Genomic DNA, 72,089 nt, shown 5'->3' on the forward strand with positions numbered 1-72,089 from the left:
CAATATATGCCTGGGAAGATTGAAGTATTGCATAGTTGTTGTTCTGACTGTAAGAGCAGTAAAGCAGAACAGAAATGGTTATGTTTACTCTTCAGGGAAGAGGTCAACAAAAATATGCATTTTTCTTTAAATTTCCTTTTGAAGGATATTTTTGGAAGTAATTCAATTTTCAGCAGAGAATTTCAGTTTGCATTTAGACAGCCCCACACTTATTTTTCTCCCCACTGAAAAAAATTTGGTTATTATTGACCTGTTAAATCAAACAACATGGCTTTTCAGCAATCTGTACACAGTACAGAACCATTAGTGTTCTTAAAAAGGCTTCTGTTTTTTAGTGTATACATGTTCTCTAAGTGCATTATAACTATTGCATAGTTTCAAAGTCTTCAAACACAGTGGTAATCATTATGCTTACATGTACATAAATAATAGCATTTCTTAAAAATTTAATTAAAAATAACACAGTATATTCAAGGCTATGGAAAATCACTTCCATCATAGATGACAGGTCTCTCGACAGCCAAGTGATAAAACACCCTTTTTGAGATAAACCTGTCAAGGAAAAAAGAGAGCAAGATGACCATGTTAGCTGAAGTCAACTAGAGAGGAGGCCTTAAAAGTGTATTCAGTCTTTTGGCTTATACTCAGGCAAAAAACTGACTGTTGTTAAAAAGTATGCCTGTGCCAGGGCTGCCAGGTCTGTTGTTAATAAGATGACAATCCTGACTAAACTGTCTTGGAAATAGTCACAAATTCCTTGCTTACTTCTGTTTACCTTCCAAGAGGTTGAGACAGAAGAATGGAATTCTGCTATGGGGGAAGAAAAAAAACCCAAACAAGAACAAGAGCCAAAAATTGGTCTGAAGATCTTTTGTCAAGCCAGGACAAATTTCTCATACTTACTTCTGAATGGCAGAATAATGGCAATTCTGATCAATTCCACAGTCGGTAAAACCAAGCTTATTTCACCTTTTACACCCAGTTAGAACCTACCTAGAGAATGTGTTGTCAAATATCAGTGTGTAGATTCCAGAGTTTCTGACTTTCACCTGTCCTCTGATAGTTTCCTTATGAGAGTTGCAGCGGGTCATAGGAATAAGAACCTGGAATTCAATACAAATAAAAATGAAACTTGCTATTTGCCCTATAAATTGACATTTGCCTTCAGAAAAATATTTAGACTAGACAAGAGCCATCTTGAAACTCCCGAAGTGTGTATGTGCCTGCAATACTATTTGTTTTCACTGATTGGCATTAAAAATTCACCCAAACTAAAATATCACAGTGAGATATCTGTTTTCCTTTGATAAATCTCTGCTTTAGAGATAGAATCAAATCCTGATCTTTTTAATATTAATCTAAGCAAGTTTACTAACATCAGCAATGCTACATTAAATCTATAAAAAATATATCCAAGAGCAGGATACAGCTAAATATATCTTTTAATATATGCTTTTATACTGCCTGTGTTACAAAATAAGCTTTCTCAGCAAATCTTAATTGTTTATCTAAGCTTACAGCAAAAGTGTGTGTAACCATCTATCTTGCTGTAAAACACTAGCAGTGACAGTTTGTCAGAACAGCAGCTGAAATACATCAAGGATGATGACCCTATAAAACCCAAAGTTATATCAAATAAATACATATCAAGATGGAAGCAACATTCAGTCTTCATTCTGCTTTCAGATTAAGAAAAAAAGAGATGTTAAATGGAGTTAGTAACCGTGGAGTGAGTTAACGCATGCTATATGAATGTCTTATTCCCCCAGTGAAATCACAGCCTTAAAGAGTTCCCTGTACCATGGCGGGTTAAACCAACAGCTGCCTTGTCTTCATCAAAACTTTGCAATTAGCTGAGTAACATAGGTTCACTTAATCCATAATCCTCATGAAATATGGACAGCGCATATAAAAACTGGTACCTTAGGCACTGGCAAAGTGATTTTGCACACCATCAAGGCACTTCAATATATGCTTCATTGTAAGAAATGCAGGTAACCCAATCAATTTATCTGTCTCCTTGTGGCCTCTGCTTAAAAGCCTGGCAAGATCAGCCCTAAGCAGCTTACAAATTAAGTAATATTGAGGAGGGAAAAAAGAATTTTGCAGGCTTGGACTTTTATTTTTGCTTAATAATAGTGGGTGAATTTCAGATGTGACCAACAGAACCTACAGTGCTTTTCAACTCAACTTTTGCAGGCAACATTAAATAATTAAGGATGTAGCTCTGCCTTCAGCAGAACTGTAGCTTAATTGCAGCAAGTCCTTAGTGCAACAGCAACTGGCACACTTGTGGAGACCTCCTAGCTATACTTGCTGATTCCTCTAGACGGCTGATTGTAGTGTACTACAATCCCTAAGGCAGTAAGGAAACAGAGGCCTTACCTTGCACTGATCCAGTGGTGTGTCTTCTGATTCTTGGTAGACAACGCTGAAGGATATGCTTTTAGGGTCTGATGAAAAGATCCAGCTAATTGTTAGCCCCGTCTCTGTAACGGTGATGGGAATGATACTGTAGGTGCTGGATTTAATGAACAGCTCTCTATTGCTTTCCCCAAAATTTAAGATCTCTTCCACTGTAAGGGGTAATTTGATCCTGTGAGGGAGAAAAATACAATTACTTGAAGAGATCCAATCCAATTACGCAGACAGGAACAATAATCATTGCTTTTTATTTTCCATCTATTTGAGGCAGACTCCACAGCAACTTTGGGATAGATCACAAGACGCACGAAAATTCAGCCTTGGATGAAGGCAAGAACTACAGAAAAGGTGACTGATATCAAGCATTCTCACTGCTCTAGCAAATGTGGATATTATTCACCTATCTATCCCATTCTGACTAGAAAAATCTAGTACTCGAATAAAGCTTTTTAGAGTTACTAAGGTAAAAAAAGAGTCTGCTGCCCTCTACTGTTCTTTTTAAACAAAAATTTAAACAAAAAATAGTCACCTAATTTATTCACCTTTCTAGATACCATTTGTACAGGCAATAGGGATCAAGAGTACAGAGGGGACAGATGGATGGAATGTGAACAGCAGCTCTGTCTAGATCCTCTGAAGCACCTAATGCTACAGCTTGGTCTGTTTTACCCAAGAAACCTGCAGAAAAACAGACTTAAAGTTCTTCCAATCAAAAAGGGAAATTCTTAGCACCTAAATGATCCTCAGTCCTGAAGCATTACATTAGCCTACCTCATTCTGATATCTATTTCCGGCTGCAAACAGCGAGGCCCTTAAACAGGAGAATGCTGCTTGCTTTCTTCAGGGGAAACCTGTAATTTCTAAGAGCTGTGGATCTCACCCCTCTTACCCTAACTAGAACTAACCTAACAAATCACTCTTCAGGCCAAATAAATGTTTCCAAATCAATGAGCTCAAAGTAAATCACAGTACTGTGATTTGTTTGTCAGCAGCTATCAAAAATCATCACATTTACCATAAGATATCACACAGTCGCCATGATGATTTGCTGTTCTAGTGTAAGGAGGAGTTCAGTTTCCAACTATGACTACACAGTGGTTAGGGATCACAGCAGATTCATTACAATAACTATTGTACTCTGGCCAGAGGGGAAGCTTTGTATCAAGTTTTGCTTACTTTGTTACTTTTTCCTCTTAGCTGAAGTAACTGCTGGCGTGTCTCAGGTGGTCTTTGATTTTAATAAACTACCGATCACTCTTCGTTTTGCCCCACAGCCCAGCTATGATTTTAGTTACTGCTTCATTTACCTCGTTCTCTGAACAGCAGCAACAAGGTTGAAACATGGACTAATTTATCTCCCTGCAGTCAAAAGTTTAAAACCTTCCCCCAAAACTAAGCCAAAATTTCAAAGCTTGCCTTAAAGGGAGAGTGAGCAAAGGGGAATTTCTCCAAGTCACGGGCATTTTCATATGTTAGATTCCCTTCTTGGCTGTGCAAGTGACATGCTGTATTGCTACTGCACGTAACTATTAATTTCAGAGCAGGATACACGCAGAGAATCATGGTTCACAGGGGCTAAGCAGAGGCTCGGCTGAACATTTTATGCTATGGCATATATCGATGAAAACAGGCAAGACAGTTTCTGTGAGGCCACCAATAAATAACAGATACATGCTCCAAAAGGCTATGAATTCCCTCGCCATGACAAAGGTCTGACTAGCACTGCACTCCCTGACTTCCCCTCGCAGTTTCTTCCAGAGACCATTAGAACTACACAGCCTTCTCTCTAAGCCCCCTTTCTGTTCACAGAACCTCCTGCAATAAGAATATTCCATCTGTTTTCTGGTGTGATGCGGAACCAAATCTTTCCTTCTTATTCCCCACTTGCACTAAAGTTTTGCAGGACTGAAGAGCGAGGACCAGGCTCATTGCTGCTGCTCTGTGTAGTTGAGATACACCCTGTGCTCATACTCAGACCAAATTCTACTGTGGGACACAAGCAATCAGCTCTTTGAGGAGTCTGCAAGACTTGTGCTCACATAGCTGATATCTGAGCTCAGCCTTTACTCTTTCAGCCTGGTAGTAATGAAACTTCTACTTACATGATTTCTCCTGACTTCAACAAGCATATCTCAGCATCTTGAGCAACTTGCCACTCTTCCGATTCATCAAAGGTTGAAGAATTACACGTGCTGTTTCTAGGACAAGGAAAAAAAGGAAAGCCATGATTCTTTCAGTAGTATGTGGTCAAATACCATCTGCATGCTGATACCTTCCTAAAGTAGAAACATTCTGATAGTCAGGATGCTAAATTCTAGAATCATTATTTTATGCATTCTAGTGGCAAAACTGCAGCCCCATTCTGCTAACCACCGTGCACAAATGTAAAACTGTTCCTACCCTGGTTTCATCAGCTAAGAGGAATACATACATCCAAAATATCTCTTCAAGAGTCTTAAGATAAATTCCCTATTGTGACACTGGCAGGTTTAAAGATCCCCTGGCAGGTGTAAATCTTGATGGAGGCCAGACAAAAGCAAAAGAGTCTGGACTTGTCCCTTAAACAAAGCTTGCAAAGGGATATGACATTTGCCCTGGATTTAATCTGTGAGGTGTTTTACAAACATATTATCCAGTTCCTTACTCTGACAATGGTACACAAAACACATTTTATCGCTGTGGAATCACTACTGTGTATCTTCTTTTCATATAAGAAACACTGGATGATTCAAACACAAATACACTGAAGAAGCTGTTACAGGGTGACAAAGCAGGATGCCTCCTCCCCACCATGATGTGTCCAGAGGAAGTAGATGGAAGAATCTGCCATCCACTCCTTACCTCAAAAAGGGTGCATGCTCCGGGTGAACACTGGAGTAGCACCAGCTATGAATTACAGGGCTGGGACACAGAGAGAAGAATGAGTTTGAGAGTCAGTAAACAAATGCTGATAGTTTCCAATTAAGTTAGAGCTAGTCTAACTGATACTTACTTTGCTTCTCTGCATCTCAGCAGGTTGATAACCAAGACAATTAGGCTATCATTCCCAGAAAAATGTCAGATTCTTATATACAGGAACCAACTGGTTGGTTCCTTCCAAAACCCAGAGGAATCTAATACAATGTAATATCACTTATATGTGCTTCTGAACCATCAAGTGTAATCATGTAGCAAGGGCATAATTGCCACACATTCTGTAGACCAACGCTCAAAACCAATGCACAGTTCAGCATTTTCTTTTAAATCCTACGGGACCTTGCTCTACAAGCAGCACTGCTGAGCAGAAGAGCAGTAGAAAACATCTTCAGGTAACAGCACCTTCATCTGGTCATTAGCAGCATCTGCATATACTGTGTCAGCACATGCAACCATGTGTGAGTTTAGTGGGGTGACACTACTGGTTGGCAACTGGAAGAATTTACTGTTATGACTGCAAATTAAATTGCACCCACTGTCTACACATGTCCTGAACTCATAAAGCACTGTTACTTGTAGAATTCATGTCCTATTATTCCTGTAGCCTCTTGGGTAACTTTTGACTTCTTCAGAGTCATACCACAACTGTTAATACCCTAAGGAGATAGCTGTGACCTGCAGGGACAACTCAAACCTGTGACTATGTGCCAAAACCTGAGCTATAACCAAACACTACCTGCCGACTGCAATGTAGGAATGACATAGTACATGTTGGTCCATAAAAGTTAATACAACATCTATGCAAGTGATATAAATAATTTAATTGTTAACTATCTTCATATAAGTAGATAAGAAAACTGATTCTGAAAAAAACCCTAGAAAACTAAACTATAACTTATAAACCTATACATATATTTTGCTTGCACAGTGGGAACAGCAACAGACTTCATGCTGTGATCCACAGAACTCTCCCTTCCCACCATGATAGGTACACAGCTTTAATTTCACAGCCTTGAATTCACACAGACCAAGAGAACTACAGGACTACAGGCTTCCCAGAAGTGTCAAACTCCATGTTTTATTATGCAATGCCATTAGAGTTTCTTATTTAATCCATTAATTCCATCTTTCTTTTGGGAGCCTGAAATGTAAATGAAATCCCAGGACCAATACATCTTCCATGTTCTCCTCTAACACATGACTTTCCTTATTCCTGCTGCTACAACCTAGCACACGGTTAGGTGATTAGCTTGCCACTTGGCTGCTCTAACCAATAAATTCACCACACCTACTCACTCTAGGCTAAGGGAACACTAAGTCTCCTACTTTGTCTCTTAAACCCAAGTGCATTACAACGACAAAGCAAATCCTCCTTCCCTTTACGATATTCCATTGAGTCTAACGGTGTAAACAGAGGTCTGGTAGCCTATGTGGAAAATACAGGAAGCACAGTCTCACGATTTAACTGGAGCTCTTGTCCCCCTGACCGGAGAATTCATTCTTTTATTCACACTAGGTGGCAGCATTAAGGATGTTCCTGCAGCTTGCCAGGTCCCCAGTTTATGAATATGCACCCTCTGGTGTATCTATTAAAATCCAGACTGCTTCTCTTCTTTTTCTTTTAAAAGTGAAATGAAGTGGGCCTGAAAAGCAGGAAGAACTGAAGCATGGAAAAGACACTACAGCAAGAAGAAAACAACTCTGGTTCAGCAAATCCTTGAGACACAGATTGTTGAAGGCTGGTGGAGCATTTTAAAGAAGTATTACTTCACACTTTTCCTGTTCTTATGTTCTTCCTCAGGCATCTCCTGTTGGTCACTGTCCCTCAGGTAGATGGTCTGGTCCAGCGTGCCTGTTCTTATATACAGAAATCATTTCTTACAAATGATACTAAAAATACTGTGACCTAGATAGTCATGGTTTAGTGGTGGACTTGGCAGTGCGAGATTAACGGTTGGACTCGATGATCTTAAAGGTCTTTTCCAACCTAAATGATTCTATGATCATGAATAGCTTTGGGTGTTAGAAATAAGAAGTCTCTTTCAGAGTTAAAACCTGAAGAAAGCCGGTTCAACTCTGCCCTCGACAATTTTCTCTTTTCACAAACACCTGAGCTCTGGCAACTATAGCCACACACCTGAGGTGTCAGCTTCATGTGGCTGAGGGGTGAAATCACAGAAGCCACCTGCCTGTCAGCAGTGCAAGGATTTCCGGAGAGAACTTCAGGTTCTCTCCAGAAGAATGACAAGAGAGTTGTCCAGGACCAGAACCTCACCAAATTGTGTGAAAGCCAAAAACCTGAAATGGAGAGTGGAGGCTGTATGGGGCCCCCTGCAGCTGCTTAGCCCAGCAAGCACCTCTGCAAATGTCTCTAATGCCAAGAAATGATTGAAGGTGTTATGCTGAAGTGCACCAATGATTCCCTGGGCCTGTGGTTACCTAGCAGGTCTGACTCATCCCAGGCATCCCAACTTATTTATCAGCCTTCCTCTCCAGCACAACAAAAGGAAAGAAAAAAAGAAGGAGGATGGTAAATGATCAGAAGAAAGAATGCACAGACAGCCCTTGGCGTGGCATGATTTGGGATGGATGCGGGATTATAGAACTCACTGAGTTTTTAACAGGGTACGAGAGAGTATCTTACATGAAGGAGTATGTATGGGTGAGAGGGGGATGGAAGGGTCACGGGCGGACCCTGACATATGTAGGGATGGAAAAACATCATGCAGACAGCTGATGAAAAAATATGGATGGACATGAAGATCCACCACTATGTGTTGTGAGTGACCTGCATATTGGTACATAGGAAATCTCAGCCATTTCTCAGAAAAAAACATAGGATTTAACTATGCTACCTCCTGTATGAAAACAAAAACCCCAAAAAACCGCACAAAAGGACTTCCCTGACTTAAAATTGGTTACACTCTATCTGTAAGGCCAGAGGCAACTGGTGCACACAGAGAAAGCAAGCATGACAGGGAACATGACAAAGGGATATTTCTGTGCTCCAAGGGACAACATGCAAAATCTTTTGAGATTTTTTTAGAATTGTGATATGGAAGAGGTTTGGCAAAGGCTCTGAGATTAAGACAGCTTTCAGTTGTCAGTCAAATGCTGCATTTGCAAGAAGTTCAGCTAACAGGTTTCAAAACAAGCAATTTGGGATTACCAGGGTGCTTTCAAGTCCCCTCCCCAGCAGGGGGCAGCAAACAGATGACTATGGAAATAAACACTAGAAATACTGGCAAGCTGCTGCCCCAAAGATCCTAAATACTGCACAGTCTGTAGGTCACCAAGGTTACAGCCAGCTCTATGGGTAACCCTAGGTTTTTTCCGTTGTGAGGCATTTGCTCCCCAAAACGAGCTGTTTTTTTCTTAGATACCTTTGAATTTTCTCCTTGCACAGTTCCTTAGAGGCTATTACAGGGAAACTGAGGCAGAATTATAGGAGAGGTATAGTAGAGGCAATTTCTGGCTTGGGTTTACACCACTGTCCATGTAGCCCCAGGCCCTTTCAGCGGAGCTGCTGCCCAGCCCTCAGTGCCCAGCCTGCACCTCTGCAGAGACTGCTCCACCCCAGAGCCTGCAGGTTCCTTGCGGCCAGTGCGGTTTCTGTGCTCAGGGGGCTTCACAACTATACAATTAAACGTTCTTCAGACTGACCCATACAGGAGTAACAGCTAGTCTCTCAGCCCTCTCCCTGAGATAAACTCACACAGCCCACCTCTATTTTTACCGTAATTCCTAGGTTACGGCAACGACTCAGCTATGCTATAGCGGGTCTCCTGCAGGCAAACCGAGGAAGGCCACCCAGTCTTTCAGAACTACATGTAAGCAGACACATGCAGCAGCAGCCCTCACCATTCCTACGCCGGAGGGGCCACCTTTAAGCAGGCCATCAAAAATTATTTTACGGAAACACAGTTTATGAAACAAAGGAGGAAACGGGTCAAATCACAGGCTAGCAAGCTGAAATAAAGTATCTCTGGGTTTCTTCTGATCCCAGATGCATGATAAAGGATTAAATCCTGTTGATTTAGTTGTCTTTGATAAGAAGTTACACAGAAATGATCCCAGGGTGCCTCATGTATGGATAAGGGCAAATGGATGTCAGGAGGGTATTGGTCTCCATGGGAAGGCCACTCCTGCCCATGGAGCCTGAGAAAGGAGCATCTCTGGTGACTGAGGAAGCAGCAGTTGCAATGAAGTTGCTGTGAACTAGGCTGACAGAGTAGCTCAGATGAGCTCTCCAGAAACTCACGATTAAGGCATTTCAAAAGCGACTCCAAACATTTTCTGGTTTTAAGGAATTTAAATGGGCCTCACTGGCGGAAAGGGCCGATTGCTGGCCCTCTGCACCACAGAGGGAACTGTATCTTTTCTCAAGGCAGACATTCACAGTGGTTTAAGGTACATCTGCTACCACGTAGCTTAGCCACCACTTTATCATCCTTGTACCCTATTCTGCATCTGAAAATGACTTCTAAAAGCAGGTGGCTATTGTTCCCCTGTGTGAAACAACATTTTGTGAACATCTAGCACCTTGCTACAGGTTTGTTTTGCGGAGACAAAGGAAATTGCTACCACCGGCAGTGAAGCACAAGGGAGAACTCAATTTTAAAGAGCGTTACCTGGCCTTGCATTTCTTGTGCAATTAGTCTTCTTCCAGTAAATCATACTGTAGGGTTAAGTTAAATTTGGTGTTGTTTTTTTAATACACATTTGCAGGTACCAAACTCAAGTACTCAGCAGTACAAGCATACTGCTCTACAGGACATAATCCCAGAAGCACTCCAGCTACTGTACCACAGGCTGCTGCAAAGATCTAACTGCATGGGCTAGTTTCTCTGGATACTGCCTCCCTCTTTTGCAGAATCCGTCCATGAGTAAGACTACTACTTTTCTACACTAATCACTGCTCCTGAAGAGTCTCCAAAGGCTACGAAGAGCAGCGAGGCTCACTAGGGAAGTGAGCACAGCTGATAAACACACCTAGGAAACCACCTGAAACGTTATGTACGCTGCATACGGCGCGTTGCTTTATGCGACGTGCAGGTACTGGGCTCCTCCTATGAAGGAATACCACAGGAAAGGTGAAATGAAAGCTACACAGCTCATGCTGAGTTGTGGTCATGGCCAGGCATGTAGTTTAGTTACAAGGAGTGCACAAAATATGTCCCTAATCACAGTAGGAACAACCAACAGCAGAGTATGACTTCATGGAGCAGCGTCACCCAGGCACCTTCACTTCCCTGCACCCTCTCAAGAGCCTCCTCACAACTACTTCTATCCCAGATCTTGGACCCATAGGCTGTAAGTCAACTCCCACCTCTGCCTTTGCTGCAAGTGAAAACAGTCACCCCTGCATAGGGTGGGCCCCCTCCGCCTCCCTTGTAAATGTATGAGGCCCTCCCAGCTTCTTTCATTGACTCTGAAAGAAGATTTAGCACATGCACTAACTTTAACTAGGGCTGAGATTGCCTTAATGGTAGAAAACTCACTTGGGGAAGGTCATCGACATAGTATCTTTCTAGGCATGCCTAGCTCATATCAGATGGGCAAAAAATCTGACAGAAAATTGTCACTGGAATATTTTTGCCCCAGAAAAAAAATAGAAAAACTAGAAGGAATTGGAAAAACCAGTATTGTCACAACATGAGTGGTTAAAAAAGGTAAGTGGTAAATAAAGTTTAATTCTGCAAACAATTTTTGAAAAATCAATTTTATTCTGGACATTTCAGACAAATGTCCACCTGTAAGTGAATTTAAACTGGATCTTGAAAGCACAGCTTGTTCATACTATCGTATCTGTATCAAGAATCAAAACAAAGGAGTAACATCATGTTGCTTTGGTCAACAACTACGAAAGCTGTGAGGCAGCGGCACAGGCTTCAGCTCCGATAAATAAAGTGAACTGCTGCTTTCACATTTCCTTTGCAAGATAAGACAACTGCGTTCCCCCAAGATGTAACTTTGTCTAGTAAGTGACTATTTTCTTGACTTCAGGTGAATAGGTAGGCAGTTTAAAAAAAAAAAAAAGAAGCTTTAAGATTTAGAAATATTAAAACTTTTACTTAGACATTTAGAAATATTAAAACTTGAAATATTTTGTTAGTATCATACATATTTTCCATCCTGACAGGCAAAATTTAAGAGAAAGGGTGGGGTTTTATTCAGACTGTTGAAGATACTGATTTTTCGTTCTAGTTTTGAAATTAAATCTTTTCCATGCCTTGTTATTGCAGTATCTCTTTGGTTTACACTTGCTAGTTTTTTAAAAGGTCTTTAGACAAAACTTTTTGATGTTTGGAACTTAAAGAGTGTATGTTAATTATCTCCTTTCCATTTATGCTCTAGAATCTGTTTTTCCAACTGGTATGTATTGAAAACCTCTCATCTCTTCCAGCAAATATATACATGAGATAATTGCACCTTTTCTGATTACAGTCTCAAAACCCTTTTGTAATGCAGTCGGTTCATTTCTACACAAGGCACATCACATGATGCTGACAAGCATTATTTACCTTTTTCTGTTTGTAGCCTGTCTTTATTGTCATGGCAAATTATGCTATTTATTATTATATGCTAAAATTACTTTTTATTGATATTTATTTTAAAAAAGAGTGATCTATATTGGATTTTCTGTTTGGAACCCTGAGACAACAGAAATGAACAACTGGCAAGATCATTATTACTTCTTTTTACACCCTGCTTTTCAGGTGCAGCTACTAAAGCACGATAGCTCATCAGCACAACAGAAATTAGACTATGAGACCAAATGGGGGAAACTCCCTGTAATACTGAGACTACCAGCTCCTGTGATACCCAATTCCCAGAGTGGAGGAAATGACAAGCAGCATTCTGGTGACAGGAGGAGAACTATCTGTGCTGGGGCAAACCAGAATAACTTGTTCTGAGTCTCCATTACTTGTTTGCATTTCCATTTCATTAATTCAAGAGTTAATTTTAACAGAACCAGACTTCAAAGCAAATCCTGTATTAACACACTGGACACTGCATGGCTCTCTTTAACTGACTTTTCTACCCGTGATCTTGTTCCTATCCAGTTTAAGCTTCTATTAAACTGCTAAATCTTTTGAGAACCTAGACTCAGTCCATATAGACTGTAGCATTTCCCTGCAAATTAACTCATCCTGCTCGGTGTTCTCCTGACCAGGGCATCTTCTTCCTCCTCCCTCCCTATCTAGCAAAATGCTGTCCCACTATCTCACTTCAAGTAGAAAGATTACTACTGTTCTTTCCTTTGAGGAAAGCTGGAACAACTCCATGAACAACTAGTTTGACAAGGCATAACAACTCTGAAGTTTGAGACAGCATACAAATGTGGATTCTAACTTAGGTGTGTGAGTAACAAGCAGGATGCTTTAAGAGCTTCTGACTAGAAAAATATCAGGTAAACATAATAACAATGCATCATGAGTAAATTAAAACCTTTTTAAAGGGAATTGCTGGACTGACTTGCTCTTAAAAGTTACCATCCACTGGGGGAGGTAGGAAGAAAAAAGCTTACTGGTCCGTGTTTTAGTGGAGTGGAGAGGCTGATCTGCAGAAAGTAAGGATGTCCCTCTACGTTTTTTAACTTCCATACCACTTTATACACACTTGCAGCATATTTTCAGTAGCAAAGGTTGAAAATATGTGGCAGAGGTGGTCTGCTGATCCAGAAAGTGTTCAGCTGTATAATACAGGATCAGCCTTTAAAAGAGCCTTCTTGAACAACTCTGAGCCGTAACTTCAGCTTGTCTAGAACACAACAATTGAGATTTAAAAAAGTTTTCAGCTTTAGCAGCATTTTCTCAGCTCCTTATTGCTCTCCAGCACCTGACTTTGCCTCAAAAATGAGTGTACAGTTCTGCTAGGTTAACCTGGTTTTATGCATGTAGGACTTTTTTCTTTTTCTTTTTTTTTTTTCTTCAGAGGGGTTGGTAATGAGTCAGACATTTAAAACTCATTTCTTCTGCTGTCAAAGCAAGAAGGAACTTAAATGGCTACATTCAGACAGGAGAAAGAAGGAAAAGAAAGAAAACTTAAGGCCTTTAAGATCACAGGAATGTAACATGAAAATAGGTTTCTAGAGCATCAGTTGAAAAGTCACTTTCAAGGACTCCCATTAATCCTTTGCTATCTGTTTGATGGTATCAGTCACCTCATCTCTTTCCTAAAACATGATCCATAAATTCAGAGTTTAGAAGCCCAGCTAAATGAGAAATGTGAAGCATGTGACATGTTAAAAAACATTTTTAACTTAGAAAGATCACTTCTGCAGCATTCTGTTGTCCATTGATATGCAGAACTGCTCATGTCAGCATGTGAAGAAGACAAGAATATCAGGAGCTAGTGCCTGCTCTTTGTACATAAGAAAACTCTTCACAGCTGGTGTTCAACAATTATCCTAGCCTGGCTTCCGTATGAAATCCATAGTAAAACTCCCATCTGCTTTCACCAAAACCAAATTAGTATATTACTGCCTGAATTTGAAAATTCCTGTGAAGAACATTAATGTAATAGGAAATAAGTTCGTTAAAATTTTAAATAGTTTGGTCTGTCCAGAGAATGAATGCTGTATCTTATTATGGGAAGAAACTATTACGGATTAAAAGCGGATATTAAAAGTTCTTCTTTCAAAAGAGTCAGTAAGACTCTCCTAAAGCCTCATTTCCAGTAAGCTTGGACACCAGAAAGAACAGTGCTATTTCAGTAAGGCTAATGTAACATTATGTTGTCAAACTACTTAACTGAGTACCTGGTAATTACTTTGTTTCAGCTTAGCTGAAAACACCTTTCCTTTCCAAGAAAGACGGCAAGAAAAAGTCAGCTGACTGCTGTTGCAAAGGGTAGGTAAAACAAAACACCGTGCTTCCATTTGCTTCGGCGTACTTTGCCTTGATGTTGAGCCTAACTTACTTTTGCTGGTTACCTCCACCCTGTGCTTGGCCTCCATCTGAATTGAAAAGCAAACTCTTATAAAAAGCCACTAACTTTTCAAAGGGGGAGGCAGTTTTACGTACTTCTCTGGTGACTAACAGACTGCACTGGCTCTGCTTCTTGGCCTGCCTCATGGAAGCTATTTTTTCGGGTAACGTTCAATCTGCTGTACGTTATAATTCACACAAGCAAGGCCTTTCAGCCAACCTAAATGATTCAGAGGCGAATTCCGCTAATCTTATGCTGAGTAATATCTTGTAGTAGGCTTAGTCTCCCAGAAACATGTTCTCTGTAGCTCAAGAGAGAGGACATTTAACTTTAGGCTAAATCTTTGAAAACCCCATTAACCTGTCTCACAAAAGATTTTATTTACAATACATAAAAATTTGCAAATCTGGTTGTTACTGTTACGACACGTGCTGGCAACAGCCCTGACAGAAAACAGACCCTTGCCTCGGGGAGTGGACACTGCGATACGGCATCAGCTCTCGAGAGGGGCTGTGATGGAGGGGGTTTGACAGACAAGCGGCCACTCCTCTCTCTCCTCTCTCTGGCGGTAAAAGAAATGTTTGAAACAGATTAACCAAAATTAAATGGGAGAGAGACGTTAATGAAAATCCTCCATGTTTCCAGTAAGTCACTTGAGAAAGGGAAAGGAAGAAGTGCCGCCATCTGACAATGCGACTAACATCGAAACAACGAGCTAAGGCTGAACGGAACCACAAGCTCTAAAGCACTTGCTCACTGAGACTCAAATCCTACTTTTTGAGACAGGTCCAACCCAAGCCAAATGACTCTGACGCTTAGAGCCTGCAACCTGAGCTTAAAGGCTGAATTTGGCAAAATGAGTTCTGTTTTTCTCATGGGTTCCTCCAGAATCCCTTGATCCAAACAATAAACCACTGATGTATTTGAAAGCTTGATCCATATTCTCTTTTCAGAAGCCTCTGCAATTCTCTTGTTTATCTTTTGAGTTGCCATCATTATAAATTTGGTAACAGATGATGTGTTTAAATCTACCAGGTGTTGTGTTCGGGTCTTGACTGTCAAGACAACCCTCTTCAGAAAATAACTGTATTTGCTTTTGTCTATCATGGATGTTTTACTACAGCTCTTAATCTGCTAACACTTAGGATTCTGTCTGTCTCCTGGATGCATTAGGATGTAATTATTTGCTGAGTAAAAAAAAATCTCAATTTGTCTCCTTACAGGCTGCCTTTAAAAAGAAGACAACATGGCAACTACAGAAGCTGCTAACTTTTATTATAACTTCTCCATCACTGATCCCAACGAAAATGGAAGTGAGAACTTTCAGACATTTACAAGAGTTTTCCTGCCCTGTATGTACTTTGTTGTTTTCATCCTTGGGTTAGCAGGAAACACACTGGTCTTTGTCATACTAGTTTTTTACGAGAAACTGAAGATGCTGACAGATATATTTTTGCTGAATTTGGCTACAGCTGACTGGGTCTTCCTTTGGACAATGCCATTCTGGGCATATTCTGCTGCTCAGGAGTGGACTTTTGGCACTGTGGCATGTCGTATTATACGGGGCTTGTATACTCTGAACTTGTACACTTCAATGTTAACTCTAACATCTATCACCTTTGACCGGCTTATTGCTATTACTTTTGCCACCAAAGCACGTATGTGTCAAACCAAACGAACGACATGGGGCAAATTAATCTGTGTCTTGATCTGGGTGATCTCACTAGCATTTGCTGCACCGCAGTTTATTTTTAGTGAGGTGTTTAGTGTTGATAAGGCAATATGTCAGGAAGAATACCCAAACCATCACACAGAACTGGTTCTTGAAGTAATCCAAGTGACCCTTGGCTATTTCATTCCCATGCTGGCCATGATCATCTGCTACTCACTAATTATTAGAACCTTACTGCATGCCAGGAGTTTTCAGAAGAACAAATCTCTAAAAAAAATATTTTCTGTAGTTGCCATATTTATTCTTACTCAGTCACCCTATACTTTCTTGAGACTGATAAAGATCATAGACTGGAGCTTTAACTTGAACAGAAGCTTTGAATATGCAATCATCATAACAGAAGCTCTTGCTTATTTCCATGGCTGTCTTAACCCTGTTCTGTATTTCTTCATGGGGATGAAATTCAGGAAGAACTTACAGAATATTTTTAAAACCTCAAGATGCATCAAACAGCAAGTTACGGCTAAACAGTGGCAAACCACTGAAGAAGAAGGTTCTAAAACTTTTACTGCCTCAAATAATGCAGATGCAACAAGCATGTACCCGCTATAAAACTGCCTAGACAATCTGGCAACTATTTACAGCTTTTTTTTTTTTTTTAAATACTGAGATAGGCAGCCTGCATGAAAGAGGAAATACAATCCCATTAGTAAAGACATTGCTCTTGGCTTTAGGCCAACCTATCTTAATCATAATACTTCAGCGTTTCCTGCTTTTCCTGGTTGGAGATGATCCTAAGACAAAGCTGGTAACAGAGTTAACTGTGTAGAAGATTTTCAAAAGGTAGAAGAAACAATAAGATAAAACTCCCTTCTTCATGACACAAAGCTAACTTGGACTTCATAACTTCAGAGGAGCTGGAGACATTCACCAAACCTCTGGCCTGCTGGTTTTGCATGAAATGTGTTTGTTAACAAAAGCATTTATGAGTCTTGTTTCAAAGATATTACCAATTTTAGTTCAGCTTCATTTAATGAGAATTCTTGGATTAAAAATATACACATTTCAATCTTCATGCTGGGTATCGTGTGCAGTTGGGGGTTTTGGTGGGTTTTTTATATTTTTGCATTTGGGACAAGGTCTCCACACACACTCCTTTAGCATTCATCTGAAATTTTTGTAATAAAGTAGCATTGTCACCTGCCTTCCATCTAATATCAGGTTCATGGTCTGAATCTCCCATACACGTTTTTGTATCTTACTTCTGATAACAGAGCTCATGTTGCCAGATGACTAGACCTCCTGTCACCACAGGAGGTATCATACTGCATGTGGGCTAACGCTGAGTGGTGTTTCCTTAGATGCAAACTCTCACACCCTAATTCCCACACATTCTTTGCACCACGACATCTTTCCAGTCTGTTTTTCCTGGCATTCCCTTGGCACCCTGGTTCCCTTGCCATGAAACTCTGGATTCCTTAGTTGTTCTCCTTTCTTGTTCCTGCAGTCCCTCCTTTCCACCTCTGGCCTTTTCAGTTCCCAGTGGGAGGCAAAAGATGCACAGGGGGCAGTGCAAGCTGGGGCAGAAAGTATGCAAAAGCTCTTGGAGAGAGTAGCAGAACAGGGGTGGAGACGGGAATAGGGAAAAGAAAGAAGGGATGCTGGAGAGGAGCAGAGGGAGGGCTTTGTGCAGCTGTGGGCTGCCTATGACAAAGGCAGGATTGGGTCCAGCCCAAGGGCTTTGCATGACAGCTTTGAAATACCAGTTTTAACCTGTTTCAAACAATTCTTGCAATAACCATGCTCACTCTGGATGTTCCTTTCCTCCCCGTTAATACTCAGTCCTTCCTACCAGATCACTGCAGCTCAGTGGTACCTGACCCTTATGGGCACCATTGTGGCCATGTCACCTTTGTCCCCTTAGAAAACAGCGGCTTAGGCAATGCTTTACTTACCACACAATCTCTCTTGTTTCTCCCATAGTGAAATGGTGCAATATCCTTAAAAACAAAACTAGGAAGGAACATGCTGTGCTTTCTTATTGTGTGGCACGTAAAGCTGCTATCCCAACACACAGCTGCAAGGCAGGCTTTGACAGCAGAGGGTGACAAGAGGTGCTGCTGTCCCCACTCCTCTCCCTGGCTGCTTCTGCACAGGGCAGTGAATGCTTCAGATCACATGCAGTTCCCCCTTTTGGCTGCACTGGCACCCTGCCTGGCCATATGAGTTGTAATTAGGTCAGGAAAGAGTATTATGAGTCATTAAGAAAAAAAGAATCCAAACCAAAGCAATCACAGTGCAGACAGGCTGAGATGTCCTTTCTACCAAAAGTAGTATACCAAGGTGTGAATAAACTCTTTGTTTCCACACCAGGGTAGTGGCAATTTTTTAAAATGGTTGGTTGGTTTTGGTTTTTTGGGGTTTTCTTTTGTGTTGTTGTTGGTTTTTTTTTTTTTTTTTTACACTTCTGCTGTCTATCATCTTGATTCTGCTGTTGCAACATCTATTGCAGGCATGTAATTTGTACAATATGTTAAAATGGAAACACAGCGCACTGGTTTACCGTGGGGACTTCGACCCAGTGCTATACAATATCCTGACCTTTGTGCATGACCATGCGCAGCTCATGATCAAGATGAGTTTTATTTGGTTCTTAACTGGCCTCTACCAATAAAGGCAGTCTCTCAAAATTTGCTGTTATGAAGTAATGCCATTGTAATAATTTCATGTCACTTCAAGAAAAGAACTACAGGGGCAGGGTTAAGTGAAGAGAACAAGTGAAAAATAGAGTAACAGTACAGTAGACACCAAAAAGGGGACAAATAGAAAAGAAAGTGTCCTTTAAGATAATTCACTGCTTTGACCAACTCACATTTCCAACCCAGCAAGGACTCACACCCAGAATAAGGTAAGGTCAGTGTGAAAATCTCAGCCAGACACTCAGCCAGAGTAAGGCTGTAAGAATCTCTGTCAACAGAGCATGTATATTGCAGATCTCCTCTCTGTCTATTTGGACCACTCAGCCTCCCTTCTCTTCACTCTCTTGGCTGCTTGTCTCCCTCCCTTTTAGAGCTGCACCAATTAATTCAAATCTCTGGCAAAAAATGAATAGCAGGAAAAAAAAAGAAGTCTGGCCTGAAAACGTATTTATTTGTATGCATTCCTCAGACATTCATCTAGCAAGCACAATCTTGGACCCTTTGTGTCTCCCCCAGGCACAATATCAAAGCAAATTCTACCCCATATATTCAATTTAATTCAAAGAGAACATTATTGGGATGCCAGTGGATTATTAACTATACTTCAAGACTACCTGAAGTCTCCAGATAGAAATCAGGCCACATTTAGCTGGACACTTTCAAAAAAAATAAATATCAAAGGTCTACATGAAGTCAAGTATGTGCAAGTCCTAGTACGGCCAAGAAATCTGCAGCAGTGAAACCAGTAGCTCAGAAAGTCCCTGAACTGCAGATCCTTGGAAGCTGGGAGAGAACACACATTGGGAAATTATCAGTATATCTGCTATGGGCTGCTGTCAAAGACAAGACAGAGCATTAGTGGAACCTTTGCTCACATTCAGTAGAGTGGTTCTGGCACATTTACCCTCAAACACCCATGGCATCAAATGCTGCATTATCTGCTCAGGTGCTAAGCTACACTCAGGCTTTGGGTACACATATACTCCTCACCACAGAGACAAGTGTGAAACTTCTGTGCTGTCATAATGAACTCTGCGCTCTGCTTTTTTTCTTCAGCATGTACCACAGGTGCCACACCATCATGACTCATGTATCAGTTTCTGCATCTCTCCCATCACACAAAACCACACAACACGAGATGCTCAAGTCATCCACAGTGTAAGAAGGCCTTTCTCCTGCATTCTCTTCCAGTGTTCAGGCTAGTGAGACCTTTCAAACACTATCAAATGTCATGGGGAAGGGCAGGTGTGGTCTGCGTTCTCTGAAAAGCATGTCTAAAGCTCCAAGTATGACCACAGCAGGATTCTCCCCCCTGCTCATAACACTAACGAACCAAGAGCAAGAGAAGATAAAACACTATTTCCTGGCTTTCCTGCCTATAATCTGTGAACAAGGGGAGATGGACAGCCTTTAAAAGTTTACATGGTGCAAGTAGGATGTTGCATGGGTGCCCTTCAAGAATTGTATTCCAGCATTAGTGGCAATCCTTCCTTCCAGCCTGAATACTTTGTGGGACAAGAGGAATCTAGCCCAATCCCAAACTGGAGAAAATGGTGACACACCCTTATTTCTTTACTCTTGGTTGTATTCTCTAGAGCTAACTCATCTGCAATATCCTCTCTGCAGATAGCACGAATTCAAAGTAGCAGTACATTATACTTTTTTTCTTCTTAAAACAAACAAACAAAAATCCCCCACTCCAAATTAGCCCTTTGCAAAACCAAGGCAATACTAACTTCACAAGAGCATTCATTCATGTCTGCCCAACACAACAAACATGAATATACTGTCAATGTCAGTAGTATACAAAAGAGGCAGAATGCAAAGAACTTAATTAGGAAGAAACAAAAATGTAGAATTTTGAAAAGTTTTTTTTCCAAATAAGCAAGTTTGTGCAGTCTGCCTTCTACCCAAATTGCACACTGTGGTTTGTGCTGGAAACGGGTCTGCTGAGGGCAAAAGAGCCTAGGTCTGCTTTCTCAGCAGCAGGCTAGTTATTCTGTGGCTAGTTTTTGTTTAGCATTCAGATTCATCAAGCTTATTTTTCTGCTCAGAAGCAAAGCGAGTATAGAATTCAAGTGAAATTGTTCTCTTTTTTCTTATCAAATATATAAAAGTTTTTGAAAGATAATATATTTTATAGAACAGAATTTTTTGAAAATATGTGAAAATTTTTGAACAACAGTAAAACAATATTTTGTATAAACATGGATACAAATTAAACTATAATATTACAACATAGTTTGCAAACTAAGTGTTTGGACATTCAGATGGTCTTAGATCCTCCTAATTGCTAATTTATGTAGAAACAGATGTAAAAAAATGACTGAGACCTGCATTCACTCTCATTTCCTTAAGAGAAAAAGAACAAACTTGTGCCAGATTTAGCTATGCAATTCCTGTTCTTTTTCTTTTTTGTAAGTTGTTATCTTTAAAGTAGTAAGGAATCCTACAGACACAGAGCAGTTATTTCACATTCAGTTCAATGAAGCCTGTTATAAAGAGAACAAATCTGTCTTTATCTTTTCCCCAACCCCTGTTGTCTTGATATTAAGTAATGGTGAGTCTGACAGAGAGTGTTGCTTAGCTCCTGTCATAAGTTAAGTGTGAATACCCAGTGATCCAGTGTGGCCTGCAAGCTGATTTTAATGGTGACAGCTGGCCTGTGACAGCACAGAACGGGGACTACTCCTCTGTGCTGCAGTGCAGGAGGTGGAGGGAGACGACAGAGCTGCTTGGATTTACTACATTTGATGCTGACTGTGCAAATAGGCCAAAATTATTTTGTGTTGGTCTACTGAACATGTGGCTGGGAACAGAAGTGTCTTTCTTTAGATAGACAGAGGTTGGCTATCCCCCACTGAATGTAGAAAAGCCACAACCACTCCAAACCAAACCCAGAAGAGTCCCCTCTCCATGAAGCACTGTTTACTCACAGATCTGTCACGCTTTGATCCAGAGAGTCTCCCTCCATCTGAGTTTCGTTGTGGAGAGAGTCTGATTCCTGTACTTGGCACAGCTCCTCATCAGTGATTATATCAAATGCTGCATCATCTGGTGGTTTAGAGGCTTCACTTGCAACTGTGCCGTAAAAGGACATGAAAAGAAACATTAACAATATCAGCTGATTGTTTGGAAAACAAACAAGCAAAACCTTTAAGCCATTCCTCTACCTTTATGGAAGCATTAGGTAACTACTAGAACCAACTGAAAATCTCAGGCTGACTGTCACTCATTTAATATACATGCAGATTTCTGTCAATACCAATCAGATTCAAAGATGGGACCAATCCCACCCTGAAAACACTCCATGAACATGCAGGTCCCTGGAGCAGGAGGTGACCATGTTGTTTCTTGGAAAATGTTTAAGAACCGTACTTATCTCTCCACAGTATACAAACAATACACTAACCAAAAGCCCTCTCAGATGGTGACACAGGTGATTCCAATAACGCTGGTGATCCTTCCTGGTTGGCATTCAATCCAGAGTCATCTGTACTGTCCACAATGACTCTAGGCTTATTAAAGCAAGCTCTGCAGCAACGCTCCTTTTTTCCACCAGGCTTTGTCACCATGTAGTTATTGCAGCAGTAGTAGCAGAAAATGCGACCACACATTCTAGAAATGATTCGAAACCAAAGGTGTTAGAATAGTACCACATACAGGTGGAACATATCTACATGATGGAGTCTGGGGCTTTGTCATAATGGCCTTGTTCTCTGCAAAAGCATGAACACTACATCCATGGCAGAACTCATAATGCAGATTGCGCTGCTTTCTGAGGTGAAACAAGTTTTCTTAACAATCAGGATGCAGAAATGCACATTCATACTTTGCTGTCTTAAAAAATAGGGAAAACAGAAAAAAACAGAAAAATACTTTAAAAAATATAAATATATAGTTAAACATAAATACATCAAAACAATTAAATACCCACAAATATGCAATACAAACAAATAATACATATATTAAGTACATATTAAACAAGTGTACTTAATAATATTACACAGGCCAAATCTCACACTCGGTGCAAAACTTTATTTGATTGTAAGGACTCTAAGAGCACGTCTGTATGTCTCTACTTAGTGATCAACCGTCTCCCCTTCAGACAGGGAAAAAGAAACAATATTGGACACATACATGTACATTCATCCCTCTTGCCCTCTCTGCTCTGCAGTCTCTCAGTATTAAACCTGTCAACTACTTTTTAATGAACATGTTAATGTTTTAATAAAGAAAAGCACCCAGCAGGGATGACTGTTATTTGTGAAGTCTGAGCGTTTTTGTTTTTCATAATCATTTAAATTATTAGTAGGCACTGGTGAAAACATGAGCAGGTTTCACAGATTTTGGTAGAAATGAGTAATTTGAAAGTTGTTATCAGAAATGACTTCACTATTCATTAACCCCCAACGAATGTTTCCTACATTAATACGCAATTGAAAGTCCAAGTACTACATACCTTCCATGATGAATCATGAGGATAAAGAACAGTGAAGAGCCAAAACAAACATATCACTACGACTCTGAAATGTATCCACTTAAATATAGTTGAATAAATCTAGATCAGGTAACTAATAGCTCCAAGCAGGCTAACTGTATGCAAATAATTTAACTTTTTTTTAAAAGATTACTTTGCAATCGGTAATTATCTCTGAACGTATCTAGTATAAGTAACTAAATTTGTAATTGCACTGCATGTTGGATTTGTTCTGGAATACTTCTATCACAATAGCAAAAACACCTTAGTGAATATTATTTACAGCATGCACCATGTAGGGTCTGATTATCTTTGTTTAGAGAAATGATAAACTGACAGACTCCCCAGGTCAGACTTGCACCCAGGTCTTTGCCTTCATACGCATCAAGGAACCTTTCCATTAATGTCTCTTATCCTCTTGTGAGCTCATGTGTTCTTTCAGCCTCTACAATGTCCTGTATCAATGATTTTGACCAATGAACTGTGAACATTAAGAAGTATTTCATCCATGTAAACGATCATACTGAATTTTGCTTTTCAACAGCGTAATAGAGTTCAACAAACTGACCTGCAGTGGTGTCGGCGCACCATCCACGAGAACTCCCTCTGGCAGTCCAGACAATGATTAACCTCTGTGTCCCCTTGCCACTTCTGCTCTGCACTAAGCTTCTGCTGGAACTCCAGAGCATCTGATTTTTGCCACAAAGCATCCTTATCTCTGCAGAGACACAGTTAAAAGACAGAAAAACACATAGAAATTATCAGCTGGTTTACTGTTAACCAACCTCAATTTGAACGCTAGTGAAAGCTTCACAGTAAAAACTGCTTTGCTGTAACTTCTGAGGAGCTTTCAGGAATAAAGATAGATAAGAAACTTACCAAAGCTCTTGGCAAAGGGGGGAGAAAAATACATGCCATGCAGAGAGCTACATATTTTTGCAAAACAGACAGAAAATTAAGAAGGAGATAATATTGGGTGTTATACTTTTTGACTGCATTATGGACATGCGAAATTTCAATTGCTGATGAACTTGGCCCCTACCTGTATCTTCAATTCAGGAATACACAACTAATCCACCTAGGCAGTATCCCTTAACATCCTAAGCTAGGATTTTAATTTCTGCTTGCTGTTTATTTTCATGCCAACCTGATAAGCTCTATCAAGCGTTCTTCAAGGAACTGTTTTGTTCTTGTCAGGTCATCCAGTTCAGCAAATAACTTCTGGTCGCTGCTATCTTTGTCTGCTGCCACCTTGCTGAGCTTCTCATTGTAATCCAGGACCTTCTCTTTTGCTTCATCAGCTTCTTTTTGGATCCTGATCAAATACAAAGGCAATTAAGAATCATTTTTAGTTCATATGCATTCAAGTCTTCCCCATGGAAGAAAGGGATCCTCCACCCTGATAAAGAGGCAGTTTCAGTGAAATTGTTCTCAGTGTGCATATTTTTTATAGCTAGCCAGAATCTCTCCAGTTTTCTGCATCACTAGAAGTGCACACAGATCTGTTTCTTGGATGCCCTGCTTATAGGGAAGCTTATGATGGCTACCACACTGGGAATAAAATTAGTGTCCTTGGAAGCTAAGATCAGCAGCAGAGGCAAACTGAGCTAAACAGGGAAAGTCCTATAGCCACAGGTTGCCCAGCATTTGCAGGTTGCACACAAAAAGGGCCATTTAACACATACTCCTCCACAGCCTTCATGTTCACAAAAGAGAAGCCAACCAGTTTCTCACTATATTCTTCTAACACACATGCAATTCAAAAACCAAAGGTTCATAGAACCATAGAATGGTTTAGGTTGGAAGAAACATTAAATAACATCTAGTTCCAACCCCCTTGCCATGGGCAGGGATACCGTTCACTAGATCAGATTGCTCAAAGCCCCATACAACCTGAACACTTCCAAAGAGGGACACCTCCTGGGAAGTGTTAAGACACTTCCAGGTTAAGAAACCTCAGTTCACTGCAGTCAGTGGAAAGAAGTGTCCCCAGAAAGCTTCCAAGAATGTACGTCTTGGATTGACGATATGGTAATTTCAGTACTGTGAGTTCTAGCAATGGATTAAAAATGCTACAGCAACACAACACAAAGGGCTAAGCTGCCCTGAACTCACTCAGCCAATTCAGCCAAATTAAAGTACTTTGACGAGTTAGATTTTGTACTGGCAATCTTCAGCATAGATCAAGAATCATCAGTCTTCCCACAAAAACAGATGATATCAGCACAAATGTAAAAATACATAGGCTTTGGTTAACCCATGAGACTCCGTGTGAGCCCATGCCTCATGAAGATCTATTTCAGACTGCCAGATAATCTGCATCACACAGGCCCACATTACAGACCTCAGAAACATAGCCCACGTTAGATATTTAAAACTGATAAGAAACCTGACAAAGGCATGCAGGATGTGGTCCCACACAAATAATTCTTACTGATTCCCTGAAAATTCACAGACAGGATAGAAAAAGCAAACTGTCAAAACCCGCAAATTTTCCATTCCTTATGAAAAAAAAAAAAAAGCCAATATTTGTGTTTCAATTCTGTGACTAACCTGTAAGGTAAAAGAAGGTTCTAAAATGTCTTGCAATTTCATAAAGGGAGACATACAATGAATTTATGTCATCAGCTAAATTAACAATACAATAAAACCTAAACCTTGCATTCATGTGTGCTGTGTAATTTACATATTTCTCATCTGAAGTGTCAACCTGATATTCTCCATCAGTGCCCATGCACTATTTGCCCTATATAAACCCCAGGGCATATGCTACTTCATAAAGCACAGCAATTTTCAATATGCTTTGGTTATTGGCCCCTTGCTTGGCTTACAACTAATGGCTTGTGTAAAGAATCCAAACTCCCACCTTTCCAAGAGTTCTCTCAGAGATGTCACCTCCTCTTCTTTCTGCAGCCGAGCAGATTCTGATTCAGACAGCTGCTCTCTTGCTTCATCCAGCTTTCTAGACAAACTTGTGTTTGCAGCCTAGTGAAATAAATTACTGTATTTTCTTACATATAAAACCAACACTTTACCAAGCACTTGACAATTACCAAGACACTTAAACAATGCTTTAAAAGAATTAAAGTTAATGCCAAACCACCAATTAAGATATTATTGTATAAGCAGACATTAATTAGTTGTGTACTAGTGATCGATTACTTCTGTCACACTGAATAAGGGATAGACTCTAAAGTAAGACAGTATTAAGCCTGTAATTCTTATTAGTCCAGGTCAGTTCAGCTTTTGCCTCCTTATCAAAGAAAATCTCTCAAAGATAATGGCAAATGAATATACCCTAAACGTTTTTTGACTACCTAAAAGTTTCAAAAGAAAAAGAAGTTAAAAAGTGAGGAAAATGTTGTTTATTAAAACTATATGGAACATGAAGGACAATGGAAACAAAAACTTCTTTCACAGCTGGCCTCTCCAGAGAAGTCTGCCAAACTCAAGAGTCCTCAGGGAACATACCTAACTGCATCTAAAGGTGTACACATTTCTGCTAGCAGGCAGGGACAGGTTTAATAACCTTAACTTTCTTCTTTCTGGATTTCTTACACCTCAGTATGACCCTCCTAACTCAACTGTTTGATAAATGCATTGCAAAAATCTTGGTTTTTTTCCAGCCGGGTTATTTCTCATCCAGATTAATTCTGATTCAGTGCCCGTTACAGCCTGCAAACAGTTGGATCCAGACGTGTGGCTGTGTGCAGAGGGTATGCAGGGCCTAAGACAGACACCTTTTAAACCTGCACACCCATTTAAGAAGTGTACACATAACCAAGTCTTACATAAAACCTGACTAGCTTTCAAAGCAGGACAAACTCTAAGTGCTGTTGTGCTTTCATAATCTCTGTTTCAGTGGCTAACTTTTGGCTGATGAGTATTTTGTCTGCAGCACCTGTGTTTATTCAAGGGCATTCTTAGACTCACAGCCAGTCATCAGAAATGCTGCCTGCATTCTCAGTTATAACACTGACGCCTACTGACACAAACACCTCTGTCTTTTAATCGGATTGAGCACCTACTTGTAACTCTGCAATCTCTTCCTCTGCAGCACGCTGTTGTCGCTTCTGCTCCTCAAGTTGCTCTTTTACTTTCCCACACTCTCCACTGACAGCCTAGTAGAGAGATTGAGCCAGGAGTTAGCATTCCGCCAGCAGCCACCCCTTCATCTCTGAAACTCCCAATTGTGAATCAGGAGTGCTCCTACTGACATGTATGGGATAAATGCAGCACCACTCTCAGGCTGACAGCTAAAAAGACACACAATTAATGGATTCAAGGAAACTCCCCTCTGTTTTGGTAGACCAGCTGTGTTTTACTGTTACTTGCTATGGGCTACTACAGTTCTCAATAAAAAGAAGGCCCAGCTTGTGAAATGCTTTGGCTCAAAAGAATAAGATAGCCCAAATCACAATGAGGTTTCAGTAGCCTTTACGAAAACGAAACACAAATGAATGTACGCTATTTTCTCAGACTCATGGGATTTCTGGATACTGCCAGTGGCACAAGCTGCTGATCAACTGCCAGTCTTAAACATTATCTCAGAATGGCAGAACACACACAATAAAATCTTTAGCCTTTAAGGTGTGCTGTTTCACATATACAGGGCTGACTCATGTTTTTCTGGAAGTAAAATTTTGGTCTTGGCTGCTACCTTGCGCAGTTGAAAGCAAAAACACATGAGGGAATTATCTGCAAAAGCAACTGGTCTCAGTAAGTTTGCTTTCATCAAAATCAGTTTTAAGGAGAAGTAGTGTTACAGGTGTGGGGAACAGGTCTTGCAATGTTCCTACCAAAGAAAGAAAAAAAAATCACAACTGTGGCCTGTGGGAATAGTTACAGAAAATGCCACCTTCAGTGCCATAAGAAATCATCACCCTCTCCATTACTGGCTGTCTTTTCCAGATTACATGGCCTCTCCACTGTGCTCAGAGGGCTGCACTATACATCTCCAAAAAACTCCAAAGAGTTTTTTTACTTCAAATAGGCCTAGGTGATGAGTGTGGAGACATTTTCAGATTCCCAGGCTAAGGCTAGTTGTGTGCTAGTCTCAGAACCTGACCAACACAAACCTTAAGATTTCACCCAGTAATTGCTGCAGCAGGTGGTAAAGCAGCAGAAATCCTGCACAGCTCCCTCAGCTATAATAATCACATCAATTTACCTTGAATTTTGTCTGATAATTTAGAATCTCTGTGCTCATTTGAAATTTTATTGCAGACAGCTCTTCTTGGCTGGTCTCTTGGAAACTCTGTGCCTGTTTCTTTACTGTCTCCAGCTGCAATTGCAGACTTGGGACAGCTGCGGCACATACTTGAGCCTCCTCTAATTTCTCTTGCAGGCTCTTGTTCTCCTGTATGAGATTAGAGATGTCAAGCTTCAGCTTCTCCTGTTGCTCTGATGCCTGTTCTTCCAGTTCTTTGAGCCTTTCTGTGGCCTGGGCTAACTTCTCTTCTGCATCCACCTTTTCAGAGGTCAAGGTACAAATCTGAATACCGAGTTCAGCCATATCGGTGTTGGTCCTGTGGAGGAGATCTCTGTTTTCTTCGTTTTCCACTCTAGCAACTTCCAAATACTGCTTAACCTTGGATAGCTCTTCCTTCAGGTTCAGCAAATTATTTTCCAGCTCAGTTTTTTGACGGGCTGCTGTCTCCTGCTCTTTTTTCAGCACTTCTTCTCTTTCTTTACATTGCACCAGTTCTTGCACATGGTTTCTGTTGAGTGACTCACTTTGCTCTTTCAGCTGCTGGACAAGCACCTTCTGCTCACCCAAGACAGTCTCTGTGATTCCCAGCTCACCTCTCATCTGCTCTCTCTCATCAGTGGTCTGCTGAAGCTTGACTCGCAGGTCAAGAACTTCTGCTTGCAACCTGGACACTTCACCTCGGCTGATCTCCAACTGCTCTTCACTCATGGTTAGTCTGGAGGTCAGCTCTTTTGCTGCCTTCTCCAGAGAAGCCGCCTGCTGTAGTTGGTGTTTTTCCACCGATTCCTTTTCTAATGTGAGGGATTCAATAAGCTTTGTCTGATGAAAGCATGTCTTTTCAACACTGAGCTTTTCTACCTCAAGAGTCTCTGCTTTCTTCCTATGTCTTCCAGCTTCTACTCTTAGCTGCTGACACTGACTCTCCATGCCTTGCAGTTCTACTTCCTTCTCTGTGAGCTGTGTCTGGAGAAACTCTTTGCTTTCCTTCAGGGTGACTAAGCTTTTTTCCATTTGCAAACTATGCTGTTTGGCACTCTTCAGCTGTCCTTCAAGTGAGGCATAAGACTCCTTGGTGGTCTCTTCTCTTTGCTTTAGCTCTTCATAGTCTGAGTGCAGAGCCTCTAACCTCTCCTCCAGAATTTGGCTTTGCCTCCTGGCATTCTGCAAGTCTTCATCCAGCTGTCTGTTCTCATCCCGGAGCTTCTTCTCTTTTTCATCAACTGACACCAGGGCATCCTCTATCTCACTCCGAAGCTGTTTCTCAGAGGCTCTCAGCCTGGCCACCTCAGCTTCCAGGGAAGCTTTAGAAGCTTCCACAGTTTTCAGCTTCCCTTCCATCTTCTGCTTGGACTGCTGCAAATTTGAATTCTCCACTTTCAGCTTCCTGCTCTCCTCACCCATTTCGCTCACTGTAGAGTTTTGCTGCTCCATCTGCTCCTCTAGCTCCTTGACTTTCTGGCTGAGATGTTCTTTCTCAGACAGGAGTTTCTGGTTTTGCTCCTCAAGGCTACACACAGTCTGACTCACCTTTGTTAAGTGACCCTCCTGTAGTTCAAGTTGCTCTGCTTGCGCTGGGCTTCCTCCTTCCCTCCTACCATACTCCTCCTCAAGTTTCTCTTTTTCTTTCCTTGCTTCCTCAAGATTTTTTTCCAGTGACCCCACCTGAGCCAGCGACCCCATTACCTGGGTCTGGAGCTCAGCCATCTCCTTTCCTTTCAGGGTCAGGGCCTTCTGAAGTGCATCCATTTCTTTTGCCATGGTTTCCAGGCTCCCACGCAGCTTTCTACTCTCTTCTTTGGAGTCAGCAGTAAGACAATTGTATCTGGATTCCAGTTCCTTCTGTGCCTCTTCTTTCAGCTCCAGCTCCTCCCTTGCTGCTTTGAGCTGAGATGCATATTCGTCATTGAGTCTTCGCATATCTGCCTTTTCCTTTTCTGTCTCCTGAAGCTTCTCTAACAGTGCCTGTACCTGTAGGGCAGAGTGACAGTGGGCTGTGGCTTGCTGTCCCTTTTCCTCCAAGGCAGCATCAACTTTTGCAAGGAGGTTGAGGTTCTTCTGTTCTGTGGAACTCATCTTGGCTTTAAGCTCATTGATGCAAAGATCCTTCAAAGCAACCAAAGCCCTAGAGGCCTCCAGCTCCTGATTCAACATCTGCAGTTTTGAGGCACAGTCTTCCTTGTTGGTCACCAGCTGCTCCAGGTTTGTTGAATACTCCCTCTGCTGCTCCACTGCATTCAGTTCCAGTGACTGCAGGCACTTCTGTAGGTCACGAACAGTGCTCTGAGTGGAGTGCGAGATCTCACACTGCTTCTGTAACTCTGTGATCACCTTTGTCAGCTGGGAGTCCTCCTCACTGTGGTTATTGCTCTTGTCCTTTTCTACCTGTACTTGTTCTTTCTGAAGGCTGACAGCTGCCTGGAGCTCCTTGTTTTCCATTTCTAGCTGGTGAATACGATCTTGAAGTTCCCTCTGTCTCAGCTCAGCCTGGTCAAGTTCTACACGCATCTCTTCAAAGCCTTCAAGGTGTTCAACGTTCAGTGAGTTATTTGCATCAGGGCTGGAGGGAAACTCTTGGGCCTAAATGAACAGAAAGGGAAAACCAGAAAGTTTAAGAGGAATTAAACATGCATTTAAATGCCATGCTCAAATGAGAGCAAATTCAGGTTTTCAACACATGTTGGTGTTGTATGTTGGGTTCACAGCACTACAAGATAGCCATGTACAGCAAAAGAAGCTTTTTTTCACAAAAGATAAACTAAAACATACCTATCTGTAGGCAGTCTTCTGAATATATCTTTTTTTTCCCTCTACAAGATTTGCATGTTCAGTTGAATCAGCTACTGGACAATTCCCTTTACTTCTAACAAAGAACTCTTTACTGTAGTTTACCGTTATAAGAATCATGATCACCATAAAACTAACAAGCTCTGGAACTATGCCATTAATTAAAGACCTACCATGTCAGACAAACATTTCTTTGTAATTTGCTTACCTGCAAATAATTGCTCACTAAACTGCTCATGCTGGAACTGCGACTTGGAGGCTTCCACAAATATGCTGAAGATCCAAGTGAGGATAGTGTCCTCCTGTTGATCACATGGAGAAACAATATGTAAAAGAAGTCTAAGCACATACATATGTGTCTTTCTACTCTTATATGTAAGATTTATCTAGCTATAACTACCACATATAAGAAGATGTAACTGTGCCTGATGTCTGGGCCAGCAACCACTCAAGTTAGTGGAAACAAAACAGGGATATCAAAGGCACCTATAAAAGACTAGGAGCTTGGTAGTTGTGACTTCCCATGTCCACAAGAACCGATGCAGCTTTGCTCCAAGAAATTGTACTGCTCTGTGGTGGCAGCTCAACCAGATGGTGGCAGCACGCAGCCTTGGAAAGCTCCCACCAATACAAATGGATCTGGATCAGACCTAGTAGTTATTGTTACTCCCCGCTTTGAGGTGGGATCAGGCTGTAGTGACCGCATATTGTCATCTCTTACCATTGCTGCAAGTGAAGCACACTGCTTGACTGTTCAGTCACTGTGTGTCTCAGCTCTTAAAACAGGAGCTAAGGACATTTCTTCTTGTGCGTGTGAAGATGAGAATAGCTTGGAATGTGGGCCTCAGCTGCAGTTATTGGAAGTACTCCATTACAGAGCATCAATTCTGATCTCTGGTACACAGTTTATTGAAGGAAAAAAGGCCAATTTGGTCATAGACTAATTACATGGAGAAAGTGTATGCTTGCTCTAACACAAGTATTCCTACCTTCAAAAGCAGAAGCTTTTACAGATTCTGTTACAGACAGGTATTTTATGTTAATAAAAAATGACAAAGTGTTTCTAGCTTACCTGGCAAATGCTGGCCAAGCAGCATCTAAATCATAGCCTCTTGATGCCAAGTCAAACTGAACATCAGTGAGCTCATAGAGTTGACCCACAATGTCAGAACTCATTTTGGAATTCAGAAATGGACTTCTTGCATAGTACCAGTCACTTGAAAATGAAAAAAAATGAAGTAATACTTATTCATAAGTAAAAAAGAAGCAGCAGTTTCACTTGCAGAAATCCCCCACAACATCATTATTCACTCCACCCCAGAAAAATTATGATACACTATTCTAAATGTAAACTGAAAACAACCAGACCCATCAACCAACACCCTATTCCTTCAATGTGAATGAAATCAAACAGCTTCAATGAATTCCACAGAAATATCTTTAAAGGAGCCCCTGCACAAAATATTTTTTGCTCTAGTGCTTGGGCAAAACACTGGCAAGACAACATATTTGCTATGCACCGGATAATCACACATTAAATACCTAAAGCACACACTTAATACATCAAAAACGAGGGACAGAAAGCAGCAACTAGAGTTAAATACACTGTGCAAATAGTTGGCTTTTTCTGGAAGCCCTGCCAGTGCCCTTCCAACCAACTCCAAACTATCTTTGGTGTTCCTTGGCCAGGGGCAAGCTGTTCCTCTCTGTGACAATCCAGATATATATGCAAATGTTTTTGGGGGCTTTGTGCAACACATCCAAATTAATCTTCCCTTATGATGTACAGCATAGAAGATCAAACCCAGGATATAGAAGCATCCACACCACCCACTCCACACACATTTAGTTGTCACAACTTTTAACCTTCACGAGCCTAAGATAGGTATGAACCATTGACCCAGGCCAAAAGGTCTATTATCCTTCCTCTCATATTACCAGCTCTCTAAGCCAACCATTTGGAAGGGTTTCAATTTCTTTCAATAGCTACTAGGTGATGTTGCTTGATCACACTGAGCAAACACCCATTAGTTAACAAGATACTTTGCTATTCACCTGGTCACCTTGGTGTTCATAAAACATTGCTGCAAGGTGTCTGCTAGCCTTTGGTGAACCAGGGAGTAACGAAGAAATGCTCTTCCTTTTCCAAGAGATGTTCGTAGCTGGAAGGGAGAAACCACAAGAAAAGAAAATTCTAAATATCATTTAGAATCATGTAGAGACATGTCAAGAACAGTCTACATATCAACAAAAACAAAACAAAACAAAACAAAACCCACAATAAGCTACTAGTTGTAAAGGAAGTAGTAAGAACTGCCACTGAGAGACACCTTCTCCCAACACTGTCATTGGGTGGAATCTTTTCTGAATGACGTATTTGTATCTACAGCTGGCTGTGGTCTACTTTGTAATAATATAAAAGGCATCACAGGACCAATGAATCATCTAATATACTGACTACATGAGTACAGGCTATGCTAAGGGCAATTCCCAATATATGGCAAAATCTCAATGCACCCAGCGAAGACAGAAGTGACTGCTTAGGTTACTTAAGATGTGTATGGCCACAGCTGGAAGAGGTTTAGGGCAGATCTAGTCCTAGAACAAAGATGTACACATATACAAATACACATCCCCGCAGTCACAGTAACCCCAGACGATGCAAAAAGCCTTTCTTAATACTTAGCTGTTAAGTTGATAAAAATCTAAGTCTTACTTCAGACCAAGAGCAGCTGCATGACTGAAATTAATGGATCTTTTTATGAAGACAGCTGTTGAAGCAACATAAGGGCGATCACAAAACTCAACACTAAATTTTGTTATATATACTGACTTGGGGAATTGATGTTCTGTCTTTTACATCTGAGCTATTTGCTGTCCTGCAAAATAATGAAACACTGAACAGTAGTTTTTCATTTCTTCTTTCCATCAAAAGCAGTAATCAATTCAGGAATGGGAAATGAATGTGATGAAAATAATTTCTCACCAGTCAGCCATGCTCCTAACCAAGCTGCTCATCCAACTAACAAACAAAATATATTCATGACTTTAAAATGGAGGCCAAGGAAAATATTAGAGGGGCTGAGGCTCAAGTTCGTAGGTAACTGTAAATTTTGCTTGAAAAGTTAGTCTGAAAGAAGGTTCAAAGGCCACAAATGCCTTCTCCTACTGATCAGTATTCCACTGTGGTGAAGTGAGAGCAATACGTTAACTCTCAGCTTCCTTGTGTTTGCTGTTACTGGGCTTCTGCACTAAGACACAGGTTCCTTGTTTATCTCAGCAATCTACTATATTCAAAAATGTTCCTTATAAATGGAATGATGAAATGTGGAGCAAAGAAAGCAACACTTTTTACTGCTTCTTGTTTTGAATTCTATAGGACACAAAGCCTGAAATAACATGTCCCCCAAAGGCTAAGTACTCCAGAAACAGCAAACTCAGTTTGCCAACTGGTTTTCGCCTGCAATTCACCCTGTAGATGTCTGAATATTTCTTCAGGGAGATGCCAGCCCTGCCCTGTGCACAGAAGCTTACAAGTGTTTTTCCTAACTGGGCATGTTTAGTGAATATCTTAACAATGGTCAAAAAACCCACTGGAAGCCACTGAACTAATCCTATCCTTACTACCATTGGTTTATCAATTTAAACCACAATGCCTTTTTTAAGCATGTAGATACTAGAGCAAATGTATGTAGAGGAAAATATTTACATATATGCAGCTACAAGTAGCCAAAGACTATTTGACTAGGAAGCAAAACCATGCCACCTCCTGCTAGAGGCCTGCTAGAATTCAGGAAGGCAGGCAGCCTCTGGTATTGTCAGTGTTTCCATGTTGACTACAAACACTGTAGCTAAGGTGCAATGTACGGCTGTAGCAGTGTACTGTGTGCAGTGTATGGCTGTGAAGACTTGGAAAGATGTGTATTCAGTGTAATCTACCTTTTGAAAGGGAAACTAGCAGAACTCACTGCTCACCTAATGCCATCAAGGACAAAGCTCTCTTTTTAATAGGGTATTCCTATTTGCTTCCTTGCTCCACATCTCTAGCATATCGTGCACCCTAATATTAGAAACTGCAGGCAAAGCAGAAGAGGAGGCATTATGCTGTTAAATGTTTGACCACTCTTAAAAAGCAACTGCCATTACTCTTTCATCCTTGTTCACTTCCATCTTTGAAAGTCAACAAGTACTGTTCAGTGAGCAAATAAACAACATTCAGAAACCTTTATGTTCTATCCAGCCAGGATCAGCACAGAAAGCTTCTCTCTCTCACAGCACTTACTTCACCCACTCATTGAGCTGAAGACATAACATGGCTGTTAGAAGATTAAGCTTTTATTATTGTATCTAATAAAAATAAAGCTTTCTGTCCTGTTCATGACAGCTTAACCAAGGGAATAATGACAACCATCCTGAGCCATTACATCATGCTATTTGATACAGAGGAGCAAAGTTGAGACAGAAGATGAAACACTGCTCTCAGTCAGTCCTCCTCAACTCTACTGACCAGTTAAAAAAGTCTTAAGAAATGTCAAACATGGTGAATCTTTCCTCTTACTCTTCCAGCAAGTCCTGCCTTAAGATGGAAGGCTCTACCTTTGACTTGTTTTTTCATTCCTTTTTAGAGAAAATGGCACTAAGTTAATGAAAGGCAGGGTACAACCAGAGACAAATAGGACCATCCACTTGTGTGAGTGGTCTTCAAAATAAGTCAGTCAGGCTATCTAATCCTATATAATTTAGCACCCTAGTAAAAAGAGTAATCTTGCATTTTTATACTCTACATGACAATTAAAAATAAACATTCCCAACCTTTTATTGCCACATGTTAAAAGCAGTGTATTTTCTTTTGGTTTCTACTGCCCTCTGAAAGACATACCAAAACATAAAACACATATTAAGATGCTTAACAGATAAACTTACTTCTGTAATGGACTTGACAAAGCGGATTCCATCATTAGCTCCTTTGACTTTTGCCAGACAGTCGCAGAAATAATCCCAGTAGTCTTTTCTGTTCCCCAGCAATGTGTTTTTTTCTTTCTGGTCAAACTTAAACACGGAAATTAAAAAGCAATGAGCAAAACTTAAATACAAGTATATTTATATATAGCTACTTGGAATTCTGTTCCTCTCCCAGCAACATGTGCTTTCATGATTCCTCTTAGTTTTAGCCAATGTATTCAAAAAGGAAAGAGACATTGTACTGCACTGATGCAATCCAGCAGTTACAAAAGCTACTTTACAGACAGTAATAGATAATAATGTTCTGGGTCTAGTTAAAATAAAGACATCCATTTAGAACTGCTGAAACAAAGATTTATAGCAGATTCAGCAGCTGTTCAAGAGCAAGGAACTAACAGCCAGCTGCTGAGAGACCTGTAATCAAGTGTATCAAGTGCAATAGCACACATGTACATACCAGAAAAACCTGTTCTAGCTAAATCACCTTCAGAGTAGCGATGCAACAACGGTATGGACTGCAGCTTGGACCATTCAAATCCCAAAGGATTCTTCAGCTTCTGCTGAAGCCATTGCAACCCAATTAAAACTCCCTTGCCTGGATTAAGGCTAGATTAACATTTCTGTGTTGCAATCAGTGACATGATTATGGTATGTGTAGACACAAGACTGTGCAGACTGAATTTCAGTTTTCCCAGCAGTGTCCCTTTTTACTTAAATTATAGGATGGCCAAAAAGCAGCATTCCAGATTAAAAATCAGCCTTTTGCGTTAAGCCTTTCGTACAATAAAAATGAATTACCTAAGTGAAATTGTTAAAAATACTGTAAATTACTTACACCACTATATTTGCACCGTGAACAGCTTACTAGTATTTATTCTGCATTAAAATGTTGACAAGATCTCATCATCACAGTTTTTTGAAGATAATTTAGCAGGGTATATCTTTAAAATCAAGTTTAAATCTTTCAGATCAATAGAGAAATGCCTTACATTCTTCAATCAAACCACCAGCACTGCCTTTTGATTACATATTTACTTTCATTTAAAATATGTATAATAAGCAGCACACATTTCAGTCCACTTACTGAAAAAAAAAAAAAGAGAAACTCAACTGGATATTTATGATTATTTGAGGTAAATCTCACATACTGAAGAGGCAATAAGAGAACACAAGGCCTAGCTTTGATGGTGGATTACAAATGACAAACATAATTTTTTACCTGTAGAAGGTACTCAAGCTTGTAGGAGAATTTTTGCAAGTTCACACTGTCATCTGTGATCGGTTCCCCTCCTTCTTTAAATTCTTTACTTAATTCAGTCACAGCATCTTTAAAAGAAGACACCAAAATGGTTAACTAATGCAAGAGATATATAGCACTGAATCCATAAACAACTAAATAAATGGGTTTTCTGCCTGGACATTATGCATGTATATTAATTTTCTTTCAGTCCAACTGTCTTAACAATGGTGCAAAAAACTTATTGATATGCTTGCAATTTAACACCACCTATAAAAAAGTTATGTCAATCTGTTATACCAACTACTTCTTCTTAAAAAGAGCAAAACCTCCTTCTGACACTTAGCAAAAACTGGTAACAAACAATTGCTAACTGGTTCTTCAGCAGAGAAAAGAAAAATAACATTTTACTGTCTCGTGTGTGCATTAAGGTATTGCCACAGGACAAACAGAATTCTGATTGGAAAGAACAAAGCATGTAATCTGCTAAAGGGGATCAGCAACACAAGAACAGTCGTTCAGTCAGCACATTTATCTTCTCCATGCTTTATTCAGGAAGGTTCAACTTGTGCTGGTTACAAAACACAAATGGGAAAAATAATTTACATAAAAATAAGCATATAGCAACTCCTCTTTCCTAAAACCTACACTCGTAGTGTGTGAGGAAATCTCAAGTCAAAGCAAACCGTGCTGTCTCCCTGGACACTCTGGTCCCAAAAGGCTGTACTTCTCAGCATCAGAAATTACTGATTTTGAGCTTCCTTTCCACTTGGTTTTGTACTTCTTTCAGGTGTCTTAGTGAGCCTTAGCTCCTAGTCCCACTCGATTCCCTTTGCAAATTAAAATTTCTTCTTGTTATCAGGCACATAGATCTCCTTTTTATGTTACAGGAAGATCTAAATTCCCAGCTTTGGTGTGTATCACACCTTATATGTCATTTAATAAAAATTAAAAGAAAAAATATCTGGATCTTGATATAGGCAGCTGATTAGGACAGAGACAGAGCAGGCCAATTTTGCCTGCAACAGAGCTGTGGAAAATGAGGTTGGCTAGGGCTAGTGGAAGACAAACCAGGTGCACAGAAAGCATGTTCCGCTGCAACAAGAACAGCAGATCCAATTCTCCAGCACTCTTCTTCTGGATGACCATCCCCAGTTTGGTGTGGCTTCCTGTTTTTTTTCCCTTTCTACATTAGCAGCAACTCCACACCAGCTTCCCATGAGGGAGGGTCTAAAAACGAGGCCTTCTCCTTATCTCACATGAAGTCTTGTAACGGCATAGCTCCATTCATGCCAACAAAATCCTAGCTCACGCCACACACCCTACGTGACAGTTTTTTTTAATTGTAAAACTTATTTCTCATCTTCTATATTTAAATTTGCAGGATTAAAGAATTTACGGTCTTGCAGAAGGTACAGCACTTCTCTCACAAAAAAAAACAGTCACATCTCTATGGAGCATGTCACACACCTTGAACTATGTTGCTACAATTGCTGCATAAAAGTATTACACAACTGAAAACACAACTCCAGCTCTCCATTATCGAAAACATGGAGGACACAGTCCAGCCTACAGAATGAATCTGTCAGCATAGCACTGTACCTTGCAAGTCTCTGATAATCCGCTGCAGCTGGCTTTCGCCACTAGTTGCTGCCATCTTGAAAACCAAAGGAGCTTCCCTTCTGGGCTGTTAACCTTTTCATCCATCTAGATAAAAATAGCAGAGTTCATATCCTTGACGACCATTGGGCTGATGAACTTTATTCTTCTCTGTGAAACCTGCAATTCTGTAGAAGTAAAAAGTAAAATTTAAGTCTTTATCATCTCAAATGAGCAGGAGAGGTGCTTTAGCATTTTAGATCCTGTTTAGTAATAAATTCCCATAAGGCCAACACTTTTCCAGGAACCTTCTTTATATTTCCTTCTAGATTTCACTTTCAATTTCAGTTATTTCTTCAGTTATATCTTTCAAAACTACTGAGCAAGTCTCAGAGAGCAATTTTTTCTTGCTGGAGTTACAACACAGTCTTACAGCCCAGCTCAGGCTGGCATTTTGTGCCACTCATCTTGTGACCCTGAGGGAGGTTCTGATGACATGGGACTTCCCCTCCCAAAAACCTCTGCCAGATCTTCTCTACAGGCTGCAGATACAATGACTTTTCCATTTCAGGGAGACTTTCAAGGCACGGAATAGGCACAGGCCAAGGAGTCAAAAAATGATGCATGCTTGATTCTTTGGCATTGGAGCATATTTTCAAAGCATAAAAGCTTCTGAAAGATTTAGTACTGGACACAGGTTTTAGCAGAAGAAACATCTCTCATCCCCTCCTCAGAACCCACTGTTCCCAATACATGTAAGAAGACACCACTTTATTTTAAGCTCTGTTACAGCATCCCTGGCTGGATAAATATACCTTGCACCAGCTCCTTCACTTAGAGCAATAAGTGAGTTATATCTAGCACTCGTAGAAAATCTTTCCTTATTTAAAATTAATGAATTAAAATTAATTAAAAGACTCAAACACTTTACTAAAACAACCATGCCGGGAGACCCAAACTTTCAAACACTAACCTGGGAACAATCATTAAAAAAACCCACACAGAAACTGCATAGGTAATTTGCTAAGCATCCTGTTCAAAGGTTGTTCAGAATTCTGCCTGCAATGGTACAGCCAACTCTTCAAGCAAGCACTACACCCAAAGTACTGAATCATTTGAAAATTTGCAGTTACGCTTTGTGTTTTTGTTATCATTCAAGCTGAACTAGAATGAAATTAAGTTGTAATTAAAATCTTACAAACTTTTGAAATACAAATGTGATTATGCCAAATGATTATATCTCCTTTCTCTTTTCTTTCTTTCACTCCCAAAATAACTAAATTGGCATGGCTGAAGTAGGTGTCTGAATGAATCGAATGGACTATCCTTCTACCCTATGTATCAAAGTATCGTTTGGAAATGGTCATGATGTGATCCCATATTCTTTTCTTTTTGAAACAAAGCAAACCTTAACAAAGCCATAGAGACAGAAACATGGTAAGTATAAAGAAAAGGCTGAAACTAGGCTTACTAGTGCATTTCTCTTAGTATCTGTGTTTTGTTACCTGATAGTTTCCATTCCCATATTTTGATCATTACATTATGACACAACTGTAATGTGGACCATGTGCTGTCTGGGGAAGGGCCTTGACCTGCAAAATCCTCACCGCAACTGTGCTGCTTCAGAGAGAGAAGGCCAGCACAGCATAGACTGGCCAACCTTTTGTGGTGCCAAACACAATTTTTTACCCTAAATCAACAATATCACATACTCAAGATTCCTATGTTCATTCTACTGAGTGATCATATAAAGTACCACACTTCCTGGCAACTTGCTGAGTTTGGGTACCAATGCAAAAAAGCAAGAATAACAAACCCAGTGAGTCAACGTTTCCTCTTCTAAGCACGCACAGTAATATCAGCCATTTCTGTTCAGCTTAGCAGCTGTTACAGAAAGGAGCATAAGTGAGAAGCCTGTGCAATGTGGGCAATGGCAAGCCAAAACGTGTGGCCAAACCAAATGCTCTTCCTCACACAATGGGGGAAAAGAGCAAGGGCCAACAAGGGGATCCTGCCCATCCTTCCCAAAGGCCAGAACAAGCTCCAATTCAAGACTCCAGAGGCACAAAGACTATGTCAGAGGCATGCCAGGGGAACAGTGAACAGGCCAGCTGCAGGCATGTACAGAGAGCCTGGAAGAGACAGCAGTTGGGAGTTGAGCACTTATTTTGCAACAGCCAGAGTGCGGCAGGACACGGAGCATCCTGTGGCAGACAGGCACAGCACGGGACATCGTCAAGTGCTAATTGCTGGCAGACAGTCCAAGCAGAAATTTACTGGGGGAGGATTAAGGCCGTTTAGAGTTGCTGCAGCCCCACCAGGACTGCCTGAGTTAGTGTGTTTGCCCAGAAGTCACAGAGAAATGACTACTGTGTGCACAACAGTTCAGGGGCACAGCGCAAGGGAAGGCAGTGTGGTCCCAATGGGCTGACCCTGTTGAGCCAAAGCAACCCAAGACATGCATCTTTATTCCTGTCAGGATCTCCTAGGCAGAATATGGGAACCCTGAACAGAGACCACAACTCAGCTGGAGGCATGTAGCTGCACAGCCCACTTCTTCCTTTCTGTCTCCACCCAGTCACTTCTTTCCTCAGTACAGGGAACAAGGTCTCAAAGTTTCGCCCTTCTTTGCATCAGCTCACACCCATGAGACATGCATTTACTTCCTTCCCTTCCCAGAGGTGAAGGGGATCTTTCAACCTGGGCTACTGCACAAGAAGAATGTGCTGAAACTTTTTCTACCTGCCGTCTCCTCTGCAAAATGGGGAGACAGGTACTTCTCCCCTCTGTAGTCCTTCTAGAGGTGTTCTTAGAAAATACAATCCATCCCACAGAAGGGTGAAGACCTCCCACTTCCTATGACAAAGAAAACTGACAATGTACCTTAACTGTTTCCCAAGGTTTCAAAATAGGAAGAGCTTCTGTAAACACCTGATCTAGTCCTTCCTGATCACAGAACATTTTTCCCAGGATTGTTTAGAGCACAACCATATTCCTCCAGCATTTGCTATCCTATTATGTACGTGTGTAAATATCTGCTATGTGAGAACAGCATGATACACGTGTCAGACACGAGTGACCTGCTTTGGGTCAAAAGCTTTTTAGGTGATGTATTGTTACCTCTTACATAATAGCATGTGTCTATGGCTGATGGCATGAACTTGCACAAAACTGCAGAGCTGCAATGGCATCAGTGCAGTTACACGAAGGACCTGGCACGGAGTATGGCAGAGGAGGCAAGACACAGCATGCCATCAGTCCCTCCTCGCACTCTTGGGCCATGCCTGCCGATGTCTGAAGGTGGCTGCTCCCTCTCCTGCTGGTATAAGTAGTAGTGTGGGGGTGACAATCTTCTTTACAGAGGAGGGTATCCTGGAGATTAAAGAAAGCAGCAGAAAGGTAACAGCCCACTTACAGAAAGAGAAAAGATTACCTGAAGGGGAATGAGACACATACAAAACAGTAAACAAAATGTAATGACTGTAACTAAATTGGTTAGTAGGGTAGCTACAATGACATATTTTTAATATGATTTCATAAAATTCCTCTTTGTGTTACTGTAGGCATGTCTGCATCTCCAGGAGCTACATTGCTTTTAAATTCATTAGTCAATTTTGGCCAACTTTGACCAAAGTTTGCACCTTTCTGTGGGATGGATTATGTCTTCTAAGAACACCTCTGGAAGGGCTACAGAGGGGACAGGTACCTTTCTCCCCATTTTGCAGAGGAAAAAGCAGGTAGAAGAAGTTTCAGCACATTCTTCTTGTGCAGAAGGTAAAGGTCTTCAAAATATTACACTCTTCCATGTGCAATCAGAACAGGAAGCTGGGAGGAAAACCATGAGTAGAGTTTCTCTTCATTGATTAAAAGGCTGCAGTGAGGCCTCTGTTACACCCTCGTATCAGAGAATCCACTCCCCACCCAAGTGCATTTTCAGCGTACACTAAGAGCAGACCTCACATTGCAGACTTGGTGTAATTCAGTTAAAAAGTAAATCGGATCTGCAAGACAAATTAATTGGAAACCAAGGTCCACTACTTTCTACTGCTTACAGAAATATTTCACATTAACATAACTACTCTGGTCTAGCCATTCCAAACAAGGGCACCTCATCACATGGCCCCCACTAGTATCACAAGAGCTTTAATTATGTGGAGCCCACAATTCTGTACCTGTTCTAACACTCTATATGAAACAAAACAGGCAAGTGAGGACACTGGGCCAAATCCCACATTCATGAGTCACAACAACATTAACTGTGTTACGCCCTTGTGTAATGTGAACATGATTTGTCCCATAAAAGCAGATACTGACTGATAACTGCAAAGCACACTTTTGGAAAATGTGGAAAAAACGACCTACCTGGTCACACAGTTGGCTACAAGACATACTGACAAAAGAACACTGAACGCAAACCTCATGGCAAAGATGAAGGAAGAACTGGGAAAAGGAAGTCTCTACCTCTCAGGACCATAACACCACTGATTTAGTTAAATAATTTCATTCCAGTAATTGTCTGGAAAAAGTACTTTGTACTTTGTTGTTGCAGGAAACATAGAGTTCCAGTGGAATTTACTGTAGCTGTGCTGATTGATAGCTTTTCTCATTTTGTACCATGTAGGTACATAAAGCTGCACATCCATAAAGCTAAAGAACTGTTTGCTGGAAACAGGGGCTGAGGTGAAGTGCAAAAAAGGCAGTGTGACTCTTCTGTCATGCTTCTACTGGGCAACTCAACTCTTTGTGCTTTTAACACTGCATATAAAGATATGTGACTAATAAAAAGACACACGGGACTACATTAAACAGGATGATTAAAAACAAAAGGCAGGCACAGCCTGAATGTCAGCTAAGGTTTCCATTCGGAGCTTGGTTCCATTCCGAGAAGTGAAATTTTGTTACTAAATTAATCTTCCCCCTTCATTTTCTACACCAATAAACCTTCACATTCCAATTACAAAAATACATTTTTGGCGGATTTTTTTTTATTTCTACCCTGCAAACCTATGCTGGATTTCGCGCATGCGCATACACACAAACCTTGTTTTGGAGTGTTCGGGCGTACAAACATTTAGTAATAAAACATATCTTGGCAGAAAAAATGTGTCCAGAAAAACAAATTCACAGAGTATCATAGCATAGCAGAGTGATTAGATGAAGTGCATAAAAACATTCACATATTTTGCAAATGCCTGGCAGAAAAGTAGCATGTTTATACTTCGGGACTCCTTAGAGTAAAACCCTTTTATGGGGAGGCCCTTGCACTCTAAGGATATTTGCATTTTACAGCATAAGAACACAAACTAATGACATTCACAAAATACTGCTTGCATCCCTAGCCTGACAGGACAGACTGACACAAAAGAATCAGTAAAGTTTTGTACAATTTTTGTGCAAACTTCCTTATTCGATGGACAACTGGCCTGCATTCCCCCCTATTCCTTGTATTTGCAAACTGTTATTAGAAAAAGATCAAAACTGAGCAACAGATACAAGTATAGAAGTGGCACAAAAAGAACTCCATGAGATAAAGCTAATTTTTAACCCTGAGTGGGGAAAGTTGGCAACCCTAACAACTCTTTTTAATGCTGCACCTAGCTGAATTGGACCTCCACTCTAAGACCTGATTTAAAACCCCTTTAAAACATTATGGTGAACTTCTCCAAACAGGACAGATGCATTAGATCAGGGACACGGTTTCCTGATTTGGAGAATACAGTGCTTTGTCTCCGATATTCCTCACATCAGTAACTGTTGAACAACATGAACTCAAATGACCACTTTCCGCAAACAACACCACAGGGGTGAGCTTGTACGTATCTCACAAAGACAACCCTGTCTCAGTCCTGCCTCATGACGAAAGAAGTTGCCTGTTTGAGGAAGCAGTCAGTTCACAAGGAGAAGAGTGCTCTGCTGGTAACAGGAATTGCATTAGTATCGCTTCTAACAAACTCATCTGCCCTTTTTCCTTAGGACACGCCAGACCTTGCCCCATGTCAGGAATGCTACACTGTGTTTACCAACATCTATGAATTAACCTAAGTCTCCCAGAGACTTGCTTCTTCTCAGCTGCTCCCATCCTACTTCACTCTCCCTGGGGAAAAGTACCCCTGCTGCCTCAATGCCTATATGGTAGCTTGAAAAGATAGGTTTCATTCAAAAGTTAAAAGGGTTTTTTCCCCCTTCACACTCTTATTCTTCCAAGCCCCATGTCCCTATGTACCCTCCTTGCCACAAAACCTGCTCTTCCTCTCCATAACTCACCTAACTATTTAAATCTCTTACATGTTCTTCAAGCCAGGCACATGACGCTCAGATGCTACTCTGAGGAGCACCACATAGATACCTACAGAAATAGAAACACTAGAGGACTTTCAACTGCAAAGGAGCATTGGTGATGCATGACACTCAACTCGCTCATTGTACGAGCTTGGAATTTTCCAAAAACCTCCTATTTTTTGGGTCTCCAGAGTTGCTCTCTGAGAAATAGAAGCCATGTTAAATTTCTCAGCGATCTCAGCCTGACTAACATATCTTAGCCACCTCTGAGACTTTGGGAGAGTTAAAAGCAAGAACCATTACATCCTAACTCTGAATGGGGCACTTCCCTTAGCAGGATTTTTTTACCTTCTTATCTACCGTTCCACACTGTCCCTCCAAGCCGAGGTTTCAGAAGTACTTGAAAAGGCTGCCTCCAACTAATGGTTTTGGAAAGTTTGGCAGGTGGGTGTTGAGACTTGCTCATGTGTTCTCCATCTGTCCTCCAGCCAGCCAAGAGCAGCAGTAGCTCCCTGGGGCAACTCCTGGCCTATATGTAGCTCCCAGTGAACTACCAACAAGCAACACTGAAAATTACAGGTTTTGGTCATGCACACGTAGATCAAGTAGGAGTTGAGGTGAGCACGTTAAGCAAAAACCACACTGAGACAACCCAAACTGACAGGCCACTGAGTGAATCATGCTACCCCAGAGCCAACAGCAAAAATTCTTGTTTTCTTTCCTCTGTAGCAGGAAGCATAGAGTATTTCCTCTCTCCCGCTTTTCTCATGGGTTTTCCAGTGAAGGTCACCATTTTGGGGGGAAAAGGAAATTTCAGAGTTACAAACACCAAAGACTTATATAAGCCTTCGGAAGAGAGGCGTGTATGAGACTGCCAGTGTTGAGCCGGTTGGGAACAGACAGGGTCACAGATGACGGAGGCTTGGCACAAGCCCAGTTATTCAGGGATATCCTGATCCAACCTGTTCACTTCCAAAACCTAAGTTGGCTTACAGCAGTAGCAAGACCTTTCCTGTGCCCATCCTCCTTCCCAGCAGTAAATTAAATGTCATGGTGGACATACACAGGGGTTAACTGTTTACAGATATTTTTGCTGAGATCACTGTACCATCAGCAACCACAGAATAATGTGATGGACAAAACTATTAAATCAAAGGGAAGGGTGTACGAGCCAAAGCCCTGTGCAGCAACAGTCTCTCAGCACTATTCCAAGCGCTGAGATTTAGATGCTGTACATAAAAGGTTCTGCTCCTTTTCCCAGTGTTACTAAATGTAAAGCTTTCTTCTGAATACATGTGGGCAAAATATTTAAAATTACTATTATTATGGTATTTTTAGACACAAACAACCACCACTCCCTGGACAAACTGGAATTACTACAGAAAAATATGAAAAAGAAACAAACTAGATACAAGCTGCTAAAAAAAGTTTCTTTGTATTGGCAAAACCAAACAGAAACAAAACCACAGTAACATAAATAAAAAATAACAATGTGTATAAAAATACTTAGGGTTCTTACAGTTCCCTTCAGTTTAATGATCTCAACAACATCTAAAAAGTACTAGAAGGGTTCAGTGTCCATTGAAAAACGGGCAACTGTTAATTTTTAAATATGATTAACTAAGGAAAACAAACAACAATCCAATTAAAAAAAAAATTCAGCACTATTTTTCCTTGAGCCCATTAAACAGTTTCTGCAATGTTACACACACTTTTCTTTAAATTTTGAATAATTTTCTCTCCCTAGTCATTCCATTAAGTCTTGATCCCCCACCAACCAAGTCTTAGCAGACCCTGGCCTCCAGGATGTCAGTATGAATTCCTATTCCTTTTATGCAACCCTCTAGCAGTGGGGAGAGGGACTGCAAATATAATACACCCTTTCACTGTTGTCAGGTGGTGTACATAAGAGGCTCCTTTCTACATGAAAATCAGGCTCCATAACTAACTAACTGGCTCTGCAGAAGAAGTAGTGAAACCATGTTCACAACAAATGCTGTCAAATATATATACTACAACAAGAAGAGCAAAATTGACTATCACTTGTTTTCCACCATACTATCATAGATACAACTTTTAAACTGCAGTGCAGTCTTCTAAATGTGAATGTTTGGAAACATTGTTTGGAACATCTGGAACATTTTTTAAATGCATGCACTCCCATGAGGATCATTGGAAGACTTCAGGAAACTGTCTTGTACACAATAATATCTGGAAAACATAAAGTGCACTATTGCAAGACAGTTTATCTCTTCTGCTGTGTGTCCTGCAACATCGTGTCAGAACCGAAAACAAGAAAAACACCAACAGAAAACATGTCACCGTGTTGCTGACAAGACAAGAGTCCATGTTTTACCCTGAAAGTTTAATCCCAGTCTGCCTCCACAGGCACTGAAGTCAGAGCTGGATAAAAGCAAACACCCACTTTCACTCTTCAGCAGTAAAGAGACAAAGACCTGGTACTCCTCACTCTTTGTTTACGCTTGAAAAGTAACTTACTTTCAAGTGAAAGGCTGAACCAGGAGCATGACACCAACAGCTGACCAACCCCATATGCCAAGCAAACCTTTGCACAGGCAAATATCAGCAGGAGGCTGGGTGCAATGACCCAGGCAGAAAACACCAGGGCCCTGAGCTCCTCAACAGCCAGCTGCAGCAGCAATGAATACACCAGCCTCCAAAGCACGGCACAGACCCTCCACAGCCCGACTCACCACCGCAGGACCTCTGCTTGAGAAGAATCCAGAGCCCAAAGGCAGCGAACGACCATTTTCACTAAAGCTTTGCTTTTTTTTTTTCCTCGCCCCTTGCTCGCTCTGGATTACCGGGATCAACGTAAGCAGGAGGAGGGCTGGCTGCAAACCTGGCATCTGCTCTGGAGACAGACCCACCGCCCTGCGTGCCAGCAAAACCCTCCCTGTCCATCCGCCGGAGATTTGCCGACACAAGGGCAAGCGGGATTAGGGCCGCGGCAAATATTTGCCTGTCAGCACTTCATAGTGGGTGAGGGCACGGACACCGGCGGGTATTTGGTTTCTAGCAGGGCCCCGGGTGACTCTGCTCCTCCTGCAGCTTCTGTGACCGGTGGGGAGGACTCAGGGAGGTGGATGACAGAAAAGAAAACAGAGGGTAGCATTTATGTCGGCCTAAAATCATCGCTTGCCATATGGAAACGATGACACCTAAGGTGACTGGGCCTGGATGCTGGCTGCCGTCCGCCTAGGCGTTGGCCCCGAGGAACGGGGAGCTGCGGGGAGCCCCAGCTGCTCCCCGCAGCTCCCCGTCCCTCAGGGCCAGCGCCTAGGCGGACACTGGCCACCATCCAGACCACCCAGGGCCTGTGTGTACGGAGCCGGTCACCCCACCGCGGGTTGAGGTGACCCTGCCGAGTTCGCAATCACCCCACCACGAGGCCGAGACAGGCTTCCCCCAAGGCCGCCCCGGTGCTGAGGGGCCGCGGCGCAGATCTCTTCCCCCCCTACCCGTCCCCGGCTGGGCTCCTCCCCTCGGAGCCGAGCTCCGGAGCGGCAACAAGTGGAAGCCGCTGAAGTTACTTCCCCCCCTCCCTCTCCCCGGCAGCCGCCGCCTCTTCCCCGCCACCCTCCGCGCTCCCTCAGCGGGGTGTGAGGGGGGAGTCGCCCGTTACCTGCTCAGCCGCCGCCATGTCGCGGAGAGACGGCCCGGGGTGAGGCTCCGGCGCCGTTCGCCGCTCCCCGCCGACTACAACTCCCGTGAGGCCGCTGGAGGTGCCTCCCCACCCCCGGGGCGGTGGCTGGGTGCGCGGCTATGGGCGCCCGGCCGTGGCGGTCCGCTCAGCGGGGCGCGGAGGGCCTGGCCGAGCGGGGAGGCAGGGGGGGAGCACCGTGGTGACAACAGAGCTGAAAAATGGATTTGCGGGAGAAATCGCCGCTTTCCCTTACCGCTGGTGTGTGTGTGTTTCTGGTACACTCGAGCAAGGTTGCCTGTCAAGAAGTGCAACTTTCTAATATAGTACCGACTGACACTTTCAGGACATTTCAGTAAGGTGTTTGTTTGTTTGTTTTTGTTTATATCCATCAGTTCATCAAGTTCTTTGCACAGACAACTGAAGTGAATATGACAGTCAGGCGCGATAAATGCAGTACACAGCAGATTTCCCCCTTCTGCCTGCGTCGGTTGACGAAAGGAAAATCCTCTTCCCACGGCTGAAAGACGTAGGTAGGGATTAATAAAGGCCACGTACGGTAAGAGACGGGGAGAAAGAAGGTATGAAACTGGAACAAGAGGTCGCTTCCTAAGGCAGGGTGCAGGGAGGCACACAGGGCATAGGGTTCCTAATACTCCCACACCATCTCCCAGCTGCAACCAGGCTCCTTCTACAAGCAAGCTATTACCACTCTTCAGATTTTAACCCTTCCATAAGGCATATGAAAGGACATTTCTTTCACCGTGTCTGAAATAGGCAACACTGTTCTTGTATTTGAAGTGTACTTGAAAACTAAGTTCCTTTGCTTTGTTTCCACATTGCCTTGGTAAATAAATGATTTTAAATGAAACTTGTGAGTAAATGGTTTGTCATGACTTCTTGCCACAATGCTTGTGGCTATATTAGTGTCATAAACTTCAGCTTGGGCAGCCATAAGATCAAAGCATCGTATTTTCAAGACTCTGAGGAAATGCGTGTAATGTGTAGTCACTGACATGTCTCCATCATCCTCATTTTTTCATCCTTAACTTAAGGATGACTGAGTGACCTTAAGTTTTCGTGAATAATCTTCACCTAATGTATGGTTTTGAATAGCTCAAAAGCATTTTAATGCCCTCAGAAGTGCAGGTTATGGGGCTAAGCATGATGTGGGCACATGACTCGTGAAACACAATGGGATGTCTTACGTAGTTCGGAAGCAGCCTTCAGGCTGACTTCTCTTGGCATGCTTTGCTGCGTCATGCAGTACAGGGCCAGGAGCATCTGCTGAAACAAATGTTTGTTTTCCATGGATCTGTAGACAACTGTGTGTCTTCTGAAAGCAGCCTCAGGGTCATCAGTTGCAAATAATGATAAACCACATCCTAGATAATTTCACTGCAATGGAGGGGTTTTTATATATTTTCAAAAAGTTCTTGTGCAGTTTTACTTCTCACTCAAAAATAATTTTGAGTTATTAGAAGGACTCCCTCCTCCTAATTGCGTAGTGACAAGCTACTTTCAGAAATATTTAATTAGACATTAATTATTGAATTATTGCCTGTTTATATAGACATCAATTTCTTCAGAGAAAAACATGCTGTTTCCAACTATGTCTATTGATGACCAACACTTCTGTAGAATTTTTTATATTTTTCATTTCTTAGCAACAAAAGAGGTTCAAGATTTTTGCTTTTTGGAAGGTGCTCTAGGAAAAAAAAATGCATTATCTGTTCCATTTGTGTTGCTTTTCTTTATTTTTATGCTGATAAAATTTATTGGTTAACTTCTTCATAAACTATGATAAGCTGGGTGGGAATTATTGTCAATTTTACTAGCCCAGGAAAGGCAATGTCAGTCATCCCAGCAAAAGGAACGCCTTTGTTGGGAAAAATCTTTTCACTAGTTGATGGAATGTTACCCTTGTGATCGTAAATATATTCCATAGAGGTACCCAACTCGATTAACTAAAACTTCTAAGTTGCTACTTAACATATATTAAGGATCATTAAAGGATCATGCTGTATTCTTTAGGTTCTGTTCCATATGGCTAAAATGTAGGCCAAGATAAATATTTAAGAGCTGAAATCAGCTTCTGACATCAGTGCTGGCTGCAGTTCTTTTAGAGTGATTCTGAAAACAGAATTTGAATGTGGCTTGGTTTGGGGTTGTTTGGGTCTTTTGCATTTTGGTGGCGTTGGAAGCCACTTCTGTACAAAGCTTGCAAATAAATACAGAATCCTTTAGTTTTAATTGTGATGCATAAATGTGCTCTGTTTTCTGCGGGAAGAGTTTCCTCCATTCAGGCAAGTCAGTTTACATTCACACTGTCTGGCTTGTCATAAAGTAAAATTATACACTGTCATCAATCACCTCATGCTGAGAACACTTTGGTGCCTCAATGACTAGAGCAGGTCTTTACTAAACCCTCTTAACTGACTGGTCTCTATCAAAAAACAGAAAAAATGTCTCCTGTGGCAGTCAGATTCTGCAGATGTTTCATAGTGGTCTCTGAGTACGTGTCCATAGGACGCGTTCTTTCCATGTGTCTGACATTATTGTTACATGTGCTACATATTGTCATTTAATTTTTTAGAGAGTGATTTGATGTTTTATAATAACTGGGGAGGGTTTTGCTTCTACTAGGCACTTGAGGTATTTTATGAGAGTAGCAAACTCCCGGTTTCCCTGGTCACCCTCAGTGGATTAACATACCATTGTAGCTAAACTGAACAACAGGCTGCTGTTCATCACCAGAGACTTTCTGTGGCTGTGGGGAGAAAGCTTTGGAAGCACTTTTTGCATTTGTTTGCATTCTGTTTTGAATAGTTGGACAAATAATTGTCAGTAGGTATAAAGCTGGAAGCAGGCAACATAAAAAGAACCAGCAAAGCTCTGGAAAACCTCTAGAAGCAAACTCAGCATTTTAGACAAGGTGGCTGAGAGGCTTGGAGGAGTATTCTGCTTGTATCAGGACAGCTTCTGAGACTGACTGCCACCTGAGCAGGTCAGGGTTAGGAGCTACAGCTGCTCAGAACTGGCTGCATTTCACTCCTGTGTGGACAAAGTAGGTACTAGGATTTTGAGCTGATTTGGTGCTGGTTCAACTGAACCAGCAATGACATGGGAGAGCCAGGACACAGGCTCTGAACTGTGTGGTTTAAATGAACCAGAGTCTTTTGTATACATATAGATGTGTGGCACATGGATAAAGAGCGTACTAAGGCTTTGGAGATTAAGAGCTGGTTAAGATGGCTGTAAGGATATCACATCAAGAAACAGAACCTGACCTCAAAAAGCAGCATTGTTCAGAGGAATGAAAAAAACTAAAAAATATTTCTGATTTGATATCTCAGCAGTTCCTGAATATGAAGAGAGTACTCCACTCCCTGCTCACTCTTTCTCTGTCATTCTCAGTTATTTGCTTCACTCCAGCCAGGATTTTCAGTCTTACACTGCTCTTCTGATTTAAAACTGAAGATACACATATATGCAGAACATTTACAGAGCCTAAAACTTCTGTCCAAAAATGTCCACGATCTCTCAGAAGGGGCTGGCTTCCCTTCAGACTTCTCCCTTGCGAGTGGTACCTATTGAACCTTTGCAATAAAACATACTGGTCCCATACATGGCAGGAATTTCTGGTTTACATCTCCATGAAAGAATCTTTCCAGGAACTGTATTCCTTGCCATTTCCGTATCTACATACAGAAGCAAAATGAGACCTTTTTAAGTAACACCGTTTTTTTAACACGCATAATTTCAACTAGGGATCACTTCCATGCCATGTTCATTGCACAGGTCAGTGAAGGCTTTGGACATCAAAACCTCACTTTTTAGTTTTGAGTTTCATGTTCAGTTCTCTTAGAGGACTGTGTTCTTCAGGCTGAATTCTGCTCTAAAACAAACTTTTGGCATCATTTGCTTGGTTTAATCTTGCTCCAGCAACAAATCATAAAAATCATTGAGTAGTTTAGATTTGAAGGGACCTCTGGAGGTCTCTACTCCAAACCACTGCTCAAAGCAGGTTTAATCACATGAGGTTGCTCAAAGTCCAGCCAACTCTCGAACCACATCTCTGAGTCCCCGTTCCAGTATCTGACTACCCTTGTAAAAAACCAAGTACTTATGCCTAATTGGAATACCCTATGTCCCAGCTTGCATCTGTTGCTTCTCGCCCTACTGTTGTGCACCTCTGAGAAGAGTCTGTCTTCATCTTCTCTGTATCCTCCACTCAGGTAGTTGCAGATGCAGTCTGCTCTCCCCTGAGCCTTCTCTTCTTAAAGCCATGTGAATCCAGCTCCCTCAGCCTCTCCCCATCCATGTTCTCCAACCCCTGACTGGCTTGAAGACTTCCGCTGCACTGCCGCCAGTATGTCCATGACTTCCATGTTACTGAGGAGCTCAAAATTGGAAACCTCTATTCCACATGCAGCCTCACAAGTGCCAAATAGATCACTTCTCTGGACCTGCAGGCTGCACACTTGGTAACACAGCCCACAATATGGTTGGTCTCCTTTGCTGTGAGTGTGCTTGCTCCCTTATGTTCAAGACCTCCAGATCCTTCTCTGCAGAGCCCCTTCCCAAGCAGCTGCCTACCCCCCCAACCTGTATAGTTATTCCATCCCAGGCACAAGGCTTTGCAAATAAAGTAAGAAATGATTGTGTTTGCAAAGCCAAGATTGTTTTCTGTGTGGCTAACCTTTCTGGGTTCTTTGATCTTTCGCCACTGTAACACTCTTACACGAAGAAAGTGAAATGCAGAGAAAGATTGCTAGTGGCAGTCCCTTCCTGTGGGTGATTGCTCTGAGATGGTGTGCTGTGTGGTGCTTAGTTGCCGGCTGGGTTTAAACCATGACAGTTGGCTTCAGTGTTCTTTGTATTTTAAATGTGGAGAGAGTTCCTTATGTCAATGACTGGACTTGAGGTTCACTTTAACATTCAGTATTGTCGTGGTTTAACCCCAGCTGGCAACTAAGCACCACACAGCCACTCACTCACTCTCCCCACAGGGAGGTGGGGGAGAAAATCAGAGTAAAAATTAGAAAACTCATGGGTTGAGATAAAGACAGTTTAATAAGTAAAGCAAAAGCCGCGCACGCAAGCAAAGCAAAGCATTCACCACTCCCCATGGGCAGGCAGGTGTTCAGCCATCCCCAGGAAAGCAGGGCTCCATCACGCATAACGGTTACTTGGGAAGACAGACGCCATCACTCCGAATGTCCGCTTCTTCCTCCTTCTTCCCCTGGTTTTATATGCTGAGCTGACGTCATATGGTATGGAATATCACTTTGGTCAGTCGGGGTCAGCTCTCCCAGCTGTGTCCCCTCCCAACTTCTTGTGCACCCCCAGCCTACTTGCTGGTGGGGTGATGTGAGAAGCAGAGAAGATCTTGACACTGTGTAAGCACGGCTCAACAATAATCAAAACATCTCTATATTATCAACATTGTTTTCAGCACAAATCCAAAACATAGCCCCATACTAGCTACTATGAAGAAAATTAACTCTATCCCAGACAAAACCAGCACAAGTGTGCTTACTAGTGAGTGAGCTCATCTCAAGAACAGCTCTATGCTGTAAGTGAAGTACTGTTGTGCTTGTTCCTCCTTTATGATGATCTACAACTGGTCTTCACAGGTCATCTTTACTGGTATTGTCTGTTCTCATTTTGACTGACAGCTAACTCTCACATTATTTTCCTTTCTAATTTTTGTCCTTGCTTTAATATTGTTTGCTGAAGAACATGTGGGCATCTAATCAGTACAGCAAATATCAGTCAAACTTCTCTCCATTTAACACAGGACATTCCTATTTAAACACTGGATGAGTAAGAGCATTTCAAAATGCTGACTAACCATAAGGAGAAGATAAAATAGAATTTTATTTATGATTTTAGTAACACTGGTGGTGTTTTCAAAATATTGAGTTATAGATGGAGGTATCTTGATTCCTGATCAAAAGACTCCTGGCAATAAGTAGTGTGTGCTGTGCTTTGTCCAACAGATTGCACACGTTCATGAACCTAGAGTCCAACATACTTTGCTCTGATTATGATCAGAAGCAAAATTATCATTGATTTTAGTAGGAACAGGATGCTTCTTAAATATGTGGACTTTAGGTTTGCATGAGTGGTGAAAGGGATTAATTTGGTTACCTGCCTTACCCCTTACCAGTGAGGATTTTCCCTACTGGCAGATCGTTGATGGATACAGGTTCCCACGGCTGCACAGAAGGTGGGAGCTCCGACAGGCTATGGCAGTGATGCTCAGTTTTGTGTTGACCTGCTGAAAAGGCAGGTAGGGAGAGGGGCCCAGTCCAGCTAAGTGCTTGCACTGAGTGGAAATTAATATGGACTTAATTAGAGCAGCAAGAGCTTGTCTGTTTAACTGTAACTTGCAGTTAGGTTTAGAGGTGCCATGCTGCATAAAGGCACCCCTGGCACTGTACAATAGTTGTAATACTACAACCACTCAATCTGACACTGATCCCCTCCCCCCAATAGACTGTGGTTTCCAAAAGCAATTAATTTCTCCTTTTTCACTTCACAAACTTCTTTCTCTCAGTTCTGCATTTGCTCAGACAATATAATAGTTGATTGATTGAGTGAAATTAAAGATTCAAAGTCCCCTGAGCATTATGTTTTACCCAGAGCAGTCCGTATTTTCCAAGCATCTGGAGCACCCAGAAGGAGAGATGCACAGACTGCCCATCCCCAGACCTATATTATTGCTATATTAGCAATACAGATATTTAATAACATATGTGTATAAACGAAGATGGAAGCTACACCAACATATTTCCTCTTCATGATGGATATAGCTCCAAGTGTCTTACAGGAGTCTGTGCCTAGCAGCAAAGTTTAGAGAGAGGGGTACTATCCATGGCAGAGGAGAATTGCTTTGGGATTACTTAAGTAGACTGGACATATCGTTGTTTGTGGGACTGGACAGGGTGCATGTGATGGTGCTGGTGGCATCACTCAATATCATTGCAAGGTGCTATCTATTGCTGCCAAAGGCCATGGTGATCAGGGGAGGTCCCTGATGGTTTGAAAAAGGCAAAGTTCATACCCATTTTCAAAAAAGGCAAGAAAGACAGTCCAGGGAACTATAGGCTGGTCAGTCTCACCCCTGTGCCCTGTAAGAAGGTAGAGCAAATCCTCCTGGAAGCCACTACCAGACAGATGCAGGACAAAAATGTTTGTGAACAGCCAGCATAGATTTATCAAGACAAAATAGTGCCTGACCAACTCAACTGTCTTCTACAATGAGATGACTGGCTCTGGGGATGAGGGGAAAGCTGTGCATGTCATTTACCTTGACTTCTGCAAGGCTTTTGACAAAGTACCCCCCAGCATCCTTGTAGCCAGATTGGGGAGATATAGATTGAATGGGTGGACTACAAAGTGGATGAAAATCTGACTGGACCATCAAGGTCAAAGGGTAGTGGTCAATGGTTTGAAGTCTTAACAAGTGACTGGTTATAAGTGGCATGCTTTGAGGGTCAGTACTGAGGCTGATACTGTTTAACATCTTCATTAACAACCTGGATGATGGGACAGGATGCACCTTCAGGAAGTTCATGGATGACACCAAATAAGAGGGAAGAGTTGATACACTGAGTTGCAGGGCTGCCGTGCAAGGAAACTTCAGAAAGCTTGAGGAATGAGCTGACAGGAGCCCTGGAAGTTCAACAATGGCAAATGCAAAATCCTGCACTTGGGATGGTCTAACCCACTGCAAGAGCATGGGCTGGGGCCACTTGGCTAGAAGTCAGCATTGCTGGAAAAGATCTGGGGGTTCGACTTGGCAACAAGTTGAACACAACTCAGTCATGTGCCCTTGCAGTAGCGAAGACTAGCTGTGTATGGGCCTGCATTGCCAGCAGGTTGAGGGGAACCTTTATTCCCCTCTACCTGACATTCATGTGGTCATGTGTAGCATATCCAGTTTTGGGGCCCCCAATACAAGAGAGAGATTGACTGACTGCAGTGAGCTCAATGGAGGACCACCAAGATGGTTAGGGAGTTGGACTACATGACATATGAGGAGACTGGATTGTCTGGGGTTTGTTTAGCCCAAGGGAAAAACAAAAAACATTCCATTATGTAATGCAAGGACATAGGGAAGTCAAGGAACAGGGAACATCAGCAGGTTAGAATCATAGAATCATTAAGGTTGTAAAGGACCTCTAAGATCATAAAGTCCACCGTCAACCCAACACCACCATGCCCACTAAACCATGTCCTGAAGTGCCATGTCTACATGTTTTTTGAACACAGCAGCAAAATAAATTTTGTTCATGTAGAAGGAAAAAAATCCACCATGAGAGTTGTTAAGCATTGGAACAGGCACCCAGATGAGTTAAGCTGTCGCTGTTCTTGGAGATTTTCAGAGTTTGACCAGAAAAAGGCCCTTGTCTAACTGGGAAGATAGCACTGCTGTGAGCAGGGTGAAGGAGTGGATGACCTCCGTAAGTCTCTTCCAAGCTAAATTAATCTATGAAAATTCACAATTACTTCTTCAACTGAAAATACCTTAGGCTTAATGGGTGGTTATCAAAGGCAGAGAACAATAGTCGCAATGTAGTATTCCATTGAATTTCTGAATGTTTATTAGTACCACTTCATTGTATCAGGAGGAGAAATCTCCACATGCTGAGTTACTTTGGTTATGCTAGGCAGCAGTACAATTGGGTAATATTAAGCGTTGCCTTTACGTGCTCAGATATACTGTAACAAAATATGCTCAAGCTACAAACATTTAAATAACTTGTTAAAAACTGAACAGAGCAGGATCATTTCAATCTCTAATGGTTCTGTTATACTTCTTGACTTTTTTTAGATAAGTGTAAAATGTATTGACAATAAGATTTCAGGGTAGCGTAGCTCTAGGACAGTGAGTTGAATGGCAGTTTGTTGAAATGATGTAGGTGCACGAGACCTTCTTTTACTAATCGTCACAGTGTTTTCCTCTTGTAGAGCTTTGCTGGTGCCAGTGGAGTGGTCCTGGCTTACCAGAACAGAAGAAGAAGAATTTGGACTCATTTGTCCTTCAGTAGGTTGTCTCTTCATAATTGAAGGTATTGAGTCCCCAGTCCAAAGTCTCTTGAAGTCTGTAGAAGCAAGACATTAATTTCAAATGCCTCTTATCAGGAGACAAGAGCCAAAGGCTGGTCTCCACCACAACCAGACAAATAACAACTTCTACCTTTCTACGGTTTGTCTGAACACAAGTGTGTTTCCTGTGGGATTAATGAGTAACCTTTTTAATTTTTTAAGTTTTAGCCAATAACTGTAGTAATGAGACACCAGGATTGACTTGTTCAGAAAGGTACCTCTGATGATAAGGGACAAGATACGATCATTTTCTTCTGGCGGCTAAACTGAAGCACAAACTAGAAACTATGGGCAAGCCCTAGGAATACTATTTGGATATGTGTCATACATGTTTGCCCCGTTCTTATGCTTTTCCCTAGGTATTCTTGCTTCTGGGTATGACCAGAAATAGGATACTATAGGCATATAGTGCTATAGGCATCCCTGAGTTTCTGCTTTTTAAAAACTATATAGCAGCTGAGAAGAATCTGTTATCTGGTGCAGATGATCTTTAGAGATCAAATGAAATAGTGCGGAGACAACACAGAAACATTTTAAGATGGCTGCCCAAAAAGCCAAATTGTTGCTTAAAACCATTGCTAAACCATTGCTTGGTGCCACTGCAAAGCTACCTTGGCTTTCTATACAAGTGCTAGGAAATGAAATATTCGGTTTTCTAGAGGCTTTGTCATTCAGCTACACTAGACTACACACTACATGTTACACTGCCTGAGGAAAAAATAAACCCACCGAGCTATCATGAAGAATATCAGTTTCCATGAGAAAAAAAGCCACAAGGTTTGATTGATGGAATTAGAATGTGAATAGCTTTGTTGCAATAATCCGTGCTGTTGAATTCCCTCATCTTGCTTTTAGTTGGGAAACAATGTTTTAGTGGTCATGTAAAAACACTCCTGCACTTAACCCAACTAGCCTTCTTAGCAACATTTTCAAGATTAGGTTCATGCAAATATTTGCACTTTCCTTCCCACCTGCCCATGGAGATGAGATACATGCATGAAATGAAAGACTTGTGTGTGCCCAGGCAGCTGGTGAGACCAGATGCTCTCACACCTCAGAGATATGAGCATATCTGGTATTTAGACAGACGTGAAGCATATCAAAAACAAACACATGGCTGGCTTTGATGATCAGGTTTTAAGCAGAGATTTAAACATCTCAGTGAAGCAGTGTTTAAAAAGTTGTGAAGCAGCAAGTATCCAAGTATATAGGCTAAAACTTGCTGCTCTAGCTTCCTTAAAAAGAAAAAAAAACATTTAATTTTACAAATAAGGCAAGCTATTTCTATCCTGCTATTAAAAAAGCCATTTTTTCTTGCACTATAACTTTTTTAGAAAGTTTAATTCTTCTCAGTACTATGGCAAAGGGAGAAAAGGAGGGAGACAGTATTTAGAAGCAAATATGCTCGGGAGATGGGCTGCCAATACACTGCAACCACCTGAAGGGATATTCAAAGACTGGAAGGTGCCTGAGGCAGGAGCAGTAACAGGAAGAAATCCAATATCCCAGTGAAGTATCTTCTTAACAGCTTGTGTTCCTTCTAGGGCTCTCCCAGACTTTTGATTTTGGACCCAAAAGACTACCTTTACGCTAAGCTAGTTTTATATATATTTACCTACCAACAAGTAAAAGAATATTTGCACTGAGAACTTCAGAGATTCTGAGGTCTTGTAGCTATTGTCAGGCCAGTAAAACCCGAGAGCCTCAAAAAGAGAGAACCAATGAGTTCAGCACTGGTAAACACTGTAAAGCATTAAAAGCTACAGAAATACATGTGTCTGTTGCTATATACAGTCCAAGTATTTTAAGTCAGGCAAGAAAGCAACATGCAATGCCATTAAAACCTGATGATTTTTCACAGAGGAAAAAGCAAACTTCTTTTTGTTTTTAAAAAGAAACTATAAGTGAGAGAAAATCCATCTCATTGCACAAAAAATCATAAAGATAAGGCTTACAGGTCAATGAAGTAATTTCTCAGCATTCTCAGCTCTCCATCCCACTGCAAATATGTTTTTTTTTATTACTTTCCATACAGAGCATGTTTGCAAGAGTAAGTTTGTGTGCCTTTCTCAGAGAAGTGCCTCTAAGAATTAGAGATTATCCATGGCTTTTAAAATCTGAAAAATCATCCAGGATTCGTGCTAATAGTTAGATCTTGCTTCAGTAGATGGACGCATCTTGATAGTGGAATTTGCCTTGAGAACAGATCCTGGGGGTAGAGACTTGACCGCTCCCACAGGGTAAATACGGACTGCATAAACGTAACAAATGCCTCTTGAACTTGACTCCAGCAAATACATAGAGCACAGGGTTGAGGCAGCAGTGCGAGAAAGCAATTTTACGACTGATGTGAAAGGCAAGGTTGGAGTCTTTTTCATACTGACAGGTCGGTGGTGGAAAAGTAATCAGAAAGCTGAGGATGTTGTAAGGTGCCCAGCTCAGGAAAAAAGCCACCACAATAATAAGGATGAGTTTCACAGTTCTGTGCTTTCTGCGAGATCTTGCTCCAAGCAAGATTATCAGTATCTTTAAGTAACAGAATACAATAACCCCAAAGGAAAACAGGAAGAGTACATTTCTCTGATAAATGTCCACCTTTTTCCATTTCCAGTCAGCATAATCACAGGTCTTGTCCCCTTCCAAGTTTTCTTGCACTGTGGTGTGAATCACCTCAGGAACCACAATTAATATGCTACCAGTCCAAACAACCAAACTCACCAGAAAACCACAGCATTGTGTCTGGGATCTCAGAGTCGAAAGGGGGTTCACTACTGACACGTACCGCAGGACAGTCATGAGAGTCAAAAAGAATACACCGCTGTAGTAGCCAATGGAGAAAACAGCATTCACTGCTTTGCAAAGGAACTCACCAAAAATCCACCCAAAGGACTGGTCCACTGCCCAGAAAGGCAGCATGCAGGAGAAGACTAAATCAGAGACACAGAGATTCATGATGAAGACGTTCGTTAAAGATGTAAGGTTTTCATATTTGAATAGGATCCATAACACTAGAGTGTTTCCTAGCAGGCTGAGCAAAAATGCCAGAGTGTAGAGGACAGTAGTGAGATGGGTGTAAAATACAAAATAGTCACCCATTTCGCAGACGTTGCTTTCATTAAAAGAGTATTCGTATGAGTAATTATCATCTGAATCAGGTGGATAATGTTCTTGATCCATTTGTCTGTGCAAACCTCACACTGTTCTCCAGCAGCTACTTTGAAGAACCGCAACAATCAAGACAAAATTTTGGTGAAAATCAACCCAGTAACTAAGCTGCCACTGTGGAGGCTTCTGTTTTAAGAGACAAAAAGAAGCAGTGAAACTACCTTATTTGTCCTGTTTTTTGGGAGAGAAAGGAGTTGTTTCCTCTTATGACTAGAGCATGGACAGGTAAATACTAAAGTTTTACTCTCAAAGCAATGTCAAGATCGTAATTACTTAAGTCAGAAACTAAGATGTTTCTAAACCAATATGGTCGGTGATAACTGCTGATTATTAAGTTTCTACTACGTGAAGGCTCAGGGTGCATTGTTATTTAACATAAGTATCCCAGGTGCCACGACTTTCAAGTTTGCTACTATTTTTAAAGTTTTCTGGAATGGTATCAAATTCCTAAGCACTTCAACATGTATCTGATTCTTTGTCACCAAGGTTCAGCACTGCAGAAACTTAAAAAGCTGAGCAGTATCGGTATCAACATGTATAAGGACTAAGAAAGGAAAAAGCCATGTTTCTTACAGATTTTCTTCTTGAGGTCGATTGATATCTAAAAATCTCCAAGCTGTGATGGCAGCATCTCCATGTTGCGCACTCCGTGCATTTCTGTAGCCTGCTGATTCTCAGGGGTGCCACAGGAACAGAGTTCACATCACCCCCCTTTCTGCAGGCTGCTGCCCTCTGCCTGTCTGCAGGTAGGGATTTAATCCCAGCTGCATGGCTGATATTGGCCAAAGAGTGTCAAAAATTACTGGGAATTGGAAGATGAAATACAATCAGGTGAACATACAAGGGTAGCATGGTCACAGTAGCCTCAAGTCTTTATGAAATTAATCTAAAAATAGGTATATAAAAATCAGTAATGGCTCCAAACAACGGTTCAAAGTCTAAATTAACACTATCCGGGATGAAGGCTTACCTGCAGCACCGTGTTTGGATCCTGATTTGACTGATGCCAGTGAGAGACCTGCCGCTGATCTGTTTGGAAGCACAGTCACAAGAAGGAAACTCCATGACTCAGGCTACAATTGTGCTGGTGACATTTTCCTTTTTGGATTTTCAAAAGCAGAATCTGCCTGCTACAGCCAAGAAAAGATAATGCTGCCTTTGGAGGACAAGAAGGTTTTGTCTACACCAGGGAAGCGTGCCAGGGAGAGCTGCTGGCTGCCAGCATTTAATGCCATCCATGGGGCTTAGGTCAGTCAGAGCTTGGCACAGGCAGCACAGGCTAGGGACCAGCTATCCATTGGGATGTGGTCACCCAGTTTTGGAGGCAAGGAATGTGTGGGATTCAGTACTGTGACAGCAAGTGGCCCTGGTGCATTTATCACCAGAGGCACAATCCTAACTGAAATTGTGCTTGTGGCCTTCAGTCTGTACCATGCTGCCATCTTCAGGTATGCAGGACAAGTCCCTGCCAAGGCTGTCATCCTCTCTGGTTTTGCTTGACACTACAAAGGTGACACTTAAGCAATACATGGGTTAGATTGAGGTCTTGACCATCATCATGTCCTGTTTCAGCTCAGGTTGGAGGTATGACTCCTCCCTAGCAGCCATCCTAGGGGAGCAGAGGAGCCTCTTTGCAAAGAATAAAGGTTCTCCATGGATGAGATGAGAGTGCCGACCACTGTTTTCACCACTTATGCTCTCCTCCCGTGCTGGCAGCCCAGTGCCAGCAAGTCCCAGGGCAGAACTGCCCACCTGCCAGGAGCTATACCTTGGCATTCAGGGAGCTTGTGGGAGGCCAAGGTGCACTGCAGCCTCCACCACCACATTCAGCTCCCCTGTTTCCAAGCACCCACCAATTCCCAGATGCCTTGTCCTTGTCAGGTCACATCATCTCCCCAGCTCACTCTTGGAGAGCTGGCAATTTAGCTTCCACTTACCTCAGCTGTTGCTCTTCCTCCCTCAGCAATTGCACCTTTCCCAGGGTGGTGTCCTCAGCTTTCCACCTCATCTCCTGTTTGCTGAAGAATCCGAAATCATGCGATCCAGCTCCTCCTGTCCTGTTTGCTGCAGGGTCAGGCGCTGCAGGTGTTGCACCACCATTGTTCACGCAGACTGCAGGCTGCCTGGTGTGTGGTACCTCCACACTGTGCTCCCAGTGCAGGCCTACAAAGCATCAGACCTCCTGGCTGGTTGATGAGGACTAAGTATGTGCTTTAATACTGTGTTTGTACCAGCTGGGAAACCCTCTGTCAGGTCGGTGGTAGTGAGGAGCACCTTGCAGGAACCTGAGGCACTTGGATCTTTTCCTTCTTGCTTCAGATTCTGTATAAAACTCCTTGGATCAAACCTTGTATTTTTGCTCTGTTGTATTTTGGCTTCCCACTTTCTAATCCATAAATAAGAAACGCTGTGCATGGATTTTCAGTTAAGACATGTGCAAAGGAGATAAAAAATTGATGTGATTGAATCAACAGACTAAGAACATATTAGTGTCACACATGAAATACAAATCATGCAACATTTTTCCGTGTATATATACATAATGGTACAAGTGAGAGCAGAAGTTGGCTGAAAGATGGAAATTACTTTAGTTTCTGTCATCCAGACAAATAGGAACAGAGGAAGAACACATCCTACACTTTAAAGTCTTCCCTCCCCTTGCGAGGAGCACTCGACCAAGGCATTCAACATTCAATGCACTCCTGGTCAGAGGAGCCACATCACCCCTCACCAGGTGTTACACAGCCTCCTCCGCAGGCGGAGGCAGCTGAGACAGGTCCCTTTGAGAAGATTCCTGGCATTTATACAGATAAACTGAGGTTAAGCTCATCTGAATTGGAAAGGTAGGTCCAGTCTCATTATGTAAGAGGAATATAGTAGAGAGGCTCTCAAAGAAGCCCCTTACCATAAGGCATGCACTGATGGGAGCTGCCTCAGGAGCATTTTTGACTCACTTCATTCAAACTCCTGCTGAAGCCGCTGGGCTCCACAGCTTGCTCTCCAGCTCAGGAAAAATAAATAAAAATATTTAGATGGCTTTGCAGGACAGCTTACTCTTTAGCTACCAGGCAGCAAAGGTTGGATCAGAAAATCAATGTCTGTTCCCCTAAACTGGAATTTCTCTGGTAGCTGCTTCCTTAACTGATCTCTTGTTCCAGTTTGGGATAGGAAAAAAAAAAAAACAAATGGGACTTCTTTGGCAGGAAGGGATTTTATTTTTTAATCAGGTTTATGTAGCACCCTTTTTTATTTAAAGGAAGTTAAAATACATTAAATAATATTTCTTCTGCCCTAACCATGACTCGTATTAGTTTCAGAGCACACCCTTGAGGTCACACATAGGAGATGGACAACAAAGTCCTGGAAGTCACGATCAGGATGTAGACTTGGCCCAAAGCACAAAGGCACTCTGGGCAGTCAGTCTGCACTGGTGGATGAAACAACTTCTTGTCTGCCTCGGAGGAGTTTTGCACAGGGTAACAAATGATTTCAAGATGTGGGTAAAGTGAAAAGTCGGTAGGACTTCCTTTGCCCAACTGAGTTTTGGAGAGCCCCAAGAACTCCAGCTCCTCATGAAAACTCTTACCCTATTTTTAAAGCAAAACCTGCTCTTGAGTTGAGGTCATTGTCTGACACTGGTGCTTCCCCCAACGCCCCGCGGGTTTCACAAGGCAGGTACAACACACGCGGTCAGCTCAGCTCCTTGGTGGTACCCTGTTCCCCTTCAGGCTCTGCCTCCCAGCCCTGGCCATCAGCCTGTCTATGGGGGGAAGAAACATCGCAGATTAAGAGTCTGGAGCCCACTCCTGAAACGTATATGTGAGTTCAAGTTTACATGCTAAGTACCACTATATTCAAGGCAGGATCAACTTACAGTATCTATGTAGACATGCAGAAATAATGCTTGTGGGACTTACCGTGCAAAGAATGATATTTTTCAGAAGTGCTGCCACAGCACTGTTGAAGCAGCAGCCCTCCCCCTCATCCAAAGTCACCATGGGGGTAAAATTAGCAGCCAAGACTGTCTTTACAATGAGGAAGAGGTTATGATGTTCTCTCCCTCTACAGCTTCTCCTTTCCCAAGAGCTGCAAACACACCCTCTGAGCCCTTTATCACAGTTTCACTGTAGCTTCCTCTGTTCCAGAGGCTTTTTGAGGGAAAAAGCTGGGATTTACACTCTACTTTTGAACCGGCTGCTACCTTTACTTCCATCCCAAACCACACCTCTGGACAGAAGGGATAGCAGGGAATGAAAACATCACTGCAGTTTACCTGCTATCAACAGGACATGATGATGTTTGGCAGGTCCCTCCTAGGGTACTGCAGCAGCCCCTCTCCTGCCACCCTGCCAGGGCACTGGGGTGAGAGCATATGGTCTGTAGGACCATGGTGCGTGATGATGAAACCACGACCTCGCGCCTATTTGATCGGTAGCTTTTATTGGCGTTAAGGCTGGTCAGAAAGGATGCAGTGCCGGTGGCTGGGCAGCAGCCATCCAACAGATCACTCGGGCAGGAGCAACCTCGGCCAAAGAGGATTGCGTGGAAGTGGAGGTGGTTGGCATCCAGCCTGTGGTTGCCCACAACAGGCTTCGAGCCAGTGTGGTTGCAGCTCTGGGTATTCCCCGTGCTCCCCACAGGCAAGGGGAAGGAGCAATCCAGCACCTTAATTTGTGCAAGGGAGGCATTGCTCCCTGCTTGCAGCCAAGCAGAGTTTGGCCATGGTTTTCCTGGTAGTTCATGCAAGGACAGGATGAGCAAGTGAATACCCCAGGGATGAGAAGAAATAGTCCTTCTGCTATTATTCTGGTAATAACTGGCCAGGAGGAAACTGCAAACTGGAGCTTTCTGGGTTTTTCTGAGTGGGGAAGTTGTCAATTTGTTTCTAAAATGTAGACAAGCGAGTCTTTAAGTGTCTTTTTTTGCAAACGAAGAGATTGTATTGATCTCTGTGTCTGACATGCAGTTCTGATTTGTCTTGATAGCAACACTCCTACCAAGCACCAAACACTAGCATGTTCCTCACAGGCCAGACAGTGGTGACATGATGTATCACTTACCCATCTGCTCCACAGATAATATAAATGCTCCGTTATTCAGCCATGAAAAGAGCACCACTTTGGTTCTTAGTAGCTGGGTTTCCTGGCAGTCGAAACCACGCAAATCTCCTTCTTATTTTTATCACTGAAGCAGAACTTATCTGCAGGTTTCTGCTGCCAACAAAATGTTGACACACACATACGTCTTATGTCTCTATGTGTAGATGTATACGTATCCTTCCGATGATATATTGAAGATGGGGCTCTCCTTAAGAGTACTCACCAGGCACTACACCATATATTTAAATAGTAGTCTTAAAGCTGTGTAAGAAATCTGTTAAGTAAAAGGCATGTAAAGAAGCTGACTCTATTTTCTCACAAATTATTACAGTCACAAAATAAAGACAACCATCAAGGGAAAGGAGCACGTTGCACTTTTAGGAGAAATAATTGCATGTCTTCCCTCTAAAGCTTAGCAAAACTCATGCTTCCACATAAAGTTCATGAACTCATTTTTCTGGCTCAGGGACAACTTGAAGAACAGGGTTGTATTTTTCTACAGAATTCCATTGGTACTGGTGTATCTGAGCTATAAACACCCAATTTTTTTTTTTTTGAGAGGATTATAAGCCATATGTCTAAAGAATTTGTGTACCACATCTTGGGTGGGATTTCCAGTGTTGCTGCTGGGCCTGTTTCTGGAGGAATGATGCTGAAACAGAGGGAAACTACACTGGCAGCCACAGGTGTGACCCCGCAGGTCGAAGAGGGTCCTGCCCTTTCCCAAGGCTGGGCTCAGACCTGCCTGCAGCCCGGGGACATGGCTTCGAAGGGAAGGAGAGGGGCAGCCTCAGCAGCGGTGGGTGCAGGCGGAAGGAGGTGGAAAAAGGGCTGAGCAATGTTGCTGCAAGGAGCCCAGCTTTGTTGCGGAGGCTCTCCTCATCCATGGCAGTGCAGATGGTCTCTGTTTTTAATGGCTGTGAAATGGGCTCACTTGTACCAGGCTGTTTTCACTGGTGAAGTCATTCTGAAGTCCAGGAGACTGGCAAGGCTTTAGCCAAAGGGAGAAAGGAGAGAAAGAGAGAAAAACATGCCCACCATGCCACATTTGCACAAAATGAAAGGCTGGGCGTAGCGTGAGGAAGCAAACAACATTAACTGTATATCGCTGCTGTCTCCTCAGCCCTTTCTAACCAGTTTTGTTTTGCGTTCCCTTCATCACATCCCTTATGCTAGGGGATACAGCACAGGGTGTGAGTTTGCTTTATTCACCCCACAGGTATCCACTGGCCTCAGCTACCACCTACCCCAACCCCGGGCGGCTCCCTGACACCCAGACCCACGTGGGTGGCCGTGGCATGCCTCCGCCTCCGGATAGTGGCCCTGGCCAGGCTGGGACCCCTTGTGCCCCCAGCACGTCCGAGAGAGTGATGGGGAGCCTTTTCTTGCAGAAGGAGAAGCAGGACTGAAGAATGAAAGGCTGCAGCCAAGCCAATGAATGAAGCATCGCTGTATCCCCCTCTCCACTGGGTGTACGACAGCCCCTCTTCTACCAGCCCAAATTGCTAGCTGCTCTCTTGAATGGACACACTGCAGCTCTTGTGAAGACTTAAGACCTGATGTACGAGCTGCCATGGAGGTTCAGGGCGTCTGAGCATGTCTCGCTGCCACTCTGCTGCCCTCTCTGCTGCCACTCCTTATGGAGTTAACTGGGCCCCCAAAACCACCACTCCACATTGCAGCTGGTGAGGAGGGTGCAAACCAGATGAAACAATGAAAGAACAAAAAAGAGAAACCACTCTGCCCACCACTGACCGCTCATTTCCTTTGAGTCTTGCAGAAGATCATATACAGCAAAAAATTCTCGTTGCTCCTGGTGGCTGTCTGTTTCTGGAGAGAACCAAAGGCCGAGGCTGTTCTCTGGCTTAAATTTGGAGTTGGAGAAAAGAGGGAAATGCAGGGTGGTCAGGTGCATAACAGCTTTTAAAACAACCGGATTGCAAGGGAGAATGGGAGAGAAGAATGGCCCGAGGCTTCATCGGGTAGATAGTCTGAAGGCATCCCGAATGGTGGTGGGAAAGAGCCCAAGACTCAGTCAGACCTTGGGAAAACAGAACTTGGGAAAGCAAAGCTTTTCATAGTTAAAATGAAGTTGTCTACAGAAGAAAGACAGAGCTGGAGGAATTTCCTTGTGCAAGGGCATTTCCAGAGCACAGACACTGTTTCCCCATTCTCAGTTGGATACGCTGATGAGCTGAAGCAAAATAAATCACATTTAATGAAAAAAAAACCAAACCAGCCATTGTTACATTCTGAGCACTGTTTATGTTAACAATGAGGCAATTAATATCTTGCACCATAAAAAATCAAACACAACCAAAAACACTCTTGTGCTGTTTTAGCCACTACTTCCCCAAACCCCAGCGCTTCCTCCTGCTGTGGCACGTCTTTTCACAGGCCAGAGGCACAGACCAGGCATGGTGCATTTGCAAACACTTTGTCTCAGGAGGGGAACCCGTCTCCTCAAATATTTTTTCCCAGTTCTTAAGAACGACTGTGGAAGCAATCGCTTTTTGAGCTGATCCTACGGTGATTGCAGTTCAGGTAGCACTGAACTGCTCTTGGTCCATGCTGCCAAGTGAGACCCACCTCCCAGCAGACAGATTTGGCGCATGCTTTCCTCTCAATAGGCTTCTCAGAGAAGAAATCCTTTCCTTGGCCGCCCCTCTGAGCACAGCTGTTCCTTTCAAAGTTTTGGGCTGAAATACAGCTGGCTGAAATGCTCAGTCTGACCCCAGCCATTCTTAAGACCCTGCTAGACCTGGCTTGCTTTCATACTCCCAGGTCTTTTTCTCTAGCATTTTGCTTATTTCCTTATATTGAAGATTCACTGTTGTTGTAAGATGCAGCTCAAAGTGTTTTACCCTGGTGCAACCACGGCACGTTGCAGAAGACATCTGCACATTTCCATCTGGCATGCCATGCAGTTTGCGTGCACGTATTTCAATGCCAAAGTATGAGCAAGCAGGTGGCCAGCAGCAGCAAGTCCACCCAGATAAGCTGTTCTTTAGCAAAAAGTCAGCTGTATCCCACATTCCGCAGCAGGAGGTAACATCAGGGGCTCTGTGTGTGAAGCATGGGTGAACCGAGACAAAATCTTAATATTCCAGTTCCTGAGACATTTCATAACATCTCCGGACATCTGTCCTTTGGCAAGATCTTGCGGTAAGTACAGCAAGGGCAGACAATACTTTATGCAACAAGGGTTGGCACGCTCTTCCCCGAAACGGCTTCCTAGCTCCTAGGCTGCACTACATGAACTCCAAGGTAGCTCCAGTCGCTCAGGCCATCTGTCCTATTAAATTCATGTGGCAGGGGCATCTTCTTCTTCTTTAGTGATATTACGCTCAAACCATGTTAGAAAAACACTGTTGCGTCTCTCAAGGAAAATCACGTTTGTGAGCTGGGAAGTCTGGCCAACTCCTTCCCCCAAATTAAAGGGCAGAAAACCAAAAGGCAAAAAGCTGAAGGCAGTAATGCAATTAGGAGCTGTTAGCATGAGTCTCCAAGCTTGTATAAAGGCCAAATAATCTAGAAAGCAGCCTCCTTGTACTTTCCATTTTCAAATTGCTCCTTACTTAAAACAGATTTTAAATACATTTGTAGATGATAACAGGGAGGTAAATTCAGGCTAATTTTTCATGGATGACATGAAGGAGCTGCGCAGGATATATTGAATTAATAAATACATTTCCATTCTTCAAAGCTGGGACGCAATCCCACCTACACCCTCCCTGTGTAAAGGAGCAGCCCCACGGTGTCACAGCCCCAGGGGCACAAAGCTTTCAGGTTCTCCTGCAAAGACTCTCAGACTCAGAGACGAAGCTCTTGGATTTTGCTGCGTAGCTTAGCCACCACCCCAAGTGACCAGCGGTACCTCCGTACTTGTCTGCACCTCTTCTCCAGAAGCTGAGCTGACTGCAGTGCCACGAGCAACCCACAACCCCCATCTTCCAGCGGGCACTTCCGAGGCTGCGCGGTGCCTGTGGGACCACGCAGGCATTTTCAAAACCACCCGGCGTGCCTGCGGAGACTGCTCCTTTGCTGGGCGTGAGGCAGCCACACATGAAGTACGTGTGCAATGCAAAGCGCTTGAGCCTGGGGCTCGTCGGTGGCCTTTCTTTCTCGGAAGATGTAGCCAAACCACCACGCTGTCACAGCCGTGTGAAATGAAGAAAGCCAACTTTATGAATTGCTCCTGAGCTTTGGTTCAGTTCTCGTGCTAGCTCTGCCCAAACAGGGGTCAGGACCTGCACTGCCAAGCCCCTGTTCAGCTCTGGATGCCGGAGATTTGGGCTGGCTGGAAGTGCATGCCACAGCTCTGAGTGTGGCCTCCCAGCTCAGCCAGAATCAAAAATGGCATTATCTCAGACTGATTTCTATGTCTTCTTCCTTTTTGTCACAAACCACTACTTCTTTTTCTGAAACAAAATCAGTTCTCCCTTATTTTGGAATTTCCCTCAGCACCGAAAAGCCTGACCTGCCAAATCCTTCTGCAATCTGCTGCCGCCTGTAGTGTATAGAACTGGCAGTAGCACTAGGTGGTTGATGTGAGCAAAGTGAGGTTTGCAGAGTGAGGTTTTAAAGACCAGCTGATGTAGAATGAAAAACCAAAATGCTTGGAGAGCTTGTCTGCTTGGTAAGTGAGCCTCAGCAAGTCCTTCACTTTCAATCTCTCTTCTGTGACCGAGATAGATAGCAAGTAACTCAGCTCTCCATTCACCACGTCGTCTCTTTTCCCACCGATGTCTTTAGTTCTAGCCAAAGATACTACCTATTGCTGTGGGTAAAGTCTCACTGATAAAGGCTTTTCTCAGCCTGTGGAAGATGTTGGCCAAGATGCAAAGCTGAGCCTTGACTATAGGGAATAAATTAGTAGGGATGGATCACGACAGGAACTAACTGCAGCTTTTGGAGGAACCTTGGGGCAGCTCCTCCATTAAGAGGCAGTTACGTCGGGCTTCTCAGCTGAAGAATATTAGTAGAACTGTTCTGACTTCAGCAGAGCCGTTCTGATTCCTAGCAGCTGGCAAACTGTCCTTTTTTATCATGTTCATACTCTGCTGTCTTCCTGCTGGGAAAAGAAATCTAAATCCCTTAAATCAGATACAAGTCAAAAGCAATTCTATGGAAATGCATGAAGCAAAAAAAAAACCCAAGCATAAAAAAGAAGAAAGCAGTGCCCATAGAATTAGAAATATTTATCAATCTGTAAAAATAGGAAGTGTAAGAGCAAGTGGCACTGTGCTTCCCGGGACTTCAAATATAATGCAGTTCCTTAGACTACACACACATCGTAGGAGACACCCTGAGATCCAGAAACGTTCTTGTGCTGCTTGCTTTGATAGCCATCCTGACCGGTGACAACCTGCCCATGCCCTTCAGCAGCAGCGCTGCTCTTCTCTGTCCGGTGTGCGCACGTTTAAGGAAGCTTTTCTGCCTATTTATAGATCTTACTGATTTTTTAGATCTATAAATAGAGCTGGAGAAAAGAAAAACGCTCCCGAGCCCAGGTATTTGTCAATTTTTTGCAATGAGAGCAGCTGACGTGACAAGAGCTCCTCGCACACCTTGCCCGCGCTGGCTGTGCGGCGGGGCGAGGGCTGTGGGCTGTGTGCAGTGGTGCGGATTAGCAATAGGTGGCACGCTTGGGCAGGGCTAAGCCCTGCCTTCCCCTCAGCAGCCCAAGAAACCCTTTGCAAGGGATCCCTCTTCCAAAGGGAGGCTAAAGCTGAGCGTCTGCTCTTCAGCAGTCAGAAACATGCACATCTACGCCAGCTGCAGATAAGCAGAGCTGCTGAGAAATCAGGTTTGAGCGGGTCTTGCATGTGGCTGTAGGCGAG

General features: G+C 42.4%; 3 protein-coding genes across 4 annotated transcripts; 1 reads left to right on the top strand and 2 right to left on the bottom strand.

The window, feature by feature from the left end:
• Window positions 1-476: 476 nt before the first annotated feature.
• On the bottom strand, window positions 477-38,977 carry FYCO1 (FYVE and coiled-coil domain autophagy adaptor 1; the record flags this gene model as incomplete). 2 transcript variants are annotated; one of them, XM_081996701.1, is made up of 17 exons in its annotated part: window positions 477-552; window positions 994-1,103; window positions 2,386-2,596; window positions 4,527-4,622; window positions 21,582-21,726; window positions 22,058-22,263; window positions 23,694-23,843; window positions 24,273-24,440; window positions 25,992-26,110; window positions 27,154-27,246; window positions 30,021-30,914; window positions 31,330-31,423; window positions 32,194-32,337; window positions 33,177-33,283; window positions 36,045-36,170; window positions 37,303-37,409; window positions 38,923-38,977. In XM_081996701.1, 17 exons carry the CDS (start codon window positions 38,975-38,977, stop codon window positions 477-479), a joined length of 2,901 nt encoding a protein of 966 aa, XP_081852827.1. The 2 variants fall into 2 exon arrangements, with proteins under 2 accessions (XP_081852827.1, XP_081852826.1); XM_081996700.1 differs by having other exon boundaries at window positions 28,296-30,914.
• On the top strand, window positions 15,521-17,032 carry CXCR6 (C-X-C motif chemokine receptor 6; the record flags this gene model as incomplete). Its single annotated transcript, XM_081996702.1, has 1 exon — window positions 15,521-17,032. The coding sequence occupies one exon, from the start codon at window positions 15,521-15,523 to the stop codon at window positions 16,556-16,558; it is 1,038 nt and encodes a 345-aa protein (XP_081852828.1). The 3' UTR covers window positions 16,559-17,032.
• A 21,165-nt stretch (window positions 38,978-60,142) lies between the features above and the next one.
• Window positions 60,143-61,159, bottom strand: XCR1 (X-C motif chemokine receptor 1; the record flags this gene model as incomplete). Its single annotated transcript, XM_082014948.1, has 1 exon — window positions 60,143-61,159. The coding sequence occupies one exon, from the start codon at window positions 61,157-61,159 to the stop codon at window positions 60,143-60,145; it is 1,017 nt and encodes a 338-aa protein (XP_081871074.1).
• Between the last annotated feature and the right edge of the window lie 10,930 nt (window positions 61,160-72,089).

Source organism: Phaethon aethereus (genome assembly GCF_964289735.1).
Source record: "Phaethon aethereus genome assembly, chromosome: 2".
NCBI classification, from domain to species: domain Eukaryota; kingdom Metazoa; phylum Chordata; class Aves; order Phaethontiformes; family Phaethontidae; genus Phaethon; species Phaethon aethereus.